A 60948-nucleotide genomic window follows, 5' to 3' on the forward strand; every position below is an offset into this window, starting at 1 on the left:
AGCAAAGAAACAGACCCAAGGATCAGTGGAATAGAGTAGAAGATGTACAAGCAACTCCAGACATCCTCAGCCACCTCATCTTTGACAAAGGAGCCAACCACCCTCATTGGAGGAAATATAGCCTATTTAATAAATGGTGTTGGAAAAACTGGATTTCAATTTACCAAAGATTAAAACTAGACTCCTATCTTTCAACATGCACAAAACTAAAATCAAAGTGGATTAAAGATCTAAATATTAAAACAGAAACACTAAACTTGCTGGACAATAAGTTAGGTAGAACTCTTGAAGACACTGACATAGGAAAAAACTTTATGAACAAATCCTCAGTAACACAGGAACTAGCACAAAGAATCAATAATTGGGGTCTCATCTTATTAAAAACTTCTGCACTGCAAGAGAAACCACCAACAGAGCTAAGAGACAACCTACAATGTGGGAAAAAAATTTTAGCAGCTCTACCTCAGACAAAGGACTACTATCTAGAATATATAAGGAACTCAAAAAAAGCAGACCCCCCAAATATAAAGACCCAGTTCAAAAATGGGCATCTGAAATGAACAGACATTTCTCAGACAAAGAAGTAAAAGCAGCAAATAAACATATGAAAAAATGTTCAACATCAGTGGTCATTCAAGAGATGCAGATGAAAACAACACTGAGATCCCACCTCACCCCCAGAAAGAATGGCTGCTATCAAGAAATCAACCAATAACAAATGCTGGTGGGGTTGTGGGGAGAAAGGAACCCTCCTCCATTGTTCCTGGGAGTGCAGACTGGTGCAACCACTGTGGAAATCAATATGGAGGTACCTCAAACAACTAGGATTAGAAGTCCCATTTGACCCAGCTATTCCTCTGCTGGATATCTTCCCAAAAGAATTAAAAGAATCATACCACAGTGATATATGCTCACCCATGTTTTTAGTGACACAGTTTGTAATAGTTAAAACTTGGGGGCTGGGGATTTAGCTGAATGGTTCTGGCTCCTGCCTCGCAAGTGGAAGGTCCCAAGTTTGATCCCTGGTACACACAAAAAACAAACAAACTTGGAAACAGCCCAAACGCCCCTCAACTGGAGATTGGACAAAGAAGATGTGGTTTTTCTATGAAATGGAGTACTACTCTGCCATAAACAGTGAGAAACTAGAAACATTTATAGCTATGTGGATGCATATTGTGGCCATATTCTTAAGTGAAATAAATAGGACACACATGTGTAAATACCAAACAGTTTCTCTGGTGTGAAAAGGTAAAAGGAGTAGGGGAAGTGGGAGGGGTAGGGGAAAGGAAAGAAGGGAAAAGAAAAAATATGAGAAAAGGAAAAAAATGGAAACAAAGTCTTTGTAAATAGGGAAGGGAGGAGGGGGTGAAGGGAGGGCAGGGAAATGGGGAAAACGTAAGAACCAAGATGCATCATGTAAAGGTACAAGATCCCAATGATGACTGTAACTGTATTGTATACCTAAAATGTACCAGTAAACTTAATGAAGAAAAAAAAAGAATGTAGTGTGATAAGATTCATATAGAAGATAGGGTACAGTGATGAGAGGACCTGGGGAAGCTTGAAGGGATATAGGAAGAATATATCCTAGAGCCTAAGATTTCTAATAGCCGTCATCAAGAAATCAAATAATAGGGCTGGGGATTTAGCTCAGTGGTACTGCACCTGTCTTGAAAACACAAGGTCATGGGTTTGATCCCCGGTACCAAAAAAAAAAAAAAAAAAAAAATCAAGTAATACATGCTGGCAAGGCTGAGAGGGAAAAGAAACCCTTCTACACTGTTGGTAGAAATGTAAACTAGTACAATCACTATGGAAATCTTCCTCTTTTTTTTTTTCTTTTTTTTTTTTTTTGGTACTGGGGATCGAACTCAGGACCTTGCACTTGCAAGGCAGGCGCCGGGATCACTGAGCTAAATCCCTGGCCCTACTATGGAAATCAATATGGAGATTCCTAAAAAAAAAACTTAGAACTAGAAATTCTATTTGACCCTGCTTTTCCCCTTCTAGGTGTCTTTCTGAAAGAGTTAAAGACATCATAATACAGTAATACACACACACTCACACTCATGTTTATAAGAGCAAGTAGCCTATATGTCCATCAACAGATGAATGAATAAGGAAAATGTGGTATTTATACACAATGGAGTACTACTCTACCATAAAGAATATACTTGAGTCATTTGTAGGAAAATGGATGTACCTCGAGAACATAATATTAAGTAAAATAAATCAGACACACAGCTTAAATGTCATATAACTTCTCTTATACAAGAAACCCAAAGTGTAAATAATTTTAAAAACAAAATAAGAACAGATAATAGAAAATAGGGAGATATACTTTTTTGCAAATGGGAAGGGAATCTAGAGATAGAGGGTAGGAGGGAAGGGGAAATAAAAATAATTAAGATGTGTTACATACATATACCAACTCCCCACAATGAAAGTGATCAGTATGTATGGTAAACATGTATTAATCTGAAAAAAGATTTCTAAACTGAAACATTTCCATATGACAAAGTCCAGACATGACATGGAATGAGTGGCTAGGGTAAGCAAGGTAACCTCATTAGAACTGAATGAAGGGTAGGATATTGAGAAATTGTTTACATGCAAATAGAACTCCACTAGAATAGTGCCATGTACTGGGGGGAACAAAAATACTACATGAAGGCTGAGTTACCTTCAAAAATAGGATGTTGGCATAAATCCATTTTATACATATTATGAGGTAAAAGTGGGAGATCTAAGTAAAATTATCCCATGAATTGCTGAAAAAAAAACAGGTCTAATGATCTAGAATGTTGAGTGATAAATAGTGCACTCTTAGAAAATAATGGTCCCGCCAGGGATTTAGCTCAGTGGTTCTGGTCCTGCCTTGCAAGCACAAGGTCCTGAGTTTGATCCCAGTACCAAAAAAAAAGAAAGAAAAGAATATAATGGTCCCAATCATAAACCATTGTGCATAAGGAAAACCATGGTGCTGACTCAGTTATTTTGCTTATTTCATTTTGTTTTGGGGATTTTGTTTGTTTGTTGTGTTGTTGTTGTTTGTTTTTTCTGAGACAGGGAATCACTATGTAGCCCAGGCTGGCCTCAAACTCACAGCAATCCTGTTTTTGCCTCCGAGTGCTGGGATTACAGGTGTGCACCACCACACTCAGCTGGTAACCTAGTTTAAACCTAATTTGGGAATTACCATAAGTGTAGGTAAAGATAAGCCAATTTGCATAAAAGATTAAAGTGCCTTCTAGGGGAAAAAAATATACTGTGTTCAGTGTTAATTGCACATAAATTTGTGTATTTCTGATGAATTTGTGGAAGAACCAAACTGAAACTTATTTGCTAGAAGGCTGAGGAAGTACCTTTAGCAAAACTTCCCCTAAGCGGAAGGAAGCAGGTTCTGTGAAAAATGAGCTAAAACAGCTTTGGTTATTATTTTTTTTTTTTTTTGGTACCAGGGATCGAACTCAGGACCTTATGCTTGCAAAGCAGGCAGCAGAAACACTGAGCTAAATCCCCGGCCCCAGCTTTGGTTATTAGAGGCAGGGATAAGGCTGGAGATCAGAATGCCAGTGTTAGCTGGGCAACACTGACCAAATGATTTAACCTCTGAAGCCCTAGTTTTCTCCTCTATAAAATAGAAATAATAATAGAATCTGGGGCCAGGGCTTTGCTCAGTGGTGACTGCCACCTGCCTCGCAAGCAAGGTTCTGAGTTCAATCCCCAGTACCAAAAACAAACAAATAAAAAATAATGGAATCTAATTTGTAAGCTATTAAAAGGACTCTGCTAAAGAGCCTATAGACTAAGCCTTAAAGAATAATTGTTAAAGGGCTTACAACACTGCTAAGCACATAGTAAGTGCTCATTAATTGTTTACTAACTACAATAATAACAATAACACTCCCCAAGCCCCAATAGATGCATACCGGAGTCCTACATAGAGTGGACACCATAAAAGTAAAGTGCTCTGGAAGGAAGCCGGGACATGTAATGGCTTGTGGACCTTCTAGTTGAATGTAACAGCAAGCTCCATGGTGAAAGGCATCTTTCCCCACCCCATAGATGCCATGGTTCTGTTGAGGCACCAGAGGCAACATAAGGGTGCAGGACCCAGACACATGGTATTGGGACCCAGAATGAAATGAAAAGACCCAAATTGTACCCTGTGGAGGTGGCAAAGTAATAGTGCCAGACTGGAGAGTGTTAATAGAAGCACATCACAGATGCCTCCTGGAAACCCTCAGATATATTTTTAAGGTGAAGATTGGCAGAACATGGTGAGATAAGAGCCATTTGAGTCACTATGGTCCATATGATTCCAAGTGTCTTGAGTCATATGTAAGATGTTTCCTAAGAACTAATTATCATCATGTTGGCAATCAACATCATCTCTGAAATAAGAGGTCCTATATTTCATGTGACAATCAAAATATATTTCTTTGTTTGAATATAAAGATCTTCATTTTCCTGTGCCCAAGAAACATTTAATAGTTTTTGCTTATGCAATAAGTCTACAAACGCAGATTCAGATTGCAATATTTCAATACTTCTACACAAAAGCTAGTGAGAAAAACTATAAAAACGTGTAACTGCGGCAGGGCTGGACATTAGAAAGCAAGATCTTCTCTTCCTGCTCCAGCAGCTCTTATACATTAATATTAAATCCAGTATTATTCATGATTGAATTTTTTGGAGTACATGCTAGTAGGCTCTGTTTTAGATAAGCCAGAAACACAAAGAGCTTAACTCTCAGGATTCCACAAATTATCAAGTGATGATTCATTTAAGTGCCTAGTATTCAAACTATCCCACCCTCATTTTGCCTAATGACTAAGATATCCATCCATTCTGAGGTGTATAGAAGAATTAATCTTGGTTTCTTCTAACATATGGCCAACTATTCTTGAGCAAAGAATGATACAGTTCAAAGTATTGCAGACGATTGCTATTAACAGATATTTTCTGTTCCTCTATAATTCATTAAATGGGAAACAAAGATCTTGGCTAAGGAAAGAGCAAAGTCCCTACTAAATTAATGGATGAAAACACCCTTTGGCCAACCCAAAGCTCCTTGAATCAAAAGGGAAGTACAGTACAGTACAAGGCCATTGCTTTTATAGATAACAAATTGGTTCAGTCTCGGAAAGACTGCAGATCTGACAAGCGAAAAATGATATGCTCAAGAGAAGGTGAATTTTTACCATATTTCATTATAGAAGATCACAGTGAAAGAAAAATGACTTCATCAGTCCCATTCCAGGAACTGGTGAGGCTAAGGATAAAAGGAAAAGGCCAGTGGAACTGGCTTCCCGTCATACAAGTCACATCTATCAATCAAAGGCAGCTTCAAAGAGGCACATGCAATCACAGCTGACAGTGGGTAAATCACAATTATCAAGACCTTATTAGCCACTGCCCTGGAGTTAAAGAGGGCCATTTGCCTCTACAGGGTAGCAATCAATTGCTTTGTATAGGCTACAATTTATAAGGCCAAGGTCAAGGTGCAGTGATAGGAAATTAAGTTAGATATCATAAATCCTCCAGGACCAATCCTTCTTATCTGAACAAGAGAGCTGTAAACTCTCAACCCTGAAAAACAGGCTTGTGGAAAATAGATCAGAGTCCAAAAGCATAGTGAACTTCCTCATGGATAATACAGTATACCACAGTAACCTAGAAAAGATTGAACTTTCTTTACTTGATAAGAAGAGAATTGAATTCACCCTGCCTTGAAGCACATGGTTAATTCTTCAGAGCAACAAGTACTTATCAAAAAAGGAAATGGCTAGGCACAGTGCCACACACCTATAATTGCAGCTGCTTGGGAGACTGAGGTAGGAGTATCACAAGTTCAATGACAATCTGAGCAAGGCTGCAAGGCACTGTCTTAAAATTATAACAAGGAGAGAGGAGGGCTAGAACATAGTCCAGTGGTAGAGCACTTGCCTAGCATGTGTGAGGCCTTGGGTTCAGTTTCAAAAAGAAAAAGAAAAGAAAAGGATATTTTATAGAAGAAACATTCTCTCAGATTCTCCCATTTCTCTTCCCCTTCTTCTTTCAGCCCAATCCATGTCCTAAATGAATGGAGAAAGTGTCAAAAGTAGCAGGCACTGTGAGGTTGGCACTATTTATTTTCTTTTTTCTCTGTAATTAATTGTCAAAAAGAAAATTATCCTCCCCCCAAAATAACAGAAACAAAATGTCAATCTCAATTTCTCAAATTAAAAATGTGTCTTAACTGTTTAGAATTGTCAGAAAAGGGCCCGGGATTTAGCTCAGTCGCACCGTGCCTGCCTCAAAAGTGCAAGGTCCTGAGTTCAATCCCCCGTACCGCAAAAAAAAAAAAAAAAAAAAAGAAGAAGAAGAATTGTCAGAAAATATCAACAACTAGTAAATCTAGGTTAAGGATATATAGGTGTTATTAATACAATTTTTCCACTCTTCCTAATGACTGAAAATATTTTAGTTAAAAAATTAGAAAGAGGGCCGGGGATTTAGCTCAGTGGTTTCACTGCCTGATTCGCAAGTGCAAGGACCTGAGTTTGATCCCCAGTACCGAGAAAAAAAAAAAAAAATTAGAAAGAGGCCAGGCATGGTGGTGCACACCTATAATCCCAGCACTCAGGAGGTTGAGGCAGGAGGATCACTGAGAGTTTGAAGCCAGCCTGGGCTACACAGTGAGTTCAAGGTCAGCCTGAACAGTAAGACTCTGTCTCAAAAAACAAAAAAATTGGAAAGAAATCTTGTCGTAGTTGGTAAAACAGTAAAAGTAACTGTGGCTTAATTCATAACTTTTGTACTCCCTATATTTCTGTTTATCATATAGAATAGTAACTTGAATTTTTATAATAAATGGTTTCTATTTTTATGTATACTGAAGTTTTTCTAACATTGTACCAACCAGTATTAGTACCAAATTAGTATTTTTATATAGGTCACAAATTTTCAGTGATCCTATTTGTTTGGCAACTTCAAAAACTTTTTAAAAATTTTTATTAGTACATGTTTGCAGTACATAATGATTACATTCATTGTGGGGAGTTGGTACATGTGCATGACACACCTTAATTATTTTTTAATTCCTTCTTCCTCCCCTTACTTCTAAAAAACTGAAAAAAAATAAGACAAAAAGACAAAACTTAGTGCCATCTCTGATAATTGTCTTTAACATAGTTGAATCATGGAAGAAAACATTTCACAACTTTAAAAAGCACAGAATTTTATTAAGTCCATGAAAAAGGATAGATTTTTTTTTTTAAATAAATCTTGTTTCAAAGTGTCAGAAGTCAAAACTGATTTTAAAAATCTATAGGCAAACTGCCTCAAGTCCTCACTTCAAAAATGACAAAGATGGGCCGGGGATTTAGCTCAGTGGTTTCTCCGCCTGCTGCACAAGTGCAAGGAACCGAGTTCGATCCCCGGTACCAAAAAAAAAAAAATGACAAAGAAAAGAATAAATAATAGTTGGCCAAAGATGGTCAGGGGGCAGCCTATTCACTTCAAGAACTGCATCCCATGGGTGCCTTAAGAACAAGGCCACTGGGCCAGGGATTTAGCTCAGTGGTTCCAGCTCCTGCCTCGCAAGCACAAGGTCTGGAGTTCCAACCCCGGTATCAAAAAAAAAAAAAAAAAAGGAACAAGCCCACTAAGGGGCCAGGGATTTAGCTCAGTAGCACCACATCTGCCTTGCAAGTGCAAGGTCCTGAGTTCAATCCCTGGTAAGGAAAAAAAAAAAAAAAAAAGAACAAGGCCACTAAGATATCTAGTGTTCAAAACATACAGCCAGCAGCATCCATCAAGGGCATTTCCCAGATAAGTTTTTTGTTTTTGTTTTGGTACCAGGATCACCTCGGGACCTTGAGCTTCCAAGGCAGGCGGCAGAACCACTGAGCTAAATGCCTGGCCCTCACATAAGTATTTTTGATACCCATATTCTTTCCCATCTTATGTGAAACTACATCATTTTTGTGAGGTGTGCCATTTATATCAAGGTAGTCAAGAATCATTCACATGAAATCTGGAAGGACAGAACACACTCACCTGGAAATGGATCCATAGGTGCTACCCCACAACCTCACAGATAAGAAGCTAAACCCTTAAAAACTTAGGGAAAACTATCCTCTGGGAAAAAAAATAAAATGGAAATCAGACTTTTTAAAAAAAATCAATTGGCCACATATAAGATGTTCAACATCACTAATCATCAGGGAAATACAAATCAAAACTACAATGAGATGCTACCTCACAAGATGCCTACTATCAGGCCAGGGATGTAGCTCAGTGGTGCCATGCCTGCCTGGCAAGTGCAAAGTCCTGAGTTCAGTCCCCAGTACAAAAAAAAAAAAAAAAGATGGCTACTATCTAACAGAATGGTGAAGCTGTGATAAAATTGAAACCCTTGTGCACTGCTGATGGTAATTTGAAATGGTATAGCCACTGGAAATCAGTATGGTTGTTGCTCAAAAATTTAAAAATAAAATTATTGTCGGGGATTTAGCTCGGTGGTTCCACTGCCTGCCTCAAAAATAAAATTACTATATGATCTAGAAATTCCACTTCTATATATCTCAATTAAAAACAGTCTCCAAGAAATATTTGTATAACCATAGTAGCAATACTCACAATAGCTTAAATGCAGGAGCAACCCAAGTGTCTAATCACAGATGAATAAGCACAATGTGGCATATAGACCAGGTATGGTGGTGTGTGCCTGTAATCCCAGCACTTGGGAGGCTGACACAGGAGGATCACCATGAGTTCAAGACCCACCTGGGCTACATAGTGAGTTCAAGGCCAACCTGAACTACATAACAAGACCCTGTTTCAAAAAAAAACATGTGGTTTATACAAACAATGGAATATTGTATGGTAGTATATACATATAGCAGATTATTAGTCAGTCAGCCTTAAAAAGGAAGAAATTTCTGACATACTCTTCAAGATAAATGAATCTTTTTTTTTTTTTTGGTATCAGGGATCGAACTCAGGACCTTGTGCTTGCAAAGCAGCCACTGGAACCACTGAGCTAAATCCCCAGCCTGATAGATGGATCTTGATGACATTGGGCTAGGTGAAATAAGCCAGTTACAAAAAGACAACTACTGTATAATTCCACTTACATGAGATACTTAAAATAGTCAAATCATAAAACAGACAATAGAATGGTAACTGCTGAGTAGAAGGTAAGGGTACATGAGGAGCTATTGTTTAATGAGTCTAGAGTCTTAGTTTTACAAGATTAAAAGGGCCAGGTGTGGTGGTACACCTGTAATTTCCTGAGGCTGAGGGAAGGATCACTGTAATTTCGAGGCCAGCCTAGGCTACATAGTGAGTTCAAGGCCAGCCTGAACTACATAGAGAGATCCTGTTTCAAAAAAAAAAATTAAAAGAGATAAAGATGGATATTAGTTGTATTTAATATCACTGAAAATGTATTTAATATAAGTCTGCTTTTTACCACTGTGACCAACTTAAAAGTGGAAAAGCTCAAAGCTCATTTTGGTTCACATTTTCAGAGCTTTCAGTCCCTGGTTGGCCAGCTCCATTGGTTTTATGCCTGTGGCAAGGCAGAAACATCATGGCAGAAGGACATCACAGAGAAAAGCTGCTCACCTCATGACAGCCAGAGGGCAGAGACAGGAAGAGCCAAGGAGGAAGGGGCCAGGGACCAGATACAGTCTCCAAATCCACACTTCTGTGATCACTCACTTCAACTAGGTCTCAGCTCCTATTTCCATCACCTAATAATACCATCAAATTATGAGCTCCTCCATGATCAATTTGATGAAGCTAGAGCAGTTCTAAGAAAGAGGTTTATAGGGATAAATGATTACTTTTTTAAAAAAGAGTGATCTTAAATGAACCACCTAATTTTACACCCCAAGGAACTAGAAAAACAAGAACAAACTAAGCCCAATATCAGCAAAAAGAAGGAAATAATAAACACCAGGCCAGAGAAAAATGAAATAGAGACTAGAAAGACAATAGAAAAGACCAATAAAACTAAACTAAGATAGGGCCGGGGATTTAGCTCAGTGGCACCATGCCTGCCTGGCAAGTGCAAGGTCCTAAATTCAATCCCTGGTACCAAAAAAAAAAAAAAAAAACTAAACTAAGAGCAATTTTTTTAAAATAAATAAATAAACAAAATGGTAAGCCTTTAGCTAAATTAAGAAAAAAAAGAGAAGAAAAATAAAATCAGAAATGAAAGAGGAGGGCTGGGGATTTAGCTCAGTGGTGCCGCTGCCTGCCTCAAAAGCACAAGGTCCCAAGTTCGATCCCAGGTACAAAATAAAGAAATGAAAGAGGAAATGTTACAACTGATACCACAGAAATACAAAGACTCATAAGAAACTGCTATAAGCAATGATATGCTAACAAATTGTTTAAATTTTACAGCATATTATGGTGCCCACTTTGGCAGCACATATACAGCATATTATGGACACTTTTTCAAGTTATTTCAGATAGAGCTGGCTCTTTTCAGTAATTGTATGGTGTTTCATTGCATAGATGTACTACAATTACCTATCAATCTTTACTGATGGGCATTTAGAATGTTCTCAGTTTTTCACTGGTAAAAACAAGGCTGTAAGAGCTGGGGATTTAGCTCAGTGGTTCCACCGCCTGTGTCGCAAGCACAAGGACCCGAGTTCGATCCCTGGTACCAAAAAAAAACAAAAAACAAAACAAGGCTGTAACTCATACATTGCTGATGGGACTATAAATTAGCATAGTAGAATGGATAAACAATCTGCTGTGTGTATTCATAAAATGGAATGATACACAGAAATAAAAATAAGTATAACACCTATATGTAACAGCAGGATTAATTACACAAACTTAAGCAAAAAAGGAAATACAGTATGTAAAAGAATATGTAAAATATTTTCTACTTATATAAATTTGAAAAATAGGCAAAACATAAGTATGGATTTTTTTGTTGCTGTTTGTGTGGGGGGGGTGGCTTTTGGGTTTTTTTGGTGGGGGGGGGTTTGTGATGCCGGGGATCAAACTCAGGACCTTGTGCTTGTGAGGCAGGCGGCAGCACCACTGAGCTAAATCCCCGGCCCTATGTTGCTGTTTGTTTTTGTGGTACTAGAAATTTAATGCAGGGCCTTGTGCTTGATAGGTAAGCACTCTGCCACTGAGCTACATTCCCATTCCTTTTTATTTTTTGAGATAGGGTATATTAGTTACTTTCCCATTGAGGGGACAAAATACCCAACATCTGAAACTTAAGAAGGAGAGAGAAATTTATTTTGTCTCATGGTTTCAGAAGGTTCAGGCCATGGTCAGCTGGCTCCAAGCAAGAAATGGCATGGTAGAGGACATGACAGAGGAGAGCTTCTCACCTGATGGTAGCCATGGAGAGACAGAAGGCAGTAGCTGGGGACAAGAATACTCTTTCCAGCCATGCTCTCAAGTGACCCACCTCTTCAGACTAGGTCCCGTCTCCTAACAGGACATTGAGCTATGAACTCTTCAGTGGGTGAATCCACTGATGAGTACAGCACCACCATGATCCAATCACCTTCCAAAAGCCCCACCTCTGACCACATGGGGCTTTGGGGGAACATTTTAGATCCAAAGCATAACACAGAAGCTCACTAATTTGCTCAGGTGTGTTCATCACACTGAATTTAAACAATGTTATTTTATGGATGCTATACAAGTGGTAAGTATCTAAAGAACAGGAAGAAAATCATTATCAAAAAGTCAAGTTGTGTGCTGTGGCACATGCCCATAGTCCAAGCCTGGGCAACATAGGAAAATTTGTCTCAAAAAAAACAAACAGGGGCCGGAGATTTAGGTCAGTGGTTCCAGCGCCTGCCTCACAAGCGCAAGGTCCCGAGTTTGATCCCTGGTACAAAAAAAAGAAAAAAAGACAGAGGTGTCCATGGTGGCACATGCCTATAATAACTGCACGCGAGAAGCTGAGGCAGGAGGATCACTGTGAGTTTGAGGCCAGCCTGGACTACATAGCGAGTCTCTGTCTCAAAAAATGTAAATAGAGCCGGGGATTTAGCTCAGTGGCACCATGCCTGCCTCACAAGCACAAGGTCCTGAGTTCAATCCCCAGTACCAAACAGAAACAAAAACCAAAAAAAAATCCTAAATAAATACATACATACATAAATGTGATGACCTGAAGTATAATGCTGCTAAATACAGAATGTGAGTCACAAAAACAAGCTGCGTATGTAATTTTAAATTTTCTACTAGTGATATTAAATGAAGTTTTTTAAAAGGGATAAGATTAATATAATATTCTATTTAACCTAATATATTTAAAATATTATTTCAACATGTAAACAGTGTTTAAAAGTATTAATGTGATGCTTACATTCTTTTTACACTATGTCTTCAAAATCCATTGTGAATTTTACATTTACAACACATCTCAATTCAGACTACCCACATTTCAGATTCTCAGTACTAACATGTGGCTGGTGGCTACCATATCGGACAGCCTTACTTCTAGTAGTGTAACACCCAGGTGAGACTTAGCACAAGTATCGCCATCTTGCTACAAACCCTCCATCTTGCCCCTGTGAGTTTCGGGTTCACTAAAGGACACAGAGTTCCCAGAATGTACTTGTTTATCTGTTAAGACACCATGGAAGGTACCATTGTTTCTGTGTAAAGAACATCCTGTTAGCTAAGTAAAGAAAATCTGCAAACTCCCCTAACCGTCCCCCTAACCACAAAAATTCTGCTTCTGTAGTTCTGCTTGCTAAGCTCCCCTGCAGCCCCTATAAAACCTTCCAACCCCCTGAGCTTGGAGCCTCTCTAAGCCTGTTGCTTGGAGGGTGCCATCTGGTCAGACTAATAAAGGTCTGTTTTTTTACTATCTCAATCTGTCTGGTGTGTTTCCTCCCAGGTGATCCTCACTGCAGTCAGCTCCTCAGAGCGTTTGGTAAGGCCCTTGGTCTTACAGTAGGTATGAAATTCTGCAAGATGTTTCCCACGGAAAGGAGAAATAGGGAAGGATATGTGCAGGATTCTGGAGAACTGGCATGTTATCTTTCTTGGTATGAGTGTTGGTTCCATGAGAATTCACTTTGTAGGTATTCATTAAACCATATGTTTGAACTTTATGAACTTCTTTGTATTTTGTTTCACACACAAAAAAAATTTTAAATAGGAAGGGGCAAAGGGAAGGGGACATGGGAGGGGTAGGGGAAAGGAAAGAAGGGATTGGAATTAATATGAGAAAATGAAAAAAATGGAAACAAAGTCTTTGTAAATAGGGAGGGATGGAGGGGTTGAAGGGAGGCCAGGGGAAGGGGGAAAAAATATGAACCAAGAGAAATTATGTAAAGGTGCAACTTTCCAATGATGAATGTCATTATATTGTACACCTAAAATGTACCAATAAAATAAAATTTTAAAAGAACTGTTTAAAAATACAAAATGTATATTTTTATACATCTGTCATTATAAATTTAGGCAAGGTGTAACTACTAGAACAGGAGATAACAAACATTAAAACATCAGGGCCAGGGATTTAGCTCAGTGGTGCCACTGCCTGCCTTGCAAGCCAAAGGTCCTGAGTTCAATCCCTGGTACAAAAAAAAAAATCTAATAGAACTACCTTCCAAATGTTCGTACTAATTTCTCACTCCACCAACAATAATGAATAAGGAATTTCCATTTCCCTACATTTGTACCAACCCTGAGATTTTGATCAGTTTTAGGATATTAACAGTTATGAAAAAGAAGATATTTGGAGAATTAAGGTAGTTCAATAACTACTTCAAGAAATTACGAAGTAGTCTATTCATTACAGATTCTCCTTCAGCATTTGTAGGCATCAGTGATCAGGTAGGTAGTTTGCCTTTCTCCTGCCTCTAAAATAGATGAGCATTTGCATTCTTGGGCTGCCAGGGTACCAGCTACTGTACCAGCTACATCACCCTGCAGCAAGGTAGGATGTGAACATCCATCCCTTGAAAATGCAAACACCAACCTTCACACTTAACTAAACAGTTTAGCTTCTGATCTTTCACCTCAAGGTTGTTCATATTGGCAGAGTTTGATTTGAGTAGTGATCAAATACAAGGTCTCAAAGCCAAAGATGACCTGATCCCTCAGGAAGCCAATCTTTCCATGTTGGCACTAGTCCAATTTCTCCTCTAAAGTGGTATAATCCTATTTCTCCCAAGGACCGATCAGACCCTCAGGGGGGGTCGGACCTCTCCCCTGTTGGGGGAAACAATGGGGAATGAAAGAAAGAGATATAAAGAGGGGACCAGGAGGAGACCTGGCTCTCGTGAACACTGGATTCCATGGTTGGCTAACTTTCATTAGCCAATGAGAGGCACAGGGAGAGAGGTAGCACATGTTTCATGGAACAGCAACTATAGAGAATGAGTGGATAAGGATTAAATTGATGAGAAATCCGATTTTCTCTAAAGCCAAATGCCTATATATTGACAACTGTCCTCAGCAGATGCTATCTTGCCTCAGGAGTGGTGGGTTATTGGCATTCCACCCATAGCCAGGGGCATGCAACCTTCAGCATACTTCCCTGTTCCTGAAGCAAGATAACACTGACCTCAAGACCGCAAGACTGTGAGATCTGAATTACATAGCCTAGTCCTCAACATATTTCCTTTTAGTGGATAGTTTTAGATGTTTAAATTTTATATTTGAGAGTCCCCTAATATAATTGTCTTCAGAGACAGATTATCAGCCACATGAAAAAAAAATGGGTTGCATTATTCTATCACAAAATATTTCATTTGTCAAATTGTCTCCTTCTCTCCTCTTCTCTTTTTCTTTTTCTCTCTCCATCTTATCTCCACTTCACCTTCCTTCCTTCCATTCCTTTTTAATTTCTTAACATGCCTCACCTTAGTTCTGACCTCTCTTGTCTTTCTCTTCAGTTTGAGCCCAAAGTTTGAGTTCTAGAGGGTCCACAACCAAGACACTGCAGGAGGAGGAACCACTGAGCTAAATCCCCAGCCCATGTAAGACCTTTACAGGGTGGTTAACAAGGGAGCAAGGGACCATGGAGACAAATTGAGACCTTAACCACAGAAGGGGTGTGGTGCCTAAGCTTAACTGTCAACTTGGTTGGCTTGGGAGTTACTTCAGGATTAGTAAAACACTTCTGGCTGTGTCTGAATGGATCATGGAGGTGTGATCTTGGGTCTATATCCTTCCCTGTGTGGGACTGTATGATTCCAAATTCAATTACTCCCCTAGCCTCTATTGTATTTAAAAATTAATGGTTAAAATGTGCTTGTTAGTTCTGGGATAATAGATAAAATCTGTAGCAAAACAAAGTTCCTAAGTAAATTACTCAACCCCTTGTTTGTCCGGAGAACGAATGTTCCCGGGCCCACTGTCGGTAGAACAATCTATCATTGTGTCTGCCAACCATCAGTACGTGACGGTCGTGACCATATGGTCATGACCATTACTGTGTGTGTCTGCTGACCATCAGTACGTGACAGTCGACCACTAACCTTTGTTCCTTTTTTTTGTACATCTACATGTTAAACTCCCCCTCAACCCCCTACAAAACAGCCTCAGATTCTGAGCCAGTTGCCTCTCTAAGCTATTTTGCTTTGGGAGTGCCATCTGGCCAGACTAATAAAGGTCTGTTTTATTTTCCAACTTATCCGGTGTGTTCCTTCCCGCGTGTTCGTTGCTGCAGTCAGCTCCTCGGAGCGTTTGGTAAGGCCCTCGATCTTACACCTGGCTCCTTCCTCTCTGGCACTGTTCCCCTGCTCTGCTTCCTCGCTACTATGAATTGAGTAGCTTTCCTTCTGGCATACATTTCTGCCATGACATCTGTGCCTTGGCTCCAGCAAACCTTGGAAACAATGAGCCAAACAAACCTCTCCTCCTTTAAGTAGTGGATGTTGGGTATTGTGTCCCAGCAACAGGAAAGCTGACCACTATAAGGTCTTACCCAGAAACTAACAAGCAGATCTGCCAAGTGTGGAGGCACTTGGGAGGCTGAGGCAGGTGAATCACCATGAGTTTGAGGCCAGCCTGGGCTACATAGTGAGTTCAAAGCCAATCTGAACTAATAGCAAGACTCTGTCTCAAAAACAACCCCCCAAAAAAGCATATCTATACAAAACAAGCTTAAGTGTTTAGTTCTTGTTTTCTGGCAGAAGAAAAAATATGGATACAAGCAACTTGACACTCTATGTGAATTCAAGTCATTCAAGGTCACTTGATTAAGTCAGGCCTGCCTGTATTTTCTCTAAGGAAAGGAAGCACTTCCACTGCAGCAGCCATGGCTCTATGCTACTCCAAGGCTGTGGGCCTCAACAGGGTCACAAGTTAAGCAAGAATGTGAGCAAAAACAGACACAGCTGCTACCACAGACACCTTACCAAGCACACCAAGTTCGTGCAGGACCTGAGCTTAGAGGTATGTGGCTTTACCTTATATGAGCAGCATACTATGGAGCTGCTTGAGGTTTCCAAGGACAAACAGGCCCTTAAGTTCATCAAGAAAAAAGTGGGGACACCCACCCATGCCAAGGAGAGGAGCTGAGCCACATCCTTGCTGCCAAGGAAGACTGAGACCTTTCTTTCTTCTGTGCATAATAAAAGCTTTACAGATAAAGAAAGGAGGGAAGGTGGGAGGGGACTGTCTCTGAAGAACTTCATGCCTCTTTGGTATAATCTACCAGTGAAGTATTCCCAGGTCTCATCATAGACTTCCTGAATCACAATCCTCAGGGATGACCACCCTTGTTGGGAACCTCTTAACACAGGGATCATGAAATGTTCTCTGAAAAAATATATATTGTGGCTTCTTAAAAAGGAAAGCACACAGTTTCCAGCATAATAGCCCTGTCTTAGTTCCTCTTCTCATTGCTCTGACAAAATACCCAATGCCCAACGTTGAGTAAGGAAAGGTTTATTTAGCTTACAGTTTGTAGAGGTTTCAGCCCATAATCAGCTGGTGTCGAGGCAGGGTGGCACAGCAGACAGGCATCACAGAGGAGAAACAGTTCATGGTGGACAGAAGGTAGCAAAGCAACAAGGGACAAGCACAGCTCTTTCTATCCCTTATAGCTTATCAAGGCTACTTAGGGTTTGTAGGATTAGGGTTTGACCCATACTCCTTACTTAAGGGTACGACCCTTAATCCTAATGCCTTTGAGCCTAGCATTGCAGCATGAGACAATTCCAGCATCACACACTCTAGATCTAGCCATCTCTGAAAAAGCTCCACCTATGACTGCATGAGGCTTTAGGGGACATCTAAATACAAGCTATAGCAAGCCCTAAGCATAAATTTGCACTCCCACCTACCCAACCATCCCTTATTAGTATGTGACCTTTGGGAAGTCTTTATTAACTATCCTCTCTTTATCTGTAAGATAAAGATGACTCCTACCAATGGAAGCTAAATCTGTATGTAAAACACAATAGTTCTCACAACACATAGTTATTACAATATTATTACAATGACTTTAACAAGATGTTAAAGTGTCATCAAATTTTTTTATACCAGGGATCAAACTCGGGACCTTGCACTTTTGAGGCAGGCAGTGGCACCACTTAGCTAAGTCCCCGGCCCATGTCATCCAATTTTTATGCAATTGTTTATGGTAAACTTATCATTACAGGGCCGGGGATTTAGCTCAGTGGTTTTGCCGCCTGCTGTGCAAGCGCAAGGACCCGAGTTCGATCCCTGGTACCAAAAAAAAACATTATTATATACTTAGGAAAAATAGAGCTACTTCTGCTTTTGTTGTGGGATGATAGCAAATGATACATTTTTGTACTAGATACCAAAACTAGGTGTGAAGACCACATTTAGAGTTACTCAGTATCCTCAGGACAAATACATCATAATTTATCCAGTCTTCCAGGAATGGTCATTTACTTTGTTTCCACTTTTTCCACTATGTTAAGCCACATTTCAATAAATATTCTCAAACCTACAACTTTATACAACTTTCTATAACCTAAGAATAGAACTGCTGGATCAAAACACATATGCCTGTTTTGAATACTGGTACATGTTGTTTGGAACATCTGCTTTGAATATTGGTACATCTTGTTTGGTGCATCTTCTTCGTACCAACCATATTGGTACATCTTGTTTGGATCAAAATACATGTGACTATTTTGAATATTAGTACTTCTTCTTAGGAACAATATTGGTACATCTTGTTTGAAACAATACTTCTACCAGTAGGGCATGAGTGTCATCATTTTCTACTGCTGCATTACAAATTATCACAAATTTAGAGACTTAAAACTGTTTCTGGGGGTCAAGACCAGGGCTTACCTGTGTCCTCTGCTGAAGGTCAACTGGGGTTGGAGATTCTAAGAGACATTACACCAGGAAGCAGAGATCATGGGGCCATTTTAGAATTAGCATCACATGAGAATGCCCAGCTCTTCATTCTAATCCTGAGTGTTATTAACCTCTGCCAACCTGGAAGGTAACAAAAGTTATATTGTTTTTTATCTGATTACCAATAAATATAAATACCTTTTTATTTAAATACCTAGATATTTTGTAAATCTTCTTTTGTGACTTACCTATTTCCACTCTTTGCCCAATCTTTTTTTGTTTTGTTTTGTGTTTGTTTCTTTGTTTGTTTGTTTGAGGAAGAGTCTCCCTATTAGTTCAGGCTGGCCTTGAATTCACTAGGTAGTGCTATCTGGCATCGAACTCACAGCAATCCTCCTGACTCAGCCTCCCAAGTGCTGGGACTACAGGCATCTGCTACCATGCCCACGTCTCCTTGACCAGTCTTTCACTGAAATGTTAGGACAGATCCACAATCTCTTATCTACAATTCCAAAAATTTTTTTTAAAAAGAACTGTGAAAATCTTAAGTTGTTCACAACCCATTTGGTAGCAAAAACTGGTTTGATGTGAAATCCTTTGTCAGCAAAATCTTTCCAGAACTGATGTGAAGCTAGTTATCATTTTATTTATCTCATTTAGAGTGAATATAGAACTAAAAATATATTTCATCAACTGTATGCTACCTGGGCCTCACTAAAGATGTTAAATAATATATGTCACTTACCTTTCTAAAGCGCCACAAAAATATCTCCATTCTGAAATATTTATAGTCTCAAGAGTTTTTGACAAGGAGTTACAGAACTCTATTACTTGATTTCTAAAACCTTTTGTAAATTAGGAAAGTATACCTTTTTCATAGATGTCAGTTTTTCCTCATTTTGTCATTTTTCTAACCTAGTTTACAAGGTTAGCTTTTTTTGTTGTGGTTGTTAAATTCTTTTATTAGTACATTGTAGATATACAACACAATTAAATTTCTCCTTGGGAATTGTACCTTTACATAATGCATCTTGGTTCTTATTGTTTCCCCATTCCTAGCCCTCCCTTCACCCCCTCCACCCTTCCCTATTTACAAAGACTTTATTTCCATTTTTTCTATTTCTCATCATTTTTCCTTTCCCTTCTTTCCTTTCCCCTGCCCCTCCCACTACCCCTAGCCCTTTGGACCTTTTCTTCCTATTTTACATTATCGATTATTCATTCTAATCATTGGTACATTTTAGGCATACAATATAATGACATTCATCATTGGAAATTTGCACCTTTACATAGTCTCTCTTGGTTCTTATTTTTCACCCTTGCCCAGCCCTCCCTTCAACCCTTCCATTCCTCCCTATTTACAAAGATTTTGTTCCTATTTTTCCATTTTCTCATATTAATCCCATTCCCCTATATCCTTTCCCCTACCCCTCCCACTTCCTTCCCCTTTGCCCCTTTTCTTCCTATTTCACATTACCTATTATACATTTTAGTCCTTATTTACACTTTCAGTATCTCACACCGGAGAAACTATTTGGTATTTATACATGTGTGTCCTATTTATTTCACTTAAGAGTATCACCTCAATGTGCATCCACTTAGCTATACATGTCTCTAATTCCTCATTTTTTATGGCTGAGTAGTACTCCCTTTTATTTAAAAAACCACATTTTCTTTATCCAGTCTCCAGTTGATGGGCATCTGGGCTGTTTCCACATTTTAGCTATCACAAACTGTGCTGCTATGAACATGGATGCACATATATCACTGTAGTGTGATTCTTTTAATTCTTTGGGGAAGATCCCCAGCAGTGGAATAGCGGGGTCAAATGGGACTTCCAGTCCTAGTTTTTTGAGGTATCTCCGTACTGATTTCCACAGTGGTTGCACCAGTCTACACTCCCACCAGCAGTGGAGCAGGGTTCCTCTTTCCCCACAGCCCCGCCAGCATTTGTTATTCATTGATTTCATGATAGCAGGCATTCTTTCTGGAGTGAAGTGGAATCTTAGCATTGTTTTCATTTGCATCTCTCAAATGACCAGTGATGCTGAACATTTTTTCATGTATTTATTTGCTATTTCTACTTCTTTGTCTGAGAAATGTCTGTTCATTTCAGATGCCCATTTTTGGATTGGGTCTTTAAATTTGGGAGGTCTGATCTTTTTAAATTCTTTATAGATTCAAGATAGTAGACCTTTGTCTGAGGAAGAGCAGGTGAAGATTTTTTTCTCCCACATTGGGGGTTGTCTCTTCACACTGCTGGTGGTTTCTCTTGCTGTGCAGAAGCCTTTTAATAAGAAGAGATCCCACTTGTTGATTGTTTGTGCTAGTTCATGGGCAACTGAGGTTTTGTTCATAAAATCTTTTCCTACACCAATGTCTTCAAGGGTTCTACCTAACCTCTGTTCCAACTGGTTCAGAGTTTCTATTTTAATATTTAGATCTTTAATCCATTTTGATTTTAGTTTAGTGCATGGTGAGAGATATAGGTCTAGTTTTAATCTTTGGCAAGTTGAAGCCCAATTTTTCCAGCACCATTTATTAAAGAGCCTATCTTTCCTCCAGTGAGAGTGTTTGGCTCCTTTATCGAAGATGAGATGGCTGAGTGTGTCTGGCGTTGTTTCTGCATCTTCTAATCTGTTCCCCTGGTCCTCAAGTCTGTTTCTTTGCCAGTACCATGCTGTTTTTATCACAGTAGGTTTGTAGTAGAGTTGCAGTTTGGGGATTGTGATACCCCCTGCCATGTCTCTGTTACCTAGAATTGCTTTTGCTATTCTGGGTCTCTTCTTGCTCCAAATGAATTTTTGGATTGTTTTCTCAAGGTCCATGAAGTATGCTGCTGGGACCTCAATTGGAATTGCATTAAATACATATAGCAGTTTTGGAAGTATGGCCATTTTCACTATATTAATCCTTCCTACCCAGGAGCAGGGGATGTCTGTCCATTTTCTGATATCATCTTCAATCTCTCTTTTCAGAGTGCCATAGTTTTCAGAGAAGAGGTCTTTGATTTCTTTCGTTAGGTTGATTCCTAGGTATTTCAGTTTTTTGGATGCTATTGTGAAAGGAATTATTTGCCCTATTTCTCTCTCAGTGAGTCTGTCATTAGTGTAGAGGAAAGCTATTGATTTTTGTGTGTTGACCTTGTAACCAGCTACTTGACTGAATTTGTTTATTAAGTCTAGAAGACTTTTGGTGGAGTTCTTGGGGTCTTCTATATAGAGTATCATGTCATCTGCAAATAATGACAATTTGACTTCTTCATTACCTATCTTTATTCCTTTTATTTCTTTCTCTTGTCTAATTGCCATGGCTAATGTTTCCAGAACTATATTGAACAAGAGTGGTGATAGTGGACATCCTTGTCTTGTTCCTGATTTTAGTGTGAAGGATTTCAGCTTTTGACCATTGAGTATGATATTGGCTGTTGGTTTTTCATAGATGGCTTCTATCAGTTTGAAGTAGAGACCATCTATTCCAATTTTTTGTAGGGTTTTTATCATAAATGCATGTTGGATTTTGTCAAATGCTTTTCCTGCATCTATGGAGTTAATTATATGGTTTTTGTCCTTGGCTTTATTGATATAGTGCATTACATTGATTGATTTGTGTATATTGAACCATCCCTGCATCACTGGGATGAATCCCACTTGATCAGGGTGTATGATCTTCTTGATGATCTTCTGCATTCTGTTTGCCAGTATCTTATTAAGGATTTTTGCATCTATGTTCATTAGTGAGATTGGCCTATAGTTCTCTTTTTTGGTTGGATCTTTCTCTGCTTTGGGGATCAAGGTGATGCTTGCTTCCAGGAATGAATTTGGGAGTATTGCTTCCCTTTCAATTTCATTGAAGAGTTTAAACAGTAGTGGCAGCAGTTCCTCTCTAAATGTCTTGTAGAATTCAGCAGTGAAGCCATCAGGGCCCAGGCTTTTCTTAGTTGATAAGTTTTTAATTACATTTTCAATTTCATTGGTTGATATTGGGCTGTTCTTCTTCATTCAATTTTTAGGTCTTCTTCATTCAACTTTGGTAATTCATATGTATCTAGGAATCTGTCCATTTCTTCTGTGTTGTCCATCTTATTGGCATATAGGTTCTGGAAGTAGGTATTGATGATCCTCTGGATTTCTGCTGGGTCTGTTGTAATTTCACCCTTTTCATTCCTAATTGCATGGATTTGGGCCTTTTCTTTCCTTTTTCTGACAAGGTTGGCTAGGGGTTTGTCAATTTTGTTGATTCTTTTGAAGAACCAACTCTTGGCTTCATTGATTTTTTTGTATTGTTCTCTTAGTCTCCATTGCATTGATTTCTCCTCTGGTCTTTATAATTTCCTCCCTTGTATGAACTCTGGGGTTGTCCTGTTCTTCTTTTTCTAGAAGCTTGAGGTTCAGCATCAGGTTGGTTAATTGGGCTTGTTCTGTTTTCCTAATATGTGTATTCATTGCTATGAATTTCCCTCATAAGACTGCTTTCATTGTGTCCCATATATTCCGATATGTTGTATTGTCTTTGTCATTTAATTGAAGGAAATGTCTGATTTCTTCTTTAATTTCCTCTGTGACCCATTGGTTATTCAGAAATGTGTTGTTCAATTTCCATGTGTTTATGAAATTTTTTTGAGTTTCTTTTGCTATGGATCTCCAATTTCATCGCACTATGGTCTGATAATATACAGGGGATAACTTCAATTCCTTTGCACTTACTTAAACATGTTCCATGTGTAAGTATGTGGTCTATTTTGGAGAATGACCCATGTGCAGCTGAGAAGAATGTGTATTCTGATTTTGTGGGGTGGAACACTCTGTAAACATCTGTTAAGTTCATTTGTTCAAGAGTTCTATTGAGTTCTAGTATTTCATTACTTATTTTTTGTCTAGTTGATCTATCTATTTGTGACAGTAGGGTGTTGAGGTCCCCCACTATAATTGTATTAGTGCATATATGACTTTTCATGTCTGTTAGTATTTGTTTTACATAGTTGGGCGCACTAGTGTTTGGTGCATAGATATTTATGATTGTCATCTCTTCCTCTTGGATTCTTCCCTTTACAAGGATGTAGTGTCCTTCTTCATCTCTCTTAATCAGTGTTGGTTTGAAATCTACTTGATCTGCAAAGAGGATAGCTACTCCTGCTTTTCTTCGGGTTCCTGTCGCATGCAGTATTGTTTTCCACCCTTTAACTTTCAGTCTGAGTTTCGTTTTGAATTAAGTGTGTTTCTTGTATGCAGCATATTGTTGGATTTTGCTTTTTGACCCATTCTGCCAGTCTATTTCTTTTGATTGGTGAATTGAGACCATTAACATTGATAGTTATAACTGAAACATATTGACTTGTCATTGCCATGACTTTTTCTTTTTGTTGGGTTCTCCCCCTTTCCATTTAATTTCTTGTCATGCCAGATGGGTTCATTCTGCTTTGCTTCCTGGGGTTGTGATCCTCAATGTCTGTTCCTAGGATATTGTGTAAAATTCTTTGGAGTGCTGGTTTGGTATTCACGAAGTTCCTAAGGTGCTGTTTGTCATGAAAGTATCTTATTTCTCCATCCATTTTGAAAGATAGTTTTGCAGGGTACATCAATCTGGGTTGGAGGCTGTTTTCTTTTAGGGCTTGGAATATGTCACTCCAAGCTCTTCTTGCCTTGATGGTTTGTGTTGAGAAGTCTGCTGTGATTCTGATGGGTTTTCCTTTGCATGTGATTTGTTTCTTTTCTCTAACTGCTTGCAGAACTTTGTTCTTTTGTTGTGTCTCTGAAATCTTAACAATTATATGCCTATGTGTAGATTTTTTTGATCAAGGCTATTTGGAGTCCTATATGCCTCACTTATCTGTATGTCAAGCTCTTTTCCCCTGCTTGGGAAGTTTTCTGCCATTATTTCTGTGAAGAGATTTTTTTATGCTATCTGCACTCTCTCCTGTTTCTTCACTGAGCCCAATCAGTCTTACGTTATTCTTCTTTGCATCATCTAGCAGCTGCTGGATTGATTTCTCATGTTCCCTTATAATTTTGAAGCAATTTTTCTTTTCCTGGTCACTAATAGCAATCTTATCTTGTATATCTGAAATTCTGTCCTCACATTGGCTCATTCTGCTGTGTAGACTTTCAATGGAGCTTTTCATGTCCTGGAAATCTATTTGCCTCTGTTTTATGGATTCCATTTGTTTCCTATGTTGGGATTCCATCATTTTCCTGAGCTCCTCTCTAGATTTATTAATCATGTCTTGCACTAGGGGCACAATTTCTCCTGTTATCTGAGAAATTATTTCTGAGTTCATTTTTTCCAGATCCCCTTTTGTTGCCAGTTCAGTGGGTCCAGGTGGTTGAGTATCAGAGTATTCTATCTCATCTCCCTTTGGGGTTGCTGTAGGTGATCTGGAAGTCTGGTTTTGAGACTTATTTACATGTTTTCTCCTTTCGACTGGGGGGGGGCTGTTGGCGCCTGCATGGATTACCTCCTCTGAGCTGGGAGAGGTGGGACAGGGGCCGGAAGCAGCGGTAGGGATGGTGGCCTAAAAGCCCTTTCCTGTGGGCTGGGAGCAGTGGGAGGGATGGTGGCCCGGAAGCCCCTTCCTCTGGGCCAGGAGCAGTGGGACAGAAGGTGGCCCAAAAGCCCTTTCCTCTGGGCTGGGAGCAGTGGGAGGGATGGTGACTGGGAAACCCCTTCCTCTGGACCAGGAGCAATGGGACAGTGTCTCAGAAGGCCCTACCTCTGGGCCAGGAGCAGCGGGACTCAGTACCATGGTCTGGTGGCCTGGTGTCCTCTGGGTCTTTGTAGTGTGGAACCAGGTGGCTGCCTGTCTGCAGCGGGGTGATTCAGCATCTTTCACGTGACTCCAGTGTTAGTTTCTTTAATTACTAATTAATTTATGTTCATTGCAAAAATATTTAAGTATAGACTCTACCAGTAGTTTTTCATCCTTTCAAATCTGTTTGAAAATCTGATTGAAGTTATAGAAAAGCTTCTCATAACACTTATATATAATTTTACATATAATTTTAGGAGCTTTATTGGCTTGGATACCTAGGAAATTCCACTCTTTGACTTCAATTATTATATACCTACGAATTATATATGTATATATTTTTTTTTCTTTTTTTTTTTTTTTTTTTTGCGGTACTGGGGATTGAACTCAGGACCTTGGGCTTGGGAGGCAGGCACAGGGCCACTGAGCTAAATCCCCAGCCTGAATTATATATATTTTAAGCCTAGATACACGTTCTATCTTATCTCTGTACCCATCAGGTTAGTAAATATCGCCACTAAAATATTCTCTAACATCAAACTACATATCAAAAACTACAATCATTTTCTGTTATGTCAAACTGGAATCACTTTCTCCTACGTCAAACCAGGTCATCTCTTTATATTAATTCATAATGAATAAAATCGCTAACCACTCAAATGGGTCAACTAAGAATTTGGTCGGCAAGATGTCAGAGTAACAATCTGAAGTGAATGGTGTTGAGTGTCTGGGCCGACTTCTGTTCCCATCTCCATAGCAGCAGTGATCACTGAGCAAAAAAAGCGCCAAAGGTAGTTGCCCAAGATGGCAAATATCAAAATCTTAACCAGCTGGTCCCACTAGGATTTGTCCCAGAAGATTGCTGACTGCTTGGGCCTGGAGCTAGGCAAAGTGGTGACTAAGAAATTTAGCAACCAGAAAACCTATGTGGAAATTGGCAAAAGTATACTATGGAGAAGATAACTACATTGTTCAGAGTGGTTGTGGTGAAAGCAGTGACAATCCAATGGAGCTTTTCATCATGGTTAATGCCTCCAAGATTGCTTCAGTCAGCCAGATTGCTGCAGTCATCCTATGCTTCCCTTATTCCCAGCAGATTAAGAAGGATAATACCCAGGCTCCAGTCTCAGCCAAACTTGTCACAAATCTGCTATCTGTAGCAAGTACAGGCCACATTATCACCATGGATCTACATGCTTCTAATTCAGGGCTTTTTTGATATCCTGATGGACAATCTGTATGCCGAGCTGTTCTGAAGTGGATTAGGGAGAATATCTCTGAGTAGAGGAACTGTACAGTTGTCTCACCTTATGCTGGTGAAGCCAAGAGTTTCCTCCATTGCAGGCCAGTGGAATGTGGACTTTGCCTTGATTCACCAAGAATGAAAGAAGGTCAGTGAAGTGGACCACATGGCACTAGTGTGAAATGTGAAAGACAGGGTGACTCTTCTTGCGGGTGTCATGGCTGACACCTGTGGCACAGTCGGCCCTGCAGCCAACAAACTTGTCTCAGCTGGAACCAGAGTTTACACTGCGTTGACTCATGGATTCTTCTCTGGCTCAGCCATTTCTCACATCAACAACACATGCTTTGAAGCAGCAGTAGTTACCAATACCATACCTCAGGAGGACAAGAAGAAGCATTGCTCCAAAGTACAGGTGATCAGCATCCCCATGATCCTCGCAGAAGCCATCCGGAGAACTCACAAGAGGAATCCATTTCCTACTTCTTCAGCCACATCCCTAATAGTATAACTTCTGAAGGGTTTTAAACATAAAATCAAACCCACCCCTTGTTTTCCCTTGGTATTTGATGACAAAGTCAGCAGGAAACCCATCTTGCTCCAGCATAGCTTTCCACATCCCAGATAGGTATATTAGAGTTTCTCTTAAATTGGGGAAAGACAGATTGAGACTGACTGCTGGGATTTCCTGCCTGCGTTGTCTCATTCTGTTTTCCTTGATTTTGTGAGTCTGGCAGCTTTAACTAGAGCTCAGCTGCCACAAGAATTCAAACTTTTGAGATTGTTGTTTAAGACTATTTGGGATTATGGAAGCTCAAACTCCTTTGCATGTGAATGATTTAGGGTTGTTCTTTGTTCAGAACAACATGTGACAAGTTTCCTAAATTATATCCTAATTTACAGGAAGCCTTGGGCACCCCAAACATAGTCCCAGAAGTGCAGCAGCCTGTAAGGCAGGAGCAGGCAGCTCAGCTTGAGCAGCCATTGGGTGGGATCATGAAGGTGGGGAAGGGGATAATACAGTGCAACATGTGTTTCCTGGAAGGAAGAAGCCTGATCATCATCATCTGCTCACCTATGTAGCTTGGATTCTTCTTTGTACCTATTCCTTTCTATTTGGCTTTATCTACAACCATGTGCATCTTTTCCTGGCCAAATATCCCCTTGGGCCCAAATGCCCATTGATTGTACCATAGTCTTTTTTTTTTTTTTTTTTTTTTTTTTTGGTACCGGGGATTGAACTCGGGACCTTTCCCTTGGGAGGCAAGCGGCGGAACCACTGACCTAAATCCCTGGCCCTATGTACCATAGTCTTTTGAAATACAAACTTGCTTCCTATTTTATCATTGCTAACATTCACATTAGACAATTTGCTGTACCTTAATCTTCCTTAGCTTGTTACCACCATGTAGTAGGTTTTAGGTGGTATCATATAGTGCTTTTTATTTAATTTTCATCTTACTTCCTCAGATCTGTTTGATCTCTCATGGCCCAAGATGTCTGTTAAAAAAGAATGTTACTGTCTCTTGTAAACTAATAAAGTATGTATATGAAAAAAAACTTTTGAAAAAGAATTAGGTCAGCATCCATAACACCAGCCTCTCCTGCACCCTTGCTATCTCTCAATTATATCTGCTTCACATTTCCATTGCAACAAATTTGGTTTAGGCCCCTGTCATGATAATTTTTATGCCAACATGACCAGGCCACAAGGTGCCCAGATACGTAGTCAAACATTACTCTGCATATTTCTGGGTGAGATTAATACTTAAATTGGTACTCAGTAAAGCAGCCTGAGTGGTTGGGCCTCACCTAACATCACTGGACAACCAGTTGGTCTTCCCTAAGTAAGAGAGGATTGTCCTACTGACAGCCTTTAAATTTGAGTTGCTTTGTTTTTTGTTTTTATTTGGTTGGTTTTTGAGATAGGGTCTCTCTGTGTAGTTCAGACTGGCCTGGAAATCACTATGTAGCTCAGACTGGCCTTGAGCTTGTGGTGATCCTCCTGCTTCAGCTTCTTGAGGGTGCTAAGATTACAGGTGTATGTCACCACACCTGGCTCAGCCTTTAAATTTAAACAGAAACAAAACATTGACTCTTCCTATATGATGCCCTTCAAAGTGAGGCATTGTCTCATCCTGATTCTATACAGCACTGGACTTGAACTGAGACATTGCTTCTGCAGATTTCAAACTTACTGTCCTTCAGAGTCATGTGAATCAATCCTGTACTCACTCTCTCTCTCATTTTGCTTTCTTGATTTTTTATTTATTTATTTGGGGGGGGGGGGTACCGGGGATCAAACTTGGGACCTTGCACCTGCGAGGCAGGCATGGTGCCACTGAGCTAAATCCCGGCCCCGCTTTCTTGCTTTTTGAGACAAGGTCTATGTAGTTCAGGCTGGTCTTGAACTCATTATGTAGCCCAGGCTGGCCTTGAACTCAGCTGTACAGTAAATCTCTGTGGGTATGTATATCCTTTGATTCTGCTTCTCTGAAGAGCCTTGACTAAGACAGGTACCATGAGTTGCCAAATTATTCTAATAGCCTCCTAAGTAATTTTCCTACCAGAGTATTCCCTCCAATCCATGTGCTCTTTCTAAAGGTGATCTTTCTAAAATACAAATCTGTTATCACTTTCTTACTTAAAATCCTTCAATGACTCCCTGTTGCTCTTAGGATAAAACCTATACTCCTTAATATGGCTTACAAAGCCCTTTATCACCTGCAACCCACATCATTGTTACATGATCTTCCCTACACCTGAGCCTTTCCCCCGGTGCCTGGATCAGTGAATGTTTCCACTAGAGTGAGTTGCTCAAGCCAGAAACCTGGACTCTTTCCTTCCACTCCCTCTGTATATCTAATTAGTCACCATACCCTTTTGTTTCTTCCTCCAGTGCCACCACCCTGGTCCAAGACACCATCTTTTCTCAGCTGGACTGCTAACCAACGATAATATTCCCACACTAAAAAAAAGTAAAACAAATGCTTCTCATGAATAGCTTGAATATCCAAGCTTAATCCAATATTATACTGTAAAATATCTAATATGTAATAACATATGTTACACTCTTGAAGATCCTGTTGCTTTTTTGGCGGGGGCGCATACCAGGGATCAAACTCAGGACCTTGTGCTTGGGAGGCAGGCGAGGTGCCACTGAGCTAAATCCCTAGCCCCCTGCTGCATTTTTAAGAATCACAGAAACTGTAAAATTTTGAAGAACTAGAAGAAAACACAAGATCAAGGCTTTTTTTGTACATTCAAAGATAAAATACTAACAAAGCAAGAAGATCAAGAGATGAAGGGAAGGGGAATGAACATGAAAAAAAATTGGTATGTTATGTACACCTACCAGCTCCAAAGAATGTAAACATATCTACTGCAAATGTGTACTAATAAAATATAAATTAAAAGTTATGCTTTAATTAAACCAGTGTTTCTTTAGTATACAAGGTAAATGCTATAAAGAACTGTGAAGGATCTGAGGTTTTATCCTGAGGCTTTGCAAGCTATCAAGTTAGCCTGTTAACAGTTCCATGAATGTTGGCAAAAAAATAAGACTCCAGGGTTAGAGACAAAAGTTGTTATTGCCCAAAATAGCAGTAACTAGTGCACAATATTAGCATTTTTTTGTTTTGGTCCTTCAAACTGTAATTCCCACAGGGTGGCACAAAGACAGCCTAGGTGCCATCTATACACAATGAGTTTCATTACAAGAAAGGATCCCCAAGCTTAGAAAACCTAAATCTTTTTATACTGGATGGTATAGTCCAGAGGTAGACACTATATCTGTTTCCCAAGGCTCTAAGCAAGCCTGCCATTTGCCCTGGGAGAAGACACTACCTCTGTCAGGGCTGTTCCCTATGCAAACCTTCCTGGAGGGTCTAGAACAAAGATCAGTGTTTCTGCTTGTAAAACACAGAAATATAAGAGCCCCTTAGAGAACTGTTTCCCAATAATATCTACAGTCTCCCAACAGTACCCATAAGACTGCACACTTTCTACTACTGTGCAGTTTCTACAGTCTTGGCTCCTGGAAACGTTTCTGATGATTATGCAACTTCGTCAGCCACTCTAATTAATGACCGACAGAGGCTAAGACCAAATCAATGTGTCTCACATAGCATTTACAGCCAAGAGGACTGTATAGCAAGACAAGGACCTACTGCAGTATTGATCTCAATCATAGCCCTGAGGGTCCTGGATTCAACCAGTTTAACGATCCCACCCACCATCAGGGTATTAGAAAGCCAAGTGACTTCCTCTTTAAATTTCCCTATTGACCTTTCCACCTGGCCCAAGGCATTAATCAGTCACAGCAATATGTATCAGAGATTGCACAGGTGTCACCTGAGGAGGCCAGTCTATGGCAACTCTTTCATTCACAACAACCTGGTTTAGTGACCTGAGGCTGACCTCAATCCCTTCCAGGGCCAAGGTGGTGCCATGCATAACTCAACTAAATGTTTACCCCTTTCTCTAACTGGATAACTATTGTTACAGATAATTACCAGCAAAGTGTACATAAATAATAAATCCATTATCTTTCTGGGGACATCCCTCCAGCTACTAACCACAACTTGGGAGAAATCTGATCATCTGAGAGCCACAGGATCTACAGTGATACTTCCTTAAAGATTTGAAGGTCTCAGTGTTCTGCTAAGGGTGTGGTCAGGAGAGACAAGTTCACTTTTGTCTTCCACAAAGAAAAGAGACCCACAGAACACTAGGTGCTTTTGGAAAGTGTTACTTACAAGTATTGGCCTCACCAAACAGAACATAGTTCATCAATCAGAGGGCAAAGGTTCAGTTCCCTCAGTGTGGACATGTGGCAAGCTGCTAAGCCTCAGAACTCTCAGTTCAGTATGAATAATTGAGTCTAGTCCTCATTTTTATAGGGATTGCCTAAGTCTTAGGCCCTAAGAGTTGTCTATCAAATGTTCCTGTCTTCACCACCCGACAGGTGATACTCATTCACCCCACAGAGTGACAAAGTGGTAGTTATGGGCGTGAAGATAGAGAAGACATCCAGCAATATAAGCTAGTGTTTTGCATGGGAGATGCAGATGCTGTGCTATCATCTACTTTATCTGATAGAATGGTGCTAAGGTAAAAGAGAATGACAATCAAAACCACGGTCAGAATGTCAGGCATGGTGGTACACGCCTGTAATCCCAGCACTCAGGAGGCCGAGGGGGAGGATCACCAGGAGGATCACCATGAATTTGAGGCCAGCCTGGGCTACATAGTGAGTTCAGCCAGCCTGAACTACATAGCGAGACCCTGTCTCAAAAAAACAAAAACAAAAAACAAACAACACCATGGTCAGCACCATCAGGAAACAATGGCAGATTCAGCAGTTTTCACCATTTAAAGTGTTTGCAACTGTTTGGAAGAGCTGAACCTAGGCCTTTTCCTTCCTCTAGAAGGATCCAGATGAGGCTCTGAAAGACAAAAGATTATTAGAGATCCTTCCTCCTCCTCCTCCTGGCATCTCAGGTGTTTTTACCTCAAATCTTAGAGTTGTTCACTCCCCATCACCACCCATTCCCTAGCTGTAATTCACCTTTTTCCCAATTATCTCTAGTACACCCAGACCACTCATCCCAAAGAGTCAGGGGGAAAATGGATAAGGCCTTTTTATAATTAGATTCCAGAGATTAATTTCAGAGTCATTATGTCACTCACTTTGGCCTATACAAACCACTGGGTGACTCAAAGCAGTATCTCAACCAATCGGTGATGACCTTCATGACAGAGGGCCATACAAATTACACAAGAATCCAGGTGGCTAAGCCGGAGTTAAGGGTGAAATCTTAGGTTCCCCTTTGACTGGCTTCTAATCCAAAGACAAAGGACTTTACTACTCACAACAATAGCCAAAATATGAAGATTATTACTGCTGTTGTTCTGGTTACCAAGGCCCATTCCCATATGACAATGTAGAGAGCCAGGTGAAGCCAGTATATGCAATGGATTCCATTACCAGAGAGGGAACCTGAGCACAGGGCACCTAAATCTTTTATAATGCCCTTTACTCCAGGAGCACTCTGTTTTCCAAGGCTCTGAGCCAACCTGCCCTTTGCTCTGGAGGGAGACACTGTGGGTATCTATCTTCTCTAACTCTTCTACTTTCTCTCCTTCTCCTTGAAATCATTCCATAATTAAGGCAGTCATTTCTTCCCTAGCCAGAAATATATAAAGACAAGCAGGCCATTCAGAATTGTCTAATACTTTATTTTTTAAAAACAAAGTAAAAAATATCTCTCTACTTGGTAGACTAGCAAACACACTATATATTTGTTGGTTGGTGAGAATATACTTTCCTGATCACTTCTCAATGAGATGTGCTCCTATTCCTCTTTCTGACTCTCCTCAAGATTTCCTGTAAGGCTAAACTCATCTTCCATATATCTCCCAGGCCGGTGTTCATAAATCATCATTGATACAACAGCAATTTAATAGATTTCAGTAAAAAGTGAGGATTAATTAAAGATTTCTAAGTTGAGGGGTAGGTAGGTAATCTGGATACCCACCTATTAAACTAGTGATTCTCATCTCTTCCATGGGGCTATTAGACATCCATTTGTTGGCTTGGCATGGTGATACACGCCTGTAATCCCAGCACTCTTCCAGGGAAGGCTGAGGCAGGAGGATCACTATAAATTCAAGACCAGCCTGGGTTACACAGTGAGTCCACGGCCAGCCTGCAATACATAGCGAGACCGTGTCTCAAAACAAACAAACAACAACAAAAAAACCCCAAAAGACATCCACTTGACAGTATTCTTTAGAGGGGACAGTGGAGGAATGGAAAATTTGAACATTAATGAACAGATTCCAAGTTAAATCCTCATATTCCGTATCTTGCCTGAGAGTATGAACATAGCTCACCTATAACTATATCAAATTTTAAGTAGTTCAAAATTAAGTAATTACATATTATGCTCACCACTGTAATTGTGATTATATAGATTCTTTACAGATACTATAGTTTTCTACATTACTTGAGACCTCTGGATTAGAAAGTGCTGCAAAAATAGTCTTTAAAATTTAGGTCCAAAAATACCTGAATTTTTCAAAATTAGCAATTTTGAAATTGTGTGGAAGCCATCTATGTGGAAGCCATCTTAAAATGCATAACGCCTGTTATTATTAGCATTACTTTTATGTGGAGAGACATGTTAAGATGTACTTATGCTTGTCTGGTCCTCCACAACTATCAGTTCAGAAGTGTAACTACCACAATAGATCAATATTTAATCACAAAGGAAAAGATATACTGCCACATTAGCTGATTTTTTGTTCTCTTTCAATTTAATGAGTTTACATTAAAAGTTTAGGCAGTCATTTTACATTAAGGAATAAAAATCTTTTTAAAAAAACAATACAAAGAGTGAAAGGATTTTAGCCAAATTTACACTTCTTTTTGCTATGGATTTTTTTTGGTTTTTTTTTTTGGTACCGGGGATTGAACTCAGGTCCTTGCGCTTGCGAAGCAGGCGGTGGAAACCACTGAGCTAAATCCCCAGCCCCTTTGCTATGTTTTTTAACAATTCATCTCATCACATCTTATTGCAAGGTGCAAAAGCACTTGCAGCACTCATTACAATCATGAAACTAACTTTAAGGAAATACATATGCTGTTAATAGTGGCCCTCAGCGGAAACTGACTTCCTTCTATTAAAAACTCTACATTGGGCTGGGGATTTAGCTCAATGGTGGTTCCAGTGCCTCCCTCGAAAGCGCAAAGTCCCAAATTCAATCCCCAGTACCAAAAAAAAAACAACTCTACAGTATACAGAAGTATTAATAATACTATTAACCTGCGCGAGCACAAGGACCCGAGTTCAATCCCTGGTACCAAAAATAATAATAATAATAATGCTATTAACTAACCATTTATTCTCTTAAGAATCATCACCAAAGTTTTCTGGAAATAAGTCCTCATAATTAAATATTTAAAAGGTGAAGTGTTCCTTATCTTAATTTTAGCAAGATCTTTACTTTTTTTCATTGCAAGAAACATTTTAATAGCTTTAAAGCAAAGACTGTTAAGAGTAGATAGCTAAAATTGTACTCCTGAGTTCAAGTTTACAGATAAGTCTTTTGTAAGTAATTCTCAATAAAATATCCTCCCTCCCCAGCCTGCTGCTCCAAATCTTGTATTATTTCTTACAAAACTTTGGTCAAGAGTAGAAATATATCCAGGCAGATGTATATGCCATACAATAGCAAAAATGATAAAGCCCAACTAATTACTTTTGAGTTTTAAAAATAGAAGGCAATTAAAATATACTCAGTTACATTAAAAAAAGCTTTCATGGGGTAATATTGAAACAGTCACAAAGGTTAAGAAAATATTAATATCAAAGTACAAATGACTACAATGTTAAAATAGACAAAAACTACTATACAAGAGCCTCTTCTAGAATCAAAAATAAAGAACACAACACATGAGTCAGGATGAGTTTCCTGTTCTACTCATGAATTTTAGTCTTCATGTTTATAAGGTCGGTTATGCTGACATCCAGTAGTTTCTTAGGACATCTGAGGAAGACTCATTCCAACTTTGTAGAGTGGGTCTTCTCCAAGGAACTTCTTGATCCTGGTCACGTGACGGTCATTGTACAATTTCAAAGTAGTGCAATATTGCCATGATGTGCTGGGGCATGAAGACGTATCCAGTGTAGAGCGCCATGCCCATGACGGAAATCAACATGGAATCTGAGCTGTAGTTAAGGAAACTATTTTTCTCACTTTATTAAACAAACAACCCACAATTTTGTTCAACAATCATTTTATGTTGAAGTAGTCATTACTTAGTATTTCTCACATATATTGACTATTCATGATGAACTAATAAGGAATGACAATGCTAGCCATTAAATCATCCCTAGTGGCATTCTCAGGGTTTGGGTTTTTCTGATTGGTTGGTTGATTGGGTTTTCTGTTGTTTTTAGGCTCATTTTATCTTTATCAGTACCATACAAGGTAGGTCGTGTTATTCTCCCTATTATAGTTAAAAACATTAGCCTGCTTAAAACTAAGCCTAGGAAATGCCACTGAAGGAACTGACTAAAGAAACAAATGTATGTAATAAATGTGTAGTTTAATAACTATAAAAGACTTAACAACCTAAGTAGTAATAAGAATGTCTGAAGAGTAGTGGCACAATAGATATAAAGATCAACCTAACAAAACAGAAGATGCAGAAACAACCCCAGACACATTTGGCCATCTGATACTTAACAAAGGGCCCAAAAACACACACTGGAGGAAAGATAGTCTCTTTAATAAACGGTTCTGGGAAAACTGGCTATCCACATGTAGAAGATTAAACCTAGACCCATATCTGTCACCATGTACTAAACAAAAATCAAAATGAATCAAAGATCTAAATATTAAAACAGAAACAGGCCACTGTGTCTTGCTCTTGCATGGCGGCCTGCCCTTATGCTGTAGAGTGTACCTCTTTTTCTACTTTTACTTGGCCCAAACTCACTCCGCAGAGCCTGTTTCTTTTTCTACTTTAATGTAACTTTGCTAACATTGAAAAAAAAAAAACCGAAGTAATCTTCTGGAAGATAAAATAGGTAAAATTCTTGAAGGCATAGGCATAGGCAAAGACTGAACATGCAGAAGAAATGACATCAAGAATCAACAAATAGAATCATATCAAATTTTAAAACTTCTGCAAAGGAAAGGAAACAACCAACAGAGAGAAGAGACAACCCACAGAATGGGAAATTTTTTTGCCAGCTATTCTTCAGACAGAGAACTAACATCTAAAATATATAAAGATCTCAAAAAACTTAGAGGTCCCAAAATAAAAGACCCAATCAAAAAGTCAGCAACTGAAGTGAACAGACACGTCTCAGAAGTACAAATGCCCTCTAAATACATGACAAAAATGTTGACTATCTCTGGCCTTTAGAGAAATACAAATTAAAACATTGAGATTCCATCTTACTCCAGAAAGAATAACTATCATCAAGAAATCAAAAGACAACAAATGCTAGAGGCTGCAGGGAAAAAGGAACCCTTCTATATTCCTGGCAGGAATCTAAACTAGTACACTCACTATGGATATCACTATGGAGATTCCTTTACAAAATAACCCAGAGGTGGCCGGGGATTTAGCTCAGTGGTTCCGCTGCCTGCCTCGCAAGCATGAGGTCCGGAGCTTGAACCCCCATACCAAAAATACCCAAAAAACCCCCAGAAATTCCATCTGAATTTCTATTCCCCTTCTAACTATCTTCCCCAAAGAGCTGAAGACATATTACAGTGATACATACATACCTATGTTTCTAGCAGCACAACTCACTAATGGCTAAATCTTGGAAGTGGCCTATATATGTCCATCAACAGATGAATGGACAGGCCCAGGGATTTATTTAGCTCACTGGTGCCCCTGCCTGCTTCCCAAGCACAAGGTCCCGAGTTCAATCCCCGGCACCAAAAAAAAAAGATGAATGGGTGAAGGAAGTGTGGTATTTATACACAATAGGGTACTACTCTGCCATAAAAAAAGATAAACAAGTCATTTGCAGGAAAATGGATCCACAGAGACATGTTAAATGAAATAAATCAGACATACAAGCTTAAATTCCACATGGTTTCTCTTATCTGAGAAACCCAAAATATAAAGAGCAAAATAATAGATAATAGGAAACAGGGAGGTAGATTTTTTGCAAAAGGGAAGATGACCAAGAGATTGAGGGAGTGGGAGTGGGATGATAAGAGGAGAAAGGGATGAAAAAAGATGTGTTATGTACGTCTACCAACTTCTCGTGATGCCTGCAATCATTATGTACTACAAACATGTACTAATAAAAACCTTAAAAATAAAAAGATCATTCTGGTATCCTAAACAAGAACTACACTGTACCGTGTTCCTTTACCCTTATTCCAAAAGCAACTGAAACTAAGGGCCAGTCAACACAGGGCCATACAAAATGCCCCTAACAAAAATTATATAAAATCTAAGGACCTTTGACTTAGCAAAGCTACAAAGCAATGCTAAGAAGGGAGTCAAATGTTTCTTAATTAGAGCTGTTCCCTCTTCTCCTTCCTTCATATTTTCTCCCTTTCTCTCACATACCTTTTACCTGTACATACTAGTATTCTATAATAGCTTACATTTTTATAAGATAGGGTTTAAATAAACAATATGCTATTACCTGCTAATATTTGTAGAGCAGTTTAGCTGATAAATCTCTTTTATATAATATTATCTTGCTTAACCCTTACAGCTTTCTTACAAAATGTTTATTATGGTCGTTACCTATGAGAGGCTGAGAAAACAGTGACTTGTCTGGGCTCATACAGGAAGGTGTCTTTAAAGCCAGAGATCAAACTAAAGCTCAAACTCTAAATTCATTCAACTCATGGAACAAACATGGGCAGAAAGTCTCCCATAAGCATTTTAATCATTTTTTACTTACATTTTAATCTCCCTAATCTAGTTCTTCCTTAAACTACCACCTTCTGTTTACCACTTAACTTATTTAAAACAAACACACAAAAAAGTACACATTCTCTGCTTCCCTATGATTGCATATTTGGCTGGTTGACCAACAGCCCCTCCAGGCTACTGATATTGCTCTAAGATCACCAATCACCTATCAAAACCAATGGCTATCTGAATTGACAATTTTTAGTCCTTCGTCTTCAAAACCCATTCTACTCTGGGCTGAGGAGCTTCCATGGGGCTCTCTTCCAATCTCGATCACTATTTTCCTGTTTCACTAGCTCTTTTCCCTATCTGTCCCTTGTGTGTACAATGATTACAGTAAACTTTGTGTTTTTCTTCCAAATGTCCACTGCACCCCTCCTCCTAGTATAGTAGCCATGCTCTTTATCAGCCTAATCCTACCACTTCTCCAGTGCCAGACTGACCATAACCACCTAGGGAATCCCTTCCCCTTGGTGACAATGGTCTCTCCAATACTGTTCAAAGCTTAGAACTCCCAGGAATTCAGGAACACAAATGCTCTCTCCTGGAATATGTCGTTTGCAGAATCCTGGAATCATGGGGGTCACTTTTCCTCCATGAGGAAAGCAAAAACAAATCTCACAAATGAAAGATAAATATAATTACAGAAAAATGAAGCCAAACTCCTGATCAAAAAACCCTGAAGCCTACCCTACCCCTAGATTTTCAAACACTATGCCAATAAATCTCCTTTACTCCTACATCAGTTAGGTTCTCTCTGTGACTTGCTGCTGAACAGAAAACATCTCAAATGATAAAAAAGGGCTCCCAATGTCTTGCCTTGGCCCTATACTCCCTCATAACTCAAACCACTACCTTTATGTTATTGACCTGACCCATCTTCCATATGTCATGCAGATATGTCCAAACTGTTTCCACATATTGCTGACATTTTCACCTTTGACAATGCACAAGGTACCTAAAATTCAAGATAGTGGAATTGAACTTATTAACTTTTTCCAAAACTACCAGTTCCTATGAGTTCTATTTTTCAGCTGATACAACTATTTGCCCACTATCCAATCTATCTTTGAATTCTTCTCCCCATGTTTAAATTATCAAAAACTTCTCAGTTCTTCCCCAATCTCTATAAATGACTCATATCCCCTACCCTAATTAAGGATAAATAACTGAGGCATTCATTGTTCCTTATTAGAACATGTACAAAGTACCATTTTAGGCCTCTTACCACTTTTCAAACCACTCTACTGAGGGATTCTTGTAAAATGCAGCAGGCTTCCTTTTGCCAATAGGACAACACTTAGGAGTCTTTGACAGGCATTCAAGGACCTTTGCAATCTAGTTTCAAGTATCTGTCTACAGGGACGCTCACAGCAATAAACAAAGATTGAGTGACTGATACAAGGACTTTTGTACACAGTTTCTTGAGGGAGTTTTATCAAAAGGGGACTGAGTAGAATAGGGCCAGGAGAAAAAGCTAAGCAGGGACAGGGTCAGTTCCTACAGAGTACTCTGGAGCAAATAATACTATTTAGTTGCTGTGGCCTTGAGATGACGGGCTTGCCCTTTTGTGTCCCTTATTTGTGAGTCACAGGCTGCCTCATGAGGCAAGGAAAGGCCACATAGCCCATAGCCGAAGGGCAATACTCCAGGGAAGGCAGCACCTTAAGGCATTAGCAGACAAACTCACCATGTCTGGGACATAGGTACATCAGCTAGGGGACCACAGTGAAGATCAATGACATCTACTATGCTACTTTTGGGGGCTTATTTTTGGTACCGGGGATTGAACTCGGGTCCTTGTGCTTGTGAGGCAGGCAGCGGAACCACTGAGCTAAATCCCCGGCCCCTACTATGCTACTTTTTTTTAAAAGGTAGCAAGGTTTTTTTGCCGCCTGCTGCACAAGCGCAAGGACCCAAGTTCAATTCCCAGTACCAAAAAAAAAAAAGGTAGCAAGGTTTTACATTACAGATAAGAAAACAAGCATGCTCGGCAGAGTGCAGAGTGGGCCACTGTAAAAGCTTACAGCTACTTTTTAATGTTATCATTTTTGCAGTATTGGAGATCAAACCCAGAAGCATTTTACCACTGAGCTACATCCCCAGATCTTTTTATTTTTTATTTTGAAACAGGGTCTCACTAACTTATCCAGGATGGCCTTGAACTTAACGATCCTGATCCTCTCATCTCAGACTCCTGATTGATGGGATTCCAGGCAGCTGTCACTGTACCTGGCTACTACACTTTTATACTGCACTTCCCAGTACTGCAAACCATCCCCCAATACACACACATCCTACCTGCAGCCACGTCACATGTCTCAAAACACTACATATTTTTACACTACTTTGACTTTGCTTATTGTTAAGTAATAACAGAAGAATAATGGTGGTAACAGCAGCTTCCATTCTGTGAATGCCTACTCTGTGCCTGGCACTGTGTTAAGCACTTCATCAAGTTCAAGTAACCTCCCCAACATGTAAGCAATGAAGTCAGTTCCCAACCAAACCATTTGGCTGGAGAGGCATTGGTGGTATAGTGGTTAGCATAGCTGCCTTCTAAACCAAACCATTTGGATCTTTGTTCCTAACCACAAAACTGTATCACCTTTCTACATTTGTAAAGTCTTACTTGCCCTAGTAAAATCTAGTAATTCTTACAGCTCAGTTATCTCCTCTTACAAGGCCTTCCCTGGCACTCATTTTTCCCATTATTACTCCAACCTCCTGGCAGACCTAACAACTCCTTAATACTTACTCTTTTTTTTTTTTTGGTACCAGGGATCAAACTCGGGTCCTTGCGCTTGTGCAGCAGGCGGTGAAACCACTGAGCTAAGTCCCTGTAAAATCCCATTTATCACCCCTTCCTATCATCTGTAGATGTATCTATCTTACCTAGATTATCTTGTCTCCTAAAAAAAAAAAAAAAAAAAGAAAGAAAGAAATTTTTCAATAAATATTCATTTGATTTTATGGCCAGACATGGTGGCACATGCCTATCATCCCAGAGCTCTGCAGGCTGAGGCAGAAGGGTCACAAGTTCAAGGCTAAGTGTACTACACTGTGAATATGAGGCCAGCTTGAACTACACAGTGAGACCCTGTTTCAAAAAAATAACCCATCCCAAGCCCAAGGACCCGAGTTCGATCCCTGGTACCAAAAAAATAAATAAATAATAACCCAGGGCCAGGGATTTAGCTCAGTGGTTTCGTTGCCTGCTGCGCAAGCACAAGGACCTGAGTTCGATCCCTGGTATAAAAAAAACCAAAAAAAAGAGAAATATTTGATTCTAAATTCACTATAGTGTTTTCTAAATATTTCACATATTATAATGGCTGGCAAGTTTGATAATGACTATAGAAAGAAAAACAAAATTAGTGTTTAGACAATGCTGTATTTAAAAATACTTTGGAGCGGGCCAGGGATTTAGCTCAGTGCTTCTGCCGCCTGCCCCGCGAGTGCAAGGAAGGACCCGAGTTTGATCCCTGGTAACAAAAGAAAAAAAAACACTTTGGAGGGCAGGGGTTATATATAGGTCAGGGGTACAGCATGTCTCTAGCATGCACAAGTTCCTGGGTTCAATCCCCAGCACCACCAAAAGAATAAAGACAAAAACAAAAACCCCACTTTTTGATTTTTTAAGAGTTTAACATAAGTCTTATAAATATATATGTCAAGCAAATAAAAATGGTATAGTAAGTAAAAGGCTTTAGGTAACTGGCTCAAGTTCAACACAAGGAGTGATTTCCACAAAATAGCTATTTCATTAACAATGTCGCATACCTTTTATGGCCCTATAAATCTTCTATTTAGTAGGAAGAATATATGTTAATGAATATCCATAAATCAGCTTAATCAAGATTACTCCACTCTAATATAAGGCTCTGAAACTTCAACTCAATTTTATGAACCCTAAATTATCAAGCCTTTAAAAATTTTATATGCATATAAAATCTTTTTTCTAAGTGAAACAATAACTTATCAAAACTTGAAATGGTTTTTTGTCTGGTTAAGAGTTCAAGACTGTTACGGCTTATGTCTAGACAGCCCCCCAAAGCTTCATGCAGTCATAGGTGGGGCTTTTTCAGAGGTGGCTGCATCTAGGGTATGATGCTGGGATTGATTACAGTACAATGGTAGGCTCGAGGGCATTAGGGTTAACGATGAGTGCTACAAACCCTAAGTAGCCTGGATAAGATATAAGGAGCAGAAAGTGCTGTGGTCTTCCCTTGTTGCTTTGCTGCTTCTCCTGGCTGTGAACTGTTTCTCCTCTTCAGTGCCTGTCTGTCATGCCACCCTGCCTTGGAGCCAGTCAATTATGGACTCAAACCTCTGCAAACTGTGAGCTAATTAAAACTTTCTTCCTTTGAGTGTCAAGTATTTTGTCTCAGCAACAAGAAAAGTAACTAAGACAGAATTAGGTACCAGAAAAGTGGGGTTGTTGCTGTAACTACACCTGACAATGTGGTTTAGGAGCCTCTGGAGCAGGCTTGTGGGAAGGGGAAGAGTTAGGAAAGGTTTGGAGATGCCAGCTGAAAAAGTAGAGCTAGAATGCCTGAGGCTGTCCTTGATGAGAGATTCTGGTAAGAGCTCAGAATACCATAATGCTCATAGAAATTCTGCTGGTAAAAACCTGGCTCAGGTTTCTGTTGGGAAGGACTAGTTGGCTGTTGGACTCTAGATACTGCTGTCGTGGCTTGGCAGAAAGGTTTTGTCTACATTTTGCTTGTGTCCAGAGACTGCCTGAGACTGAGCTTAAGGGCAGCAAACTAATTAATCTAGCAGAAGAAATTTCAAGGCAGTCTAATGTTGAGGCAGTGGCATGGCTACTGTTGGGGCTTTTGGTCAGATTTGTGTTGAGAATCAAGAGGAAAGAGCCCAGCAGAATGATTTAAAACATTTGAGTCTGCCCAGAAAGGAAGTTCTAGTAAAGCTGTGGACTACAAAAACAGAGCGGAGGAGATCTTGACTGCTGAGAAGGAACAGGAGAACAGAAAAGATGGCCTGAGGGCACCACAAGAAGCAGCAGGACTCCACCCTTTGCAGCCTCAAAACTGCAAAAGTGAAAAAAAAAAAAAAACTGCAAAAGTGAAAGACTGCCTTGAGAAGAGAGATCCAGAACACCATGTTCCAGAATGGCAGTGGCTTAGGGAAGTTGTTCCTAGGGGTTTGGTTCATAGGCACTAGACCCCTACAACTGAGAGCGAAAGTCAGGCTAACTGCTCCAGGTGGTAGCAAACTTTAGCGTCATCCATATGGTGCTGGTTTTAGGCACATGCGGATAAAAGAGATATGGAGTCAGGAAGGCTTCCACTCAGATTTCAGAAGGCCCAGGAAGCCAGGCAGTATGCCCTGAGATGGCAGTATGTGAAGTTTTGAATGTGAACCCAAAGGTGCGGTGGAGACCCCAGAAGGTTGGAAAAGCCAAGAATGTGGATTGTTCAAGGAAAGCTGCAAGGAGCGAGAAAAGCCACCCAATGAAAGAAGCCATGGGAGCTACAACCACCGGAAGTACCATAGGGCTGGAACCACCCAAGTTTTTTGGAGTTCACAACTTGCCAGATTGCCAGGGGTGCTGGAAATGGAATTACGGGTTTTAATTTTTGTCCTGCTGGATTTTGGTCTTGCTCTGTTCTCATTCCTTGCAATCCCCATTTGTAACTTTTGGAATGGAAATGTCTATCTTGTGCCATTGAATGTTGGAAGTATTTAGCTTTCATTTGTACAGGGCCTTGCAGCTAAGAGTTCACCTAATTCTCAGAGGAGACTTTGGGAACTCTTAGAGATGGGCTAAATGACTTTTACATAAAGGGAGGTCCATGAGTCTTTGGGGGCCCAGGGCAGAATGTTCTGTCTTGTGTCTAGATGTCCCCCTAAAGCTTCATACAGTCACAGGTAGGGCTTTTTGAGAGGCGGGTGCATCTACAGTGTGATGCTGGAGTTGATTCATGCTGCAATGCTAGGCTCAAGGGCATTAGGATTAAGGGTGTGAGTGCTACCCACCTTAAGTAGCCTGAATAATATACAAGGGATAGAAAGAGCTGTGGTTCTCCTTTGTTGCTTTGCTGCCTTCTCCCCACCATATAGTAAAACGCACATTAACATTAAACTCTCACAAAATACTCCCCTTTGCTTCAAACACATTTATCCCATCATTCTTGCCATTTCTGAAGCAGCTCTGGAAGTCCTCTTTCATGTCTATCTTGTGCAGCTGCTTCAATGTCCTGAATCAATTCTAAATGTTTATTTACCTTTCATGATCAATTTGACTTTGGGGAAGAACTATAGGTGCATGGTGCCATATCCAGTGAATAAGTTGAATGAGGACACACACTGTCATATTTTTAGGAGGCTGCCTTACCATTAAGTGGCACTCAGAAGCGGTATTCACCATAATTTTTAATTAAAAATTAAAGACATTCACAAAACAGCACTTCCAGAACTGCTTCAGAAAGTGGCAAGAAGGAACAGGATAAGTGAATTTGAAGTAAAGGGAAGCATTTTGAGAATTAATGACAATGTGTCCTTTACTATAATCAATTTTAATTTAAACATTCACTGTGTATTTCTATCATACAATGTATGTCAAAAACAGGATCGGGCCAGGGATTTAGCTCAGTGGTTCTGCTGCCTGCTCTGAAAGTGCAAGAACCCAAGTTCGATCCCCGGTACCACAAAAAAAACTGAGGATCATCAGGCTCCTTATCTGTAAAACATGGACACACATCATCTATTTGTTTGGTTTTGGTTTTTTGTGGTACCGGAAATCGAACTCAGGACCTTGCACTTACAAGGCAGGTGCAGTGCCACTGAGCTAAATCTCCAGCCCCAACATCATCTATTTTTCAGGACTGGTTTGAGAATCTGGCATTGAATCTACTCTGCAACAGAAGCCAACATACCCTTAAGTAAGTGTTCTTTGAGGCTTGATTGGATTTACCATCATGACTCAGACCAATGAGAATTACTCAAGACTATCCTGTTACTAATTTGTTATTAATTTATGATATAATCCTTGGGTGTCACAACTCTCTGTGGTTGCATGTCTTTATAAAATGAGGCTCCTCCCTTCATTTTTAGGATCCCATTTTCTTGGGGAGAACATTTAGCTACCACCACTCAATCATCTTAAATCTTAAAACAATTTTCTGATACATACCAAAAAAGTAAAACATCGGGCTGGGGATTTAGCTCAGTGGTTCCAGCACCTGCCTCGCAAGCGGAAGGTCCTGAGTTCGATCCCCGGTACCAAAAAAAAAAAAAAGTAAAACATTAATGTTACACAATACACACATTTTAGAAGTTTTAGTTTTTGTTTTTTCTAATACTACTGGGAATTAAACCCAAGGCTTTGTGCGTGCTAAGCAAGCACCCTACCACTTAGCTACACCTCAGCCTTGTCTGTAAGTCTTTTTTTTTCAAGTGGTCATACTGGGGATTGAACCCAGGGCTTTTACACCAAGTACATTCCAGTCTTCCCTGCCCCCTTTTGAGGCACAGTCTTTCTAAATAACCACACAAGCCAGGCTGGGCTGGAATTTGTAATCCTCCTGCCTCAGCCCTCCAAAGTGCTAGGATTACAGGCATGGGACACCACGCCTGACCGAAGGGTCATACACAAAGTCATAGTCTATTTACTAAACTCTTATTGTTGTTTCTATCCATGCCATACCCAAATTAGTCAGATTAATACTCTGGTGAGAACTCCATGATTCAAGCAATATAGAATAATTTAGTATAATCTAAAAAAATGACAACAAAAAAACCCGTAAAGTGGACTCTGCTGTTGTGTGGTTGTGACCTATGTTAGGAGCTCCAGAGCAACAGAGCACCTGTGCTAGGGTTTGCTTTTAGTGTGGTGCATTGTTTGATAAAGCTGGTACTTCATAAATCATCCCAGAACTGACCACACAAGGTACCAGGATATGTGCAGGCACTGGAGATAAATGTTTGTTCAAAGGCTAAATGAATAATCAGGTTATTTATAACCTGGTCATAATATAAATATTTTATGAATTCAATGAATATAAAAGCAAATGGATTTGAAACCACATATTTGTATGTCATTTGTTGTGTGTGTGTGTGTGTGTGTTACTGTGGATTGAACCCAGGGCCTTTCCACTGAGCTACATCCACAGGCATTTTTTTATTTCTTGTTTTGAGACAGGGTCTTCCAAAGAAACTAAATTACCCAGACTAGGTTCAAATTTGCAATCATCCCAGAGTGCACAGATTACAGGCCTGTGCCTCTACATCCGGCTCAGGATGCTGTTTAAGAGTGATCCCTGGGGTCAGAGATTTAGCTCAGTGGTTCTGGCGCCTGCCTTGCAGGCATAAGGTCCTGAGTTCGATCCCTAGTACCCAAAAAAAAAAAAAAATAGTGATCCCCAACTAATCATGAGCTGTAAAGTTTCCAGTGAGATTTCTTTTTAATTTTCCTACAAAAAGCCCATCCCCAGCAACAACTTTTTTTTTTTTTTTTTTTTGAGTCAGGGTCTCACTATAGTTCAGGCTGGCCTTGAACTCACTATGTAGCCTAGGCAGGCCTTGAACTTGCAGCAATCCTCCTGCCTTAGAGTGCTGGGATTACAGGCATGGGCCACCACACCCAGCTCCAGCAACTTATAAAAAGTCCTGTACAAAGAAAAGACACACTTTAAAGATAACTGTAGTACATCAGAAGCAAGACCACAACAACATTTTCTGCCCCAAATAGTAACTGCATACTTCACCTTAATGTCCTAATTGCAAGACTCTAGAAAACTCAAAAATAGTTTCTCACTAGAAAAAGTCTGGGAAAATGTCACTTAAAGCAATCCAATCTTGCATCAGTCAAGTTCCTTTTTAAAGTCAGTTTTAAAATTCTACTTGTCCTTAGAAATACTAAAAAATTTGGATAAATAACATTTTAAGAAACCATTCTAGTGGGGAAAAAGAAAAATCAGAACAGAAGTTGACAAAATATCATCAGAGGCTGTTTACTGAAAAGTAATCAAAGCCCTAAGTAAAAGCAACTGCTGGCCACTAAATAAAGCTCCAAACAGGAAATCTTTATTACTGTAATTTTCTCCTGACTTCAAAAAGCTGAAGATCATCCCCCCAAAAAATCAAATGTATCAATTATCTTGATATTTTCCTAGTTGCCTTAAATCAAAGAAAATGAAGCCACTAATACTGTTACAGTTCTATATATGTTAACCAATCTGCTGTTCTTGGTCATATTAAATTAGTGCTTAGCAAGCAAAACCCATTCTCCGGGCTCTCTATAGTGTGTTGATTACAAAGTAAGGACATTATTTTTAGTAGCTGCAACTTGATGACAAATTCTTTAAAAACCTAAGCAAACAAAAAAAACATACTGCCAAAGTGATCAATGATCATGAACTCAAATTTTTTCACTATGAATTGAAATGCTGAAATGAATCAGACACACAAGCATCAATACTGCATGGTTTCTCTTATATCAGAAACTCAAAACTATAAATAAAGGGCAAAATAATAGATAATAAGAAACAGTGTTATAGACCTTCTGCAAAAGAGAATAGCACCCAGAGATGGAGGGGGACAAGGAGAGGAGAGGGGAAGGGGATAAAAAAGAATTAAGATGTGTTATGTACATGTACCAACTCCCCGCAATGAATGTACTGCAAACATGTACTAATGAAAAAGAATTTAAATTCTGAAAATCATTTGTAGCTCTGATTCTAGAGACCCCAAGGTTACAAATGTATGTACATTTTTTTTTTTTGGTACTAGGGATCGAACTCGGGTCCTCAGTTTGTGAGGCAGATGGAACCACTGAGCTAAATCTCTGGCCCTGTACATTTCTATTAACTAGAACTTCTATTACCTTCATGATAATGTGAAGTCTCAGTGTCAAGAGGGTAGGGGATTGCAGGGTTTTTGTTTTGTTTTGGGGTCAGGGGATCCAGATTTATAGAAAAAACATTATAACCTTCAACAGGAAACATCTCTCAGTTCAGCTGCTGCACAAAACAGAAGTCCTTTTAACTCCATTTTAAGAAAACTAGAAATTAGCATCCACACCTGGGTTCCCTCTGGAGCTTAGTACCTCGGGCTAGCAGGGTTCTCTGTTAATGGCAAGCAGCACTGCCTCCTGCAGTCTCAGCAGCAGCCCATACCACGCACTGCACCCACCACCACCATTTCCACTCACCTTGGTCCACGCATTTTTAATGACCCCTGGGACAGCGTCCAGCCACACCATTCTAACCAAGTTATCCCTCAAGATGCCAATTATTGGGCCGGGGATTTAGCTCAGTAGTTCTGCCACCTCCCTCACAAGCACAAGGTCCCAAGTTCGATCCCCAGTCCCCCCCCCAAAAAAAGATGCCGATTATTGTTTTTGTTAGTGACTGCTTACTAAGTTGCCCAGATTTTTAGTAGGCTGCCTCAATACTATTTTCCCATAACCTTATTATTTGAGAATTTTTCAGAAACATATATAACACATGCTGGCCACATTCTTACCTAGGTAAAACTATTTCTCATAATTGACCATAAGTATTATCTTTGTATAATTCCATAACTATTTTTAGACATCCCAATTTATAAAAGTATATATATATTCTATCAAATAGATCTTCTGGAACATAGTTTTAATTACTAAATGTAAACATTTGGAGTTTGTTCTTTTAAAAAAAATGAAAGAATCCATCTTAGCTTAACTCCTATATGCCATAAACGTTACAACATTCAAAGCCTAAAAGATCATAAAACCTTTCTAAAAATGAAGCAGGAGAAATAAAATATGGATGTGTGATCAGTCCCTATCACCATTAAGCACCCATGACTTCTGCCTGCTCTGGGACAGACCAGCTAGTTCTTGTTAAGCATGGTTTTCATTATCTTACGCCTTTGGTGCAAGCTACTGAAGAGTTACATCAGCCTAGGGAGTACAGATAAAAGATATAACATTCTCACTTAGCCAGGCACTGTAAAACAGAGTACAGCAGATATCTTCAAACTAAAGCTCGAGAGACCTGGAGGTTAACAAGATGCTATTCCAGGAGGCTAGGCTTAATTTAAGGAGAATCCACTTATGGATCTGTCCCACGATCCTCTCTCCGAACACTGATCTGTCTGAGAAGTGTTAATGGCATAGCTAGTTCTCCTCAGCCCCACTTACAACTGCACCCCTCCCATTTTACCTGCTAAATCTCAAAATTGTACAGAGGATATAAAATAACCTCTGGGAGGCAAGCATGGTAGTCCATACCTGTAATCCCAGCCCTCTGGGAGGCTGAGGCAGAAGGATCCCAAGTTCAATCCCAGCCTGGGCAATTTGATGACTTAGTGTATCATCATCATCATCATAATAGTCTGGGGATGTGGCTCAGGGGAAAGGCCCAATTCCCAGTACCACAAAAATAATAATAGGGCCAGGGATTTAGCTCAGTGGTGCCACACCTGCCTCACAAGCTCAAGGTCCTGAGTTCGATCCCTGGTACCAAAATAATAATAATAATATAATAATAATAATAATAACAACCACCTCTGGGACATGAAACAAAGGAATAGTAACTTGGGTTGGTCATTCAGGTGACACTCTTCTGGCACACCTGTTTATCCATCCAAAGATCTGCATTCAGAAGTGAGACAGATTAAAGGCGTTTACATTAACACAATTATTTGACCAAGAAAACAGAACTGAGCTTTTTTTCTGACAGAAATTAAGACTCCTTTAGCCTGTTGGCTTCACAGTGAGGACTGGCTTTGCCAACCAGTTATGTGATGAACACTTTCTATGAAATGTGAGAAAAAAATATGTAGTTTTAACAAAAATATACAATATTAAAATACATGTATGAAAAGCAAGAAATTAAATTCTTTACAACTACCTAAGTTTACAATGAAAGAATTGTACATCCACTTAAATGAGTAAGGGAATGATACAATCCATGCTTTGTGTGGAAGGATACACAAACCCAAATTCTGAAGACCACCAGACTGGAGGACTGGAATTATTAATTTATCAGTCACAATCATTCCAGCCTCTTCTTCTCCCTCCTCTTAACCCACAGAAGCAGCATTTATTTCTACAAAGAAAAGGGCAAAGATAATGGCAGAAAATACAAAAGAAAGATTGAAGATCACTTGAGAAATATTTCTTTTTAACTTAAATTTGAAGGTCATACAACATGTTCAGGTTATTTCAATTATTCTGAAATTACATTTTGTTTTAAAGTATTGAGATAAAAAATGTTTCTAAAAGGCATTACAGTCTTTTCTAGAAGTATCTTTTTCTGATAGTGACAGTTTTGCTTAATTATCAAATCACACACTGATTTTTATTGGAAGTCTATTAAAGTCTCAGGTGGTTCTATACATTTTCTTCAAAAACAGAGCTCATTAACAGAGAAATTCTAGTAAAAGATTCTGGTGAATTGGGGTTTTAAGAATTCCCTTTATTGACTAGCTCAGGGGATACTCTGCCAAAGACAGGGAAGAGGGGAAGCAACAGGTGTCCAATCGGGCCAGGGATTTACCTCAGTGACACCGGGCCTGCCTCACAAGCGCAAAGTCCTGAGTTCGATCCCCGGTACCAAAAAAAAGGTGTCCAATCACTAAATGCAGTTTTCTTCATCAGTTTTGCTTGTTGTGCCTATTTACAAAATATGCAATATAAACAAATATAAACAAAAAAAAGCAGACAGAGAAGCTAATTTAATTGCAGGGAGTTAGGCCAATCCTTATTCGTATCTCCGAATAATGCCATAGCAAAATATATTCTTCAAACACCTCTCTTGCGGCTTATAAAATTTTTGATTTTTGTCGGGGATGTAGCTCAGTGGTGCTGCACTGGCCTGGCAAGCACATGGCCCTGGGTTCTATTCCTGAAACCAGAAAAAAAAAAAGGCTTTTAGCCAGGCATTGTGGCACACACCTGTAATCCCAGCACTTGGGAGGCTGAGGCAGGAGGATTGCCATGAGTTCAAGGCCAGCCTGGGCTCCACAGTGAATTCAGGGCCAACCTGAACTACAAAGGGAGACCCTCCCTCAAAAAAACAAAAAAATAAAATAAAATTTTGATTTTACCAAACCACACACATCAAAACACATCTACTAGGGGCCGCGGATTTAGTTCAGTGGTTTCACTGTCTGCTGTGCAAGCGCAAAGACCTGAGTTCGATCCCCAGTACCAAAAAACAAAAAACAAACAAAAAAACCCACATCTACTAAGAGTATATTTCCACCAGATATAATGGCACACACTCATACTCCCAGCTACTGGAGAGGCTGAGACAGGAAGATTGTGAGTTAGGGGCCAGACTGGGCAACTCAGTGAGACTCTGCCTCAAAAAAATAAATAAATAAAAAAGACATGGGGATGTGGCTCCATGGTAGACTGCTTGCCTAGCATGTACAAGACTCTGGGTTCAATCTCTAGGAACTGCCAAATGGATAGATAGATGAGAGAGAGAGAGAGAGAGAGAGAGAGAGAGAGAGAGAGAGAGAGATTCTACGTATTCAGGGTATCTCAGGAGAAATACACAGAAAACTGCTAACAGTGGTTGTCCCAAGGTGGCTTAGCCTGAGGCAGAAAGATTTGTCACCAGCTACTATTTCAATCCACAGTTAGTTAAATCCACAGATCCAGCACCCAGACACCAAGCATCAATCGTATTTGCTAAGTTAATGAAAAGCCACAACCTACTTTTCCAACTCCCCATCTACTCTGTCTTAAAGAATGCTTAGCCAGGAAGACTGGAGTCCTCGCCACCCCCATGCACCTCTGCACCCATCTATGCCTCCTTCTCGTCTGAAAATAACAAACACCACCCAAATACCTCCCTGCAAGTCCTGCAGGTCCAGTGCACCATGCTCTTCTGGCCCCGAATCCCTGAGCACCAATGCTATTCAGTTCCCTCAGCTGAAACACAGGAAGGGCCCATCTAAGAAAATGTGTAAATGCTCATTTTTCCTGAAATAAGTCTCCAGTTTCCTTGAAGCAAATAAAATTCATCTTGGAAAGTTACCACAAAACTCAAAACAGCACATCAAAATGAGGGAAACAAATGTTCATAGTTTGTATTTTTCCATTCCAAATGAAAATAATTTTGAGTCATATGAAGATTAATTTTTAAAATGTATAGAGTTATTCCTCATTATCTGTAGGGGGCTGGTTCCAGAACCCCTGCCCCCAGAGCGCAAAAACTGCGGAACACTTAAGTCTCTTACATAAAATAGAATAGTGCCCAGGCGTAGTGACACACACCCATAATCCTGGCACTCTAGAAACCTGAGGCAAGAGGATCACAAATTCAAGCCCAGTCTGGTAATTTAGAGACTTGGTGAGACTCTGTCATTAATAAATGTAATAAAACTGGGCTGGGGATTTAGCTCAATGCAAAGGCCCTGTAATCAATCCCAAGTACCACAAAAGAAAAGAAGGAAGGAAAGAAGAGGCATAATATTTGCATATAACCTACATACATTCTCCCATTTACTTTAAACCATCTCCATTCCATCCCCAGTACCAAAAAAAAAAACCTTTAAACTATCGCCAGATTACTTATAATACTAATAAATAACTGTTATGTAACTAGTTGTTCTACTGTATCATACTGTATCCAAAAAAAATGTCTGGGGCTGGGGATAGTAGAGCACTTCCCTAGTGTGCATGAAGCCCTAGGTTGGATCTCAGGCACAGAGACAGAAAGAGGCAGAGACATACAGACAGATCGACAGAAAAAAAAAAAAAAAAGAGACAAGAGAAAGAGACAGAAGGAAGCATGGAAAGAGGAAGGAAAGGAGGGAGAGGGAGGGAGGGAGGGAAGGGAAAAAGGAAAAAAAGTCATGCAAATAAGCAGAGAGTGGCAAGTATGAACCAGTAACTGCAAATTAATGCAAGTGTATCTGTAATGAATAAAACAAGATTACAATAACATTTTTATGGTTCAGATTACTTTAACTTTTTAATCTGTCCACCTCCCCTCAACAAATATGGCTACAACGTTACTTAATGACACCACACCTGGAGTGTCTCACTGGTTATAAAATCTGTCTTGGTTACAAAACTTGGTTTTTTTCCTTTCCTATCTCATCTGAAGAAGTGGGCTTTTGAAACATATTTAAAGGTTTGAAAGTTAAAAACCTTCCCTCCTAAGGTGAGGTCAATGGTTCACCACCTATTCCAAGATCCTGGGAGTTAATATTGTACTTAAAAGGCTTTTTATTGTTACTTTTGTCTCAATGCAGGTGTCAGGTTCCACTTCCTTGTAAGATAAAAACCATGTCTGCACATGGGAAAAGCTCAAATATTGGTTGTCAAACCAGTATCTAATATATCATTTCAAATGTTGTAGCAGAATTCAGATAAGAGAAAATTTAAGGTACAGACCCTAATATGGAAGGATTTTTTTTTTGGTACCGGGGATCGAACTCGGGTCCTTGCGCTGGCACAGCAGGCGGCAAAACCACTGAGTTAAATCCCCGGCCCAATGGAAGGATTTTTAAAACTCACAAGCCTGACATGCTGGTACAAGCCGATATCATCCCAGCACTTGGAGGCTGAGGCAGGAGAATTGCCGTAAGTTTGAGATCACCCCAAGCTACAATAGTGAGTTCAGGAGCCAGCCTGAACTACATAGCAAGACCCTGTTAATAAATAAATCATAAATATCACTTATAAAACTTTTTTTTTTTGGTACGAAAGATCGAACTCAGACCTTGCACCTGCACGGCAGGCGCCGAAACCACTAAGCTAAACCCTGGCCACTTATAAAACTTATTGTTTCAGTAACTATTTACAATGTGTCTAACTTGACACAGATGCATTTTCCTTAAAATATTTTTATAAATCACAATTTATTTACATAAGTTTAAAACCATTCAATTGGGACTGACTCTCAATTTACAACTTTTAACTAACTTCTAGCTATTTGGTTTGGGAGGGGAGAACCAAATAACTTCTAAACATACATGCATATGTTCAAGGAGGCCCCTAGAGAGTGCAGTTATACAGTTACAGTAGGCTATTACTTTCCCTAAAATAGGAACTTCAAATTATTAAAGTTATAGAAAAGAAATGTAAACTAACATATTTACTTTCTTTAAGGAATTAAAGATTAAGCTAGTCTTCCTCTGTCAAGGACTTCAAACTCAGAAACCAATTTTCAGACAAAGAGGCAAAGTTCTCTCACATTACATTTTAGGTTTCTAGCCAGGTGTGGTGGCACACACCTATAATCTCAGCATACAGGAGGCTGAGGCAGGAATATTGTCTTGAGTTTGAGGCCAGCCTGGGCTACATGGTGAGTTCCACACCAGCCTGGACTACAGAGCAAGACCTTGTTGAAAAAAACTGGGGAAAAAAAAAAAAAAACACCTGAGCCAGGGATTTAGCTCAATGGTTCCAATGCCTGCCTCACAGGCACAAGGTTCAGAGTTCAATCCCAGGTACCAAGAAGAAAAAAACACCTAAATTTAGGTTTCTGGCAGTGATATCATGCTCTATGTTCATTTGTTTTGTTTTTGGTGCCAGGGATTGAAACCAAGGCCACATGCAGGCTCATCCCCTCTACTTCCCTTACCAGCTGCACTCCCAGCCCCGAGTTTAATTTTTTTGGGGGGGGGGGGTACCAGGGATCGAACTCGGGTCCTTGAGCTTGCGCAACAGGCAGGGAAACCACTGAGCTAAATCCCCGGCCCCCCAGTTTAATTTTTTAAGCGACAGAAAGTGTGCCTCTTTCCAAAACTATAAAACTGGCCACAAAATAGTTCTGAGTGAAATTTACTAATTATTAATGAATTTATGAAATTCTACTTCACAGTAAGGCTTCAGATTGAGGGGGAGGGTACCAGCTTTTTCACTTAGCTCTTTCCTCCAGGCCAGGAGGAGGATTCAATCCCAAATTGATGTCCCAAGCTATAAGACCATGAAATGCCCAACTAAAATGCTTCCAGAAGTTGAGGTGGAATACTGTAAATACAACTAATAGTAATTTAAGATTGGTTTTTGTCAAAGGATTGCATTTCTGGGCCGGGGATTTAGCTAGTGGTTTCCCCACCTGCTGCGCAAGCGCATGGACTCAGAGTTCGATCTCTGGTACCAAAAAAAAAAAAGGATTGCATTTCTACTCTAGATTAAATCAACAATATGAACTTTGAAATAAGGGTTTTTTTTTTAATTTTCAGCTTTAAAACTATAAGATTCTACAGAACCAAATGCCAGCTGGTTGCATTTCCCAGTAATTAAGAAAAAAATTTTTTAGCCTGACATAGTGGCATACACCTGTAATCACTGCTACTTAGGACTCAGGTGGAGGATCACAGCTTGAGCAACTTAGCAAGACCCTGTTTCAAAATAAAAAATAAGCCACGTGTGGTGATGCACACCTGTGATCTCAGCACTTGGGAGGCTGAGGCAGGAGGACTGCTGGAGTTCAAGGTCAAACTGGGCTAAATAATGAGTTCAAGGCCAGCCTGAACTACATAGCAAAACCCTGTCTCAAAAACAAAAAGACTGGTGATACAGTTCAGTGTGAGGCCCATGTTCAATTTCGAGAACCAAAAAAACCAAAACAAAATGATTAAACCATTAGGTCACATGCCAAGCATGGTGGCACACACCTGTAATCCAGCGCTGAGGGGCAGGGGAAGCTGAGCTAGAAGGATCACTGCTGAGTTCGAGGCCAGTCTGAGCTACATAAGTAAGACCCTATCTCAAAAAAAAAAAAAAAGAAAAATCACTTGGACACATAAACCAATGATAAGTCAAAATATCCTTGGCAATATCTACTATGGCAACATACTTCACTTCATAATTTATTTCTCCATCTCCAAAAAAGCCTAGGTATTTATAGGACACTATTACTATTGCAAAACAATACAAAAAAATATTGACACCACAGCATTTATCCATATGCTCACGAAAGCTTTTAGGTGTTAAAGTTACACCAACTCTACTACTGGGCTCTACATTCAACTTTGGATTTTAAAAGTTTAAATTTATCCCAACACTGTTTAACTGTAAGACAATTTTAAGTGAGTCAAAATGCCTGCTTTTCTCTTTGAGAAATTTCAATTAAAATATATATTTAAGAGTACATTTTACAAAGCATGACCTCATGAGCCCTGACTTGCAAAACCTAGACAGAAACCAAACAGATGCAGAAAATCAGAGCAAACTTTTATAGCCGAGTCTAAATCCAAAACACGAATTCTGGTTCTTAAATTCCAGGTTTGGAAAGAAATGTCAACAGCAATAAATTCTCGTTAGCAGCTAAAAGTCTTCAGAAGTGCAAAAACAAAAGATCAGCTTTGAGGGCCGGGGATTTAGCTCAGTGGTTCCACCGCCTGCCACAAGCACAAGGACCCAGAATTCGATCCCCGGTACCAAACAAAAAAAAAAAGATGAGCCTTGAGTAGGGTATTCACACTTGATAAGGCTCGGAATGAAATTACTTCACTGGAATGCAGTCGTGCATTTGCAAAGTGGTTCTGGAGTAAGCTACTCCAGATAAACCACTGTGATAAGCAGAAAGCCTGCATTTAACGAACAAGTACGATTAGAAATCTTTGATTTCTACAAGCTTGAATTTTTAAAAAAACAAAGTTACCTCACATTCTTGTCTTTATTCTGCGGGAATAATGTCGTTCAAGGATGTCATCTACCACTGGAGAAGACAAGCATCACAGACCCCAGGAGGCCTCTCTTCACAACCCTGAGTTATTCACTGAGGTTGCTGTGAAAATCAGAGGCGTCTGAGATGCACCCAAAGCGGTTAGCACAACTGGTTACCAGGAATCACTCAAAAGTCCTTAACAAGATTTCACTACCTGTCCACCAAGGCATCGTCTCAAACTTTAAGGACAACTAACCACAAATTCCTTCTCGGGCACGGCTTCCACCTCCAGTGCAAAGAACTCACGAACCAAACACACTTTTAAAACTGCCATCTTGAAGAGCAAATAAATAAATAAATGGTCTAGTAACTTAAACTCCTTTCAAAAAACGTACTAAGGGCCGGGGATTTAGCTCAGTGGTTCCGCCGCGGGCCCCGCAAGCGCAACGACCCGAGTTCGATCCCCGGTACAAACAAACAAAAAAAAAATTCCAACTTTAAAAAAAATAGTAAAATGTACTGAGACGTCAACGACCACAAATTCATAACCTCGTAGAAAAGCTGGTGAACTGGTTAGGATTCTCCTAAGGACCACGGCCAGCTAAGTCGGGGACAGCTAAAGGTCAAAGGCGGCCACGCCGCAAGCGATCTGCCAGCTCCGGACACGGCCCCTGCCTCCCAAGGGGGCGCCCTGGGCGCCTCCTCCGAAGGCGGAGCGCAGACCCGGCTCCGGCACTCCCGAGCCCCGGCCTCAGCTCTTCCTCCCGCAGCGCTCGGGCGCGCGATCCTCGCCTGGGCCCCGCGCCCCCGGCCCGCCGGGGAGGATACTGAACACCGTCCGCTCCCAGGGCTCCAGCATGTAGAGCGCCGTGACCAGCAGGTACTGGTAGTAGAACCAGGACATCCGCTTCCAGGCCCGCGCCAACGCCATTCCCGCCATCCGCCTCCCGCGATGCTGCCGCAAGACGGTCGGTCCGGCCGCCCACCCAGGTCCTAAGCCCCAGGCGCCGGGCCCGGCCCTCACCCCACGCCCATTGGCCCGCCCGGACCCTCGCGTCACCGCGGCACGCCCAGCCCCGCGCGCTCCCGAGTGGCTGCACCGACCACGCCCGCCCAGCGCTCATTGGCCAAATTGCTGCCTCTCGGCGTGCCCGCCCCCTCCCGCTCCCTCCCGCTCCCTCCCGCTCCCTCCCGCTCCCCACGGGCCGCGCCCACCCCACCCTAGAAACCTCCCAGCCAGAGCGCGGCTGCGCTCGCCCCGCCACGCCCAAACCAGGGCTGGCCAAGGTGGACCGGACGATTGCGCCCAGGGGGCCTCCTGAGCTCTGGTGCAGGGAGCAACTTGTGGCTACCGGTTATGCCCCAGATGTTTCTCTGGCGGCGAGATTACAGGGCAGAGCAGGAATGCGTTAGATTCCTAACCTCATGCAGCCTACAGTCTAGGGAGGGAGACGAATGCAAGTAAAGCTGTGGTCTGTGCAAAGCAGAAGACTAAGGTGATCAGAGAGAATGAGGATGCCAACGCCATGCAGTCAAGGCCTGCAAAGGCATCTCTGTAGAAGTGCTGCATACATCATCTTCCTGCCTGCCCCACCAATGCACGCCCATGAAAGAAAAGAACACACATATAAACCAACATTACCACCTCCCTCCAGGCATGGTGGCGCCCACCTGTAATCCCAACGCTTGGGTAACTGAGGCAGGACGATCACTGGGAGTTAAAGGCCAGACTGAACTACGTAGCCAGACCCTGCCTCAAAAAAAAAAAAACATTACCTCTGAAACATGGAACCTAAAGACAATAGTGTTGACCATAAATATCTGCCCAACTCTTAGCGACTACAGGGATGAACCTTGTAGGTCAGCGCTTGGAAGCACATTGATCCAGTGGATTGTGCTGTGGGACTGCATAACCTTTGTTCCTTTTCTCCAGCCCCATTGTGATTAAATGTGAGTTAATGGATAAACATGCTTGTTAGTTTTGGGACACTAGATAAAAATCTGTAACAGACCTAAAGTCCCAAAGTAAACTACTCAACTCCTTGTTTGCCCGGAACTGATGTTCCGGGCACCACAATTTTTAGAACAAGCTGCAAATGTCTGCTGACCATCAATACGTGACAGTCGACCACTAACCTTTGTCCCCTTTTCTTTAATACCATATGTTAACTTCCCCCTCAGCCCCCTATAAAAACAGCCTCAGACTCTGAGCTAGCTGCCTCTCTAAGCTATTTTGCTTTGAGAGTGCCGTCTGGCCAGACTAATAAAGGTCTGTTTTATTTTCCAACTTGTCTGGTGTGTTCCTTCCCGGGTGTTCTTCGCTGTAGTCAGCTCCTCGGAGCATTTGATAAGGCTCTTGGTCTTACATTCTGAAGGCACCGCTGGGATTCCTGGGTGTGCTTCACTACTCAGCTCCTCAGAGCGTTTGGTAAGGCCCTCGGTCTTACAGTGCAGATGATGGGCACCCTGAAATCAGTATGTGGGGTGGTGATAGCTCCTAGATATGCACTTCTAAGGGTCCAGATTTTACTCCTGGCATGCAGACCAGCAGCATCCCACTCTGTCAGGAATTCCAGGCGCAGTTAGCAAATGACACAATGAAACCACCTGTTGTTTAAATATTAAAACTTGCTTGGAAACAGCCTAAGTGCCTATCAACTGGAAACTGGATAAAGAAGATGTGGTGTTTTTATAAAATGGAGTACTACTCAGCCATAAAGAACGAGAAACTAGAGACATTTATAGCTAAATGGATGCATATTGAGGCCATACTCTAAAGTGGAATAAATAGGACACACATGTGTAAATACCGAATAGTTTCTCTAGTGTGAGAATCTAAAAGTGTAAATAAGGATTAAAAGGATTAATAACTAATAATTGATACTATGAAATAGGAAAAGGTCCAAAGGGATAGGGGTGGTGGGAGGAGATGGGGAAAGGAAAGAATGGAAAGGAAAAATTATGAGAAAAGAAAAAAAATGGAAACGAAGTCTATGTAAATAGGGAAGGGTGGAGGGGTGAAGGGCGCACAGGTAATGAGGAAAAAATAAGAACCAAGATACATCATGTACAGGTACACGCACCCAATGATAAATGTAAATGTATTGTATACCTAAAATGTACCAATAAAAGAATTTAGGCTAAATAAATAAATAAATAAATGGTAAAACTTTCAAGATTAAATGGCCTATTCCAGAAATTTTCAAACTTTCTTGGTTGATAAAACTATTCATTTAGCCAGGAGCTGTGGGGCAGGTTTATAATCTCAGCTATTATGGAGGCTGAGGCCAGAGGATCACAAGTTCAAGGCTAGCCTTGGCAATTTAGGAAGACCTTGTCTCAAAATAAAAATTTATAAAGGTTGGGAGTGTAGCAGGAGATAATGCTTGATGCTTCTCTGGTGAATGAGCGGGAAGTAATAGAGTCCTCATCTTGGCCAGGCCTTGCTCCACCACACCTTCTTGCGGCCTGTTCTCCCTCTGGGCCCTGCCTCTTCCATGGGAGGAGGTGAGTTAGGCATCGCCATAGTGAGGCCTCCCAGCACCTGACCATGCACTAAGACCTCCCAGAATCTTTACAACCCTTCCTCTTACAACTATGACTCCACACTTAGCAATCATGTTTCTTCCCAGCCTCTGAGGAGTCCTCTCTGGTCTGTGTAGGGAGAATTGTCCTCGAACCCTAGCCCAAGTGACTCTCCATATAGTATGGGCTGCTCTTCAGCTGTCCAGGAGGCCCTCAACAGGCACTGAGACTGTGTGCCACACTGCAGCACAAGGTTACCCATCTCTGCAGCTTAGCTGTGCTTGTGAAGACCTGCAGAATTCCCAATAAAAATGAGATGGAAACAGAGCACTTGTAACTTTTTCAAAGGACTCATCCTTTTTTGTTTGGTTTTGGTTTTGGTTTGTTTTTTTGAGAGAAGATCTCACTATGTAGTTCAGGCTGGCCTTGAATTCATTATGTAATCCAGGCTGGCCTCAAACTCACAGTGATCCTCCTGCCTCAGCCTCCTGAGTGCTGGTATTACAAATGCACTATAACACCCAGCAAGACTCATCTTTTTTAGTATCCTGCTTTTAGTGTTTCAATTAGAGACCTATAAAACCAGTGGAAAAAAAAAAAACAATAGCTTAGAAAAAGGGAGTTGGTGAATGGTAGTGCTGCAGCCCACACGTTCTCCACCACTCTGTGAGTAACCCTTAATAAATCATTTGCTTGCCAGGCTGAACTTGTCTGAGTCTTTCTTTGGACTGTCAGTGCCCTCTTGGTTCAGTGGCATATGTCTCTTTTATGTGTCTCGGAGAAATTTACCACACTGTCTCCTCTTGGATGTTGGATGTCACCTTCTGTCACAGATCTCCTCTCTCTACCCCCACTCCCTGTATCCTCCAAACATTCTCAGCCAATCTCTATTCCCCTTTTGATGGTTTCCCCCTCCACCTTTTCCTGGTTCACATCCTGTTTGGAATAACAGTAGAAAAACATTTATCAAGTAAGCTTCCTTTTGCCATTAAATACCTATTCCTGTGGTGCTTACATGGTATCAGCAGCCACCACTGTATCCCCAGGTACCCTAACACAGTCCCGACCACCCCTCCAAAACCACACAGAC

The 60948-nt window shown here is 40.3% G+C and overlaps 1 protein-coding gene and 2 pseudogenes across 1 annotated transcript; 2 read left to right on the top strand and 1 right to left on the bottom strand.

The window, feature by feature from the left end:
- The first annotated feature begins 16267 nt into the window (after positions 1-16267).
- On the top strand, positions 16268-16559 carry LOC147822352 (large ribosomal subunit protein eL36 pseudogene; annotated as a pseudogene).
- A 9281-nt stretch (positions 16560-25840) lies between these two features.
- LOC147822353 (ribose-phosphate pyrophosphokinase 1 pseudogene) lies at positions 25841-26856 on the top strand (annotated as a pseudogene).
- A 5642-nt stretch (positions 26857-32498) lies between these two features.
- Sptssa (serine palmitoyltransferase small subunit A) lies at positions 32499-57350 on the bottom strand. The gene is made up of 2 exons (XM_004867575.4): positions 57162-57350; positions 32499-35009 (listed from the first exon to the last, which is right to left on the bottom strand). The coding sequence occupies exons 1-2, from the start codon at positions 57271-57273 to the stop codon at positions 34906-34908; spliced, it is 216 nt and encodes a 71-aa protein (XP_004867632.1). The 5' UTR covers positions 57274-57350; the 3' UTR covers positions 32499-34905.
- Between the last annotated feature and the right edge of the window lie 3598 nt (positions 57351-60948).

The sequence above is a fragment of the Heterocephalus glaber genome, unplaced genomic scaffold, assembly GCF_053883595.1.
Source record: "Heterocephalus glaber isolate CG9 unplaced genomic scaffold, H.glaber_assembly_v1.0 deba00001662, whole genome shotgun sequence".
Classification (NCBI taxonomy): domain Eukaryota; kingdom Metazoa; phylum Chordata; class Mammalia; order Rodentia; family Bathyergidae; genus Heterocephalus; species Heterocephalus glaber.

Excerpts from the sequence above, each read along its gene's own strand:
- Sptssa (XM_004867575.4), bottom strand. The coding sequence starts at position 57,273 with ATGGCGGGAATGGCGTTGGCGCGGGCCTGGAAGCGGATGTCCTGGTTC. Across the intron at positions 35,010-57,161 it reads CTGGGAGCGGACGGTGTTCA|ATTCCATGTTGATTTCCGTC; the intron begins GTATCCTCCCCG and ends ACTACAGCTCAG.